This window comes from Caretta caretta, chromosome 9 (assembly GCF_965140235.1).
Source record: "Caretta caretta isolate rCarCar2 chromosome 9, rCarCar1.hap1, whole genome shotgun sequence".
In the NCBI taxonomy this organism is placed as follows: domain Eukaryota; kingdom Metazoa; phylum Chordata; order Testudines; family Cheloniidae; genus Caretta; species Caretta caretta.
The window spans coordinates 98030198-98101313 of record NC_134214.1 but is presented as its reverse complement, the minus strand read 5'-3'; the positions used below and the strand labels follow the sequence as shown (position 1 = coordinate 98101313).

At 41.3% G+C, this 71116-nt stretch overlaps 3 protein-coding genes and 2 long non-coding RNA genes across 11 annotated transcripts; 3 read left to right on the top strand and 2 right to left on the bottom strand.

Annotated features, from left to right (window-relative positions):
- Positions 1 to 1989: 1989 nt before the first annotated feature.
- BRS3 (bombesin receptor subtype 3) lies at positions 1990 to 7577 on the top strand. The gene is made up of 3 exons (XM_048863938.2): positions 1990 to 2633; positions 4840 to 5191; positions 5852 to 7577. The coding sequence occupies exons 1-3, from the start codon at positions 2200 to 2202 to the stop codon at positions 6245 to 6247; spliced, it is 1182 nt and encodes a 393-aa protein (XP_048719895.1). The 5' UTR covers positions 1990 to 2199; the 3' UTR covers positions 6248 to 7577.
- A 6531-nt stretch (positions 7578 to 14108) lies between these two features.
- Positions 14109 to 19218, bottom strand: LOC125642485 (uncharacterized). 2 transcript variants are annotated; one of them, XR_007358424.2, is made up of 3 exons: positions 17992 to 19218; positions 16139 to 16394; positions 14109 to 15495 (listed from the first exon to the last, which is right to left on the bottom strand). It is a non-coding gene; the product is annotated as an uncharacterized LOC125642485 (long non-coding RNA). The 2 variants fall into 2 exon arrangements; XR_007358423.2 differs by having other exon boundaries at positions 14109 to 16394.
- Positions 19219 to 19308: 90 nt separating this feature from the next.
- Positions 19309 to 38293, top strand: HTATSF1 (HIV-1 Tat specific factor 1). The gene is made up of 9 exons (XM_048863937.2): positions 19309 to 19642; positions 23023 to 23221; positions 23567 to 23614; positions 25238 to 25392; positions 26477 to 26640; positions 27939 to 28038; positions 35043 to 35132; positions 35765 to 35902; positions 36385 to 38293. The coding sequence occupies exons 1-9, from the start codon at positions 19472 to 19474 to the stop codon at positions 36664 to 36666; spliced, it is 1347 nt and encodes a 448-aa protein (XP_048719894.1). The 5' UTR covers positions 19309 to 19471; the 3' UTR covers positions 36667 to 38293.
- A 1532-nt stretch (positions 38294 to 39825) lies between these two features.
- Positions 39826 to 70682, top strand: VGLL1 (vestigial like family member 1). 6 transcript variants are annotated; one of them, XR_012670041.1, is made up of 5 exons: positions 39826 to 42440; positions 47218 to 47447; positions 48211 to 48627; positions 62468 to 62539; positions 70525 to 70682. XR_012670041.1 is itself a non-coding variant. In XM_048863942.2 (5 exons), the coding sequence occupies exons 2-5, from the start codon at positions 47237 to 47239 to the stop codon at positions 53578 to 53580; spliced, it is 729 nt and encodes a 242-aa protein (XP_048719899.1). In that variant the 5' UTR covers positions 39826 to 42440; positions 47218 to 47236; the 3' UTR covers positions 53581 to 53771. The 6 variants fall into 6 exon arrangements, 4 of the variants coding, with proteins under 4 accessions (XP_048719899.1, XP_048719904.1, XP_048719901.1 ...); XR_007358421.2 differs by lacking the exons at positions 62468 to 62539; positions 70525 to 70682 and adding exons at positions 49719 to 52419; positions 53540 to 53771; XM_048863942.2 differs by lacking the exons at positions 62468 to 62539; positions 70525 to 70682 and adding exons at positions 52360 to 52419; positions 53540 to 53771.
- LOC125642484 (uncharacterized) lies at positions 57936 to 65470 on the bottom strand. Its single transcript, XR_007358422.2, has 3 exons — positions 65174 to 65470; positions 59134 to 59717; positions 57936 to 58583 (listed from the first exon to the last, which is right to left on the bottom strand). It is a non-coding gene; the product is annotated as an uncharacterized LOC125642484 (long non-coding RNA).
- Positions 70683 to 71116: the final 434 nt, after the last annotated feature.

Here is a 71116-nt window from a genome sequence, read left to right as displayed (position 1 = left end):
CTGCATCATGGGCCAATCTTGAATATAATCCCAATGTGAGTTACAAGTTTATCTCAGCTAAATCCCAGTTTTAGGTACACACATCTGGTTTCATTCTCTGTGCTATTCTAGTAGATGTTCAACAGTTTGTGGATTGTATTTGTCCCCCAGTGAATAAAAATAATGAAAGCAATTAGTTCCTAGTGTTTGGAGATACATACTCCTCCTTTACAGGGAATCTAAACATTTTACATAACTATGTGACATTAAGCTGTCACAATGTGCTACAGTTGCAGCACTCCATATTAAGCATAATGTGCACAACTATGCCGGTGTGGGTGGACAATATAATCAGGCCATCTTCAATGGCACCTAAATTTGTGAGCAGCCTACACACTGTACCCATACAATGGGACTCATGAGGGATAATTGTGATAAGAACTTATTTACTAAAAAGAACCCAATAAAGGGTCCTAATTTGAATTTTTGACTTACATACTTTTTATGTATCCAGGACCTGTTTTTCTATATAGACTCGACCTGTGTGTATCCTGCATGCCCCTCTAATCTTTGAACGTCAAATATGGCATAGTGGTGAGTGCAGATATTTTGGCTCTCACACAGAAAAATCAGGAGTTTCCTGTATGGTTTTAGGATCTGATTTTTTTATTACTTTACATGGAACAAGCTCAATTTATGCTAATTGGATTTTGTACTGAGATCCAGCAAATGCCCTCTATCAAAAATTCATATTGTATATAGATTAGTGGAGAGAAATAGACAGTGATTCAAAATATGGATGCTGTAAGGCTGCGAATGAAGGAAAATGTCCTATTGTCTAACAGCTAAATAAGGGAATGTGGAGAAAAAAACTCCAGATACAGATCTTTGCCCTTAATCATCCCTCCCTTTCCCAAGCTGAGGAAAAAGAGAGTTTTGCCTGCCTATATTAAGGGTATATTTGACCCAGTGGGTCCAATTCCCAATATCTTGGGGATGCAAGTCAATGAGGTCATCTCAGAGCAGAATTTGGTCCATAAATAAAATTTGACTGTTAATTGCCTAATCCGGGATACTAAGAACCACAGCACCAATAACTTTGAAGTAGTGTAACATAAAGAAAGCTAATAAGTTACTGTTCTATCAAATTATCTGTGTTATCAGTTCTACCATCTACATGCTCAACAGTTTGTAGATTGTATTTGTTAACCAGTGAATTAAAAATAATTAAAGAAATTAGTTACTAATATTTGGAGATACAGACTCCTCCTATATAGGGAATCAAAACATTTTCCATAACTATCTGGCTAAAGATCTGTATTATCAGTCCTACCAGTCATATCTGACAGGTATATGTGTGATCACAAAATAACAGGCCTCAATTCTGCAACCCCTTATATATCTGCTTAACTTCAACCATGAGTCGTTCTAATGAAGTCAATGGGATTGCTCAGGTCAGTAAAATTAAGCACGTGTGTAAGCATTAGCAGCAATGGAGCCATAGTTTGCTGCCCTAAATTGTCTTTTGGCAGCCCACGGGATTACTGTGCTATACCTGAATTTGTCCACATTTCTGTAGGGCACTGATCTAAACAATAGTAAAAATCAACACAGCTTCATAACTCTATATCTTTTCCTACAGATGTTCATTATCTGTGTTTCAATACATTTTTATTAAATATTAACACATGCTGCGGAGCACTATGTTGATTAGCAGACTTTACACTTACCTATAATCTTTTGAAAACTGGAAAGGTTTCCTATATAAGTAGTACAGGGTACATTTCTTATGTAAAAATATTTTAACAAAGCCTTAAGGAATATTTACTAGGTAATATGCAAAAATAGCTGTTTTAATAATAATAAAAAAGCATCTATTCACAAGTACCTCAATGAGAAAAAAAAATGACTGCAGAACATACCTTTAAGAACCCATTTTCCTCTCTTTTCCTCCTCCCTCCCCACCTTCAGTGGCTGAAAAGCCAATCAAAGAATTCTCCACCTCCCACACAGTTCAGTACTGGATCTGGGTGCATTATCACAATCATACTTTGGGACTTTCGAGTGGTGAAAGAAATTAGTTAACGCACTAAGGAATCTTAATTTCAAACATAATTCTATACCTTTTAAATGGTCTTTCTTGCCGACATGCTACAGGTTGAGAATTAAACATTTCTCATCAGTTTCAACTCAGCCTGGATAGAAGACACATTTAAAGAGATGTCTCTAGCACACTGGCATTCAGCTAATCAGACTTCACATGCATCGGTCAATATTACAGAACAACTGAGATCTATCACTGACAATGATATTGTAGATCAAGGATGGACTGAAGACTCCTTTCCAGGATTAGAAATACTGTGCACAATTTATGTTACATATGCTGTAATCATTTCAGTGGGTGTCCTTGGAAATGCTATACTCATCAAAGTCTTTTTCAAGATTAAATCAATGCAGACGGTTCCAAACATTTTCATAACCAGCTTGGCTTTTGGAGACCTGCTTCTTTTGTTAACCTGTGTGCCAGTAGATGCAACACGCTATATTGTGGATACGTGGCTCTTTGGAAGAATTGGCTGCAAGCTGTTATCTTTTATCCAGCTAACTTCAGTTGGAGTATCAGTGTTCACTTTAACTGTTCTCAGTGCTGACAGGTAGGTCTGTAGCAATTTGATTTGTCAGGAAGTACTTGTGCATTAAGACAGAAATGAATAAAAAGGGAAGAAGCTAACACTTTGCATTAATTTGTAATACTTAGTCCTTGGATAGATAAATATGATGTTAAATGTTCCCATTAAAAGCTAGATGATTTTTTCCAGTAATCAGTAAAAATCAACTCCAATTTGTTTAAGTTAAGAGATCAATATTCTCTGAAAGTGTAAAAGAATTCTTTTTAATGAAGTGAATTTTAAAATAATTTTAAAAAATAAATCTGACCTTTTATTAGTTTTAAGTGATGTAAGAAAGACATTTTTCCCTCTACTGAATCAAGAAAGATAAAAGGCTTACAGCAGGGAAAAGATAGTTTGTATATTGGTGCTACCTAGTGGTGTACAGAAGTAGTCAATGAGGATGAACAACACATCCTCATGTGAAAATGACTAAGGACAATGGCAGGTTTCAGAGGAACAGCCGTGTTAGTCTGTATTCGCAAAAAGAAAAGGAGTACTTGTGGCACCTTAGAGACTAACCAATTTATTTGAGCATGAGCTTTCGTGAGCTACAGCTCACTTCATCAGATGTTTACCGTGGAAACTGCAGCAGACTTTATATACACACAGAGAATATGAAACAATACCTCCTCCCACCCCACTGTCCTGCTGGTAATAGCTTATCTAAAATGATCAACAGGTGCTGGAAATGGCCCACCTGTTGATCATTTTAGATAAGCTATTACCGGCAGGACAGTGGGGTGGGAGGAGGTATTGTTTCATATTCTCTGTGTGTATATAAAGTCTGCTGCAGTTTCCACGGTAAACATCTGATGAAGTGAGCTGTAGCTCACGAAAGCTCATGCTCAAATAAATTGGTTAGTCTCTAAGGTGCCACAAGTACTCCTTTTCTTTTTAAGGACAATGGGAATCCTTCCATTCACTTCAACGGGCTTTGGATCAGGCCTTAAAACTCTAACTAAATTGACTGCCACTTAGAGGTAAAAGTGTCTACGTATTATTTTAAATCTTGCTCTGTATACATGTGTAAACTGTCCTGTATGAGTGTGACCTGGCGTGTGATCACAAGAACACAGTGGGAAACAGATATTACACTGATTTTCCAATGAATGCATCCGATGAAGTGAGCTGTAGCTCACGAAAGCTTATGCTCAAATAAATTGGTTAGTCTCTAAGGTGCCACAAGTACTCCTTTTCTTTTTGCGAATACAGACTAACACGGCTGCTACTCTGAAACCAGATATTACACTGTATCCTGTCATTTTAAGTTCTATGCACTTCTGCACAGATTGTTTTGCACAAGGAATCAGTGCCAAAGTTTTCTTTTGCCTGGTCCAAAAACATGAACAAACCAGCAGCAATCAAGGAATGTCTTGAAAATGGCAGGAAAATAAACATCCCTGAACTTATAAAGCCCCTTGCGAGCAGACTAGCCCATCTGGAGTAGCAAAATGGTCAGTTTCCCATTCCCCCCTCATTCCAAGTCTGAGAGCTTCTTGGTCCTTCTCCTAGGCTGAACTAGACTGGAAGGAGCACTTCATCTTCCCTTCAGGTGCCTTCCTCTGCCTTTTGTTGCTATGTCTACCTCAACAAAACTTTAAACCCTTTCATGCTTACTTTTAATGTGGGGCATATGCAACTCCACACAAGGTCTTCATATTACATATCTTTGTAAATTCCTCATTTACCTCCCCTTGTGCACCCATAATACAGAATATACAACTCCACCCCCAGTCCCCCCAAATATTAACTTTCACACAAAACCCCTCCAAACACTAGATGGCACCTCTCCTCAGCATAATTTACAAAGCAAACTGAATTTGGAGTTTGCAGGCCAGTCTATTTTGGAGATACTGTATGATCATTCTGGGAGAGGAAAGTTTCAAGACAATTAAAGTCAATAGGATATAAGTACATGCTTAAAGTTCATCCTTGAGCTTCTGCCTTCCTTATAGAGAGACTAGCATCACTTCAAAACACAGAAGAACAAATGCATAATTATGTATATATCTAGCATTTTAAAAACTAAAACGGACCAAATTCACCCCTTTAAATTTCCAAGAAAATTATGTCAACCTCAGTGGAGATATATCAGGCATGAAGTTGTCCCCACAAATTTAAATTATTGGTGCTCAAGACTGATGTTACTGCATTTTTTCTAACACTATGATGTTGGTTGTGTTTCTAGGTACAGAGCTATTGTTAAGCCCTTGGAACTGCAAACATCAGATGCAGTTCTGAAGACCTGCTGTAAAGCTGGCTGTGTTTGGATTGTCTCCATGATATTAGCAATCCCAGAAGCTGTATTTTCGGATTTATATTCATTCAGCAATCCTGAAAAAAATGTATCTTTTGAAGCATGTGCCCCTTATCCTGTATCTGAGAAGATACTGCAAGAAGCTCACTCTCTAGTTTGCTTTTTGGTGTTCTATATTATACCGCTAGCTGTCATTTCTGTCTATTATTTTCTTATTGCCAAAACATTGTACAAAAGTACATTCAACATGCCAGCTGAAGAACATGGTCACGCCCGTAAACAGGTAAGGAAGGATCACAAACTAGGGTGCCCAGCTTATAGAAGTCTAAGCATACTGGCTGAAATCTTAATTTAATTTGAGTGCGAACGTTTTACATATACAGTATACACAATAGACAAGTAACAAGCCTAGGTAAAGTGCAGCCTGTATACACAGGCAGCAATAGCCCTGATTCAGCAAGGCATTTAAGCATGTGCTTAAATACTATTGATTTAATTTTACGTATGTGCTTAAATGCTTTGCTGAATAGCGATGAATTATGCTTTGCTGAATTAGGGCCACACTGCATTTAGGAGCTATGGCACCTTTCACTAAATTCTAAACACTGAGGGACGGAGCCTGCATTAGAATGCATTAGTTAACGTGTTAACATCACATCCTTAAATCCTTGTCTAGATGAGGCCTCAGTGGGTTCTATCAGAGCAAAGGGTGGGAGAGGGAGTTTCATAGTCAGATGTTCCCAAGTGAAAATACCCTGTCCAAAGCCACAAAAATGTATGGGTGAAAATGAAAATGCTTTAGTTTCTGCTTTGTTTCCATGCTGACTTTCAATACTTATCGTATGTAGACTGATTTTTATTAAGGGTCTCAGAGCCCTCCAGGGAGTAGCATAATACATAAATATGTATTATTAATACTAGATATGCAATTATTTTTTCCTAGATTGAATCCCGAAAGAGAGTGGCAAAAACAGTGCTGGTGCTAGTCGGTTTGTTTGCCCTCTGCTGGCTGCCTAACCACATTCTCTATTTGTATCGATCTTTCACCTACCACTCTTCTGTAGATGCCTCTGCCTTTCATCTTATAGTCACTATTTTCTCCCGGGCTTTGGCCTTCAGCAATTCCTGTGTCAATCCCTTTGCTCTTTATTGGCTGAGTAAAAGTTTCCGGCAACATTTTAAAAAGCAAATCTTGTGTTGCAAGGCAAGGCTTCCTACACGGCCTCCCAGCAACACACCTACCAGAGCTTTGTCAGCCACAGGCAGCACAAATGGCTCAGAAATCAGTGTTACTTTGCTAACAGATTATAGTGTCACAAAAGAAGAGGAGAGTGTTTAGTTCTTCGATCATGGAGAAGAACCAACATCATGCATTTCCCAAGATTCTAGTGCACCAGGACCCTGCTAGGAGCTGCAAGTAAACAAAAGAATGCATCCTTTATACAGTCTGTGAAAGCATCTTCAGCAGGACGTCTTAACATCTTCAATTATACAATGGGGAAATCACACCAGTATGTGTGGGGAAAAGAAGAAACACAACTGATGTAAGCTCAGTCAAGAGGATAGTGCCTATTCCCCGGGAATGCTATGCATCCTTTCCATATGCCTGAGGTTTCTGCACCAAGCTGACAAAGTTAAGCTCAGTTAAACAAAGTTAAACTCACTTGAGCTGCAGGACTATTTTTGTACTGGCTCTGTGTTCAGAGAATTAGAATTGCTGTTATACTCTTGGCCACAGAGTAGTGACAATGAGCGCTGCCTTTTGTTGAGTACTTATGTTGTCTTTGATGTTTTTTAAAATGGAAGCAGCTCTCCACAGAATGACAAACCAGAGAGGTTTCTTATTTTGTCACTTTCCTTGCACCAAATATTAACGCTCAAAACTTTGGAGTGAAAGTTTAGGGGGAGGTTATTATTTTTCATAAACTGAAATTAAACCATGCTGAAAGTTGTAGCACGATGCTGAAACAGCACTAAGCTGTGGTCTACACTACAAACGAATGTCAGTATAACTGCGTTGCTCAGGGGAGTGGAAAATCCACCCCCCTAAGTGACGCAGTTATACCAACCTAGCTCCTGTCAGCTATAGACAGTGCTATGTCAGCTTCTCCTGTTGTCATAGCTGCTGCCTCTCAGGGAGGCTGAGTCCCTATGCCAACTGCAGAAACTCCCCCATCGGCATAGGTAGCACAGCTGCAGCACTGTAAGTGTAAACAAGCCCTAAGAATCAGAAGCTTTAGATCCTATTCCATAGTCTGTCACTCACTTGCTGTGTGACTCTGGAAAGTTGCTTACTGTATGGCCTGATTTTAAGAGGTCTGAGCTTCTACGCTCCTAATTAAGTCAGTGGGAGCAGCAGGCACTCACATCTGTTAAATGGGGATAATCATACTTACCCACCTTTGCAAAGTACTTTGAGATCTATAGATAAAAAAGTCCTATAAAAGGACTAAGTGTTATTATTTAGCATGATATTGATCAAGGGAGGAAAAATCAATCTACCCTATCAACTCAATAGTCAGAAAGAGCTAGAATAAGTGCTGGAAGTTAATTTACTTTATAGCAGTGGTTTTCAAACTTTTTTTCTGGCAACCCAGTTGAAGAAAATTGTTGATGCCCCTGACTCAACGGAGCTGGGGATGAGGGGTTTAGGGTGCGGGAGAGGCTCAGGGCGGGGGCAGAGGGTTGTGGTGCAGAAGGAGGTCAGGGCTCTTGGCTGGGAGTGCAGGCTCTGGGGTGGGGCCAGGGATGACAGGTTTGGGTGCAGGAAGGGGGTCCAGGTTTGGGAGAGGCTCAGGGCTGGGGCAGGGGATTGGGGCACAGGGTTGGGGGGCAGGCTTACCTTGGGTGGCTCCCAGTCAGCGACACAGCGGGGGTTCTAAGGCAGGCTTCCTGTCTGTCCTGGCACTGCGGCCATGCTGCGCTGCGAAGCGGCCAGCAGCAGGTCCGGCTCCTAGGCAGAGGCACTCAAGCAGCTCCGTGTGGCTCTCGCCCATAGGCACTGCCCCCCACCAGCTCCCATTGGCCAGGAACCGGCCAATGGGAGTGTGGAGCTGGTGCTTGGGGTGGGGACAGCGCATGGAGCCCTGTGGCCCCCTGGGCCTAGGAGCCGGACCTGCTGCTGGCCGCTTCCGGGGCACAGCACGGTGTCAGAACAGGTAGGGACTTGCCTGCCTTAGCCAGGCAGCACCACCGACGAGACTGTCAATGGCCCAGTCGGCAGTGCTGACCAGAGCCACTGTGACCCAGTGCCTTACATTCCGTGACCCAGTACTGGGTCTCGACCCACAGTTTGAATACCACTGCTTTATAGTAAGTGTTAGATTTTTGTTTTCCAGGTTATTAGAATAAGTTTCTTTCATAATGGAAGGTCCCCTTGCTCTCAAGTCAGTTGACCTTCTAGATGAGAGACATACATGCCAGACAATAATGGCTGTAGACAAGCAGACTGTATAGCACTGAAAAGTTCAATATGACTATTGGCATGGGTCAGCTTCCCTGTCAGGGAATGCTGGGAAGCCAGCCTTCCTGGCTCCGAGAGTTACAAAAGTCCTGGAAGACAGACATTTTATGAAACTTCTGAGACCTGAACTAGAATTTTGCTTTACAGGAAATGAGTCAGGAAATCCCAATGGACCTTCCATTGTCCAAACTGAGGAAACAGAATTTCCATCTGAATAAGAAAGCTGGGGAGGAACTTATAGAAGAGAGACTATAGTGTAGGTGTTAGTTTGACAAAATTTGGTATGGGCAGGGTGGAGAAGTCATTTTATTTCCTAATTAGAAGGAAAATTAACTGTTGAAGATGCAACACGTTTGAGCGGCAATTACTTGTAGTGCCCCTAGCAATAGTGACTGGTATGTAGCAAAATGGAACACTGAATAAGGGGAACATAAAAGTGCCTTCAAGTCATGTTTACCCTCCCTCGCTAGTCCTGCGCCAAGCACAGCTTGGCTGGAGCAAAGAATCAGGCCCCATGTACCTTGAACGGCATTTAGATGCCTCCCTTCCCTTTGCCTCTAATAGGGCTATGGGATAGGCCTACAACTGATAAATAAACCACACAAATATGAACAAACTTTTAGCTTCATGGAGTTGAACATGGGGAACTTTAAACAAAAGAAAGCATTCTTTCCTCACCTAGAGTTTGCGTTTAAATTCCATACTTTCATACCCCCCATTTCTGAAGGGCCTCTGGAAAGTGAATCTGCCATGTGTTTCCAAATTTTAGACACTTCCTCTGCTGACGGCTAAACTTTAAAGTATGTAATCTTTGGGTATTCCTCATAACAGCCCCTAGAAATGTCAGCTTCTAAGATTCACTATTTTCTTGTTTTACATTAGTTACTTTTTGCCTTCTTTCAGACTAGTAGCCGTGTTAGTCTGTATCCGCAAAAAGAAAAGGAGTACTTGCATGCATCCAATGAAGTGAGCTTTAGCTCACGAAAGCTTATGCTCAAATAAATTTGTTAGTCTCTAAGGTGCCACAAATACTCCTTTTTTTTTTTGCCTTCCGTATCTATTGTTCTAAATGAGCTAACTTGTTGCTATTGTATGCTTTTATAAACGTATGTTTCCGCTGTACATTGTACATTTGACAGTTAGGAATCAACTATATTGCAGGCCATGACAGGACCTAACCATTCCATCTGTCAGTGAATGGGATGTAGGCAGTTGTGCATAGTGCTTGAAGCAGGAGTTAGGCCTACTGGTTAGAGCAGGAGTCAATAGCCAGGGTCAGAACCATAGGCTGAGGCCAGATGCCAGAGCCAAAGGTCAAAGCCAAAGTCAGAAATTGGTGCCAAATGTCAGAACCAGGTTACCTGGAGGCAAGGCAGGAGCAGGATTGGGTCTGAGGCACGTGCTATCATAGCGATGGGCAAATGCTCTGAGCAGCCGCCAAATTGCTGGGCTTAAGAGCTGGTCTGTGGACTCTTCCCAATAATCAGGCAGTCTACTACAGGCCAGCTGCACTCATTAGGTTGCCCAGAGACTGGCTCTGCTGCAGGCCCAGATTCTTGACACCATCATGTAACACACTATATGGTTTTATCGTTCTACCTTTTTTCAACAATAGTTATATTTGCACTCTCATGATACATCACTCTGATACAATGTATTGGTTAACATTTACTTTATCTGAACAATCTGATGTTACTACTCGGTCTATCCGTCTAACAATCCATATGTAATGAATAATATCTCTCTAGGCTACCAACATTAGACATAGGGAAAAGGGGTTAAGGCTTCGTTGGCAATCTTTTCCTAATGTTTCTTTCTAGAAAACAGATTATGAGTGAAATTCAGCCCTGGGTAATGCGGATCTAAATCTACTCAAATTAAGGCTGTGATGCCCACTTACACCAGCACTGAATGTGATTTAGAAAAGAACTGTAACATGATGGAGTCTGGATTTATAATGCAAATTCATATTGAGATAGAGAATATGCAAAATATGTAAAAACAAAAAATAATTGAAAACTAGGGGCTCAATCTTGCAAAGCCTTACTTGAGTAAGTGCTACGAATGTAACATGAAGGCTTGCAGGATGGGACCATATATTATTTTATGAATGAGATATATCCCCAGGTTGCTTTCTTTTGCATGTATGTAAGATATAATTTAATCTAATGATGTTTTAATTTGCTTGGGCACATTTTGCGCACATTTAATAGCCTCGTTAACTATAAAGGCCCCAATTCAGCATAGGACTTATTAGGATTTAAGAAAGTGCTTAGATGCTTTGCTAAATCAGGGCCAAAGGATTTCTTCAGGCTGAAAAGTATTATTCAGCTGAACTTAAAACAGTCTAGCCTCCAGTAAAATAATTCCAGTGTCTCTTCACTTATCAAGGGGTTCCTTAGTTAAACGACCCTTGGCTCCAAATCGTGACTTTCAGTTTTGTGGAACTTGCTTGTTGCATTTGCATTATTTAGTAATTTTGACATAATATTTTAAAAATATATTTATATGTTTAAACCAAAAAGTTTTTTAAAATGACAGTCACTACAATATTACTGCTCTTTAGGTGTTGTAAAAATTACCCGCTTGAATGAGTAAAAGTGTAGACATTGTTAAAAGAACTGTTGCTAACATGAATATTATCAGTATTTCAATTTGTGCTTATCATAATGTAAGATACTGGCTTAGGACTGAAATCACCTTTCAATCAGAAAAGCAAACCAAATCATATCAAAGCATGCATGTATTGTAAGAAGCTGAATCTCTGGCAAATAGAAATGCTAAAGTTATTTCATAAAAATCACCAATTTTTAATTCTTTTTCTTTTACGCTTCTCAGAAAAGAGTCTTATTTTACTGTAAGTAGTTTAACATGGGCTGCCTGCTGACAGTAATGTATTTCTGCTAAGCATATTACAACTAAAGAATAAACTAAAGTTGCACACAGCTAAAGTGTTTGTACATTTCAATCAGTGGTACTTATTCAAAAGAATACAGGCTCGATGCAATGGATGATTTTTGGCTCTGCAGCAGATGCTCTATTCAGCAGAAAGGTAAACTATTTCATGGAAAGAGAAAAGGAGTACTTGTGGCACCTTAGAGACTAACCAATTTATTTGAGCATGAGCTTTCGTGAGCTACAGCTCACTTCATCAGATGTATACCGTGGAAACTGCAGCAGACTTTATATACACACAGAGAATATGAAACAATACCTCCTCCCACCCCACTGTCCTGCTGGTAATAGCTTATCTAAAGTGATCAAGAGGTGGGCCATTTCCAGCACAAATCCAGGTTTTCTCACCCTCCACCCCCCCACACAAATTCACTCTCCTGCTGGTGCTAGCCCATCCAAAGTGACAACTTTTTACATAATCAAGTCGGGCTATTTCCTGCATAGCTCCAGGTTTTCTCACATCCCCCCCACCCCCATACACACACAAACTCACTCTCCTGCTGGTAATAGCTCATCTAAACTGACCACTCTCCAAGTTTAAATCCAAGTTAAACCAGAACATCTGGGGGGGGGGGGTAGGAAAAAACAAGAGGAAACAGGCTACCTTGCATAATGACTTAGCCACTCCCAGTCTCTATTTAAGCCTAAATTAATAGTATCCAATTTGCAAATGAATTCCAATTCAGCAGTTTCTCGCTGGAGTCTGGATTTGAAGTTTTTTTGTTTTAAGATAGCGACCTTCATGTCTGTGATTGCGTGACCAGAGAGATTGAAGTGTTCTCCGACTGGTTTATGAATGTTATAATTCTTGACATCTGATTTGTGTCCATTTATTCTTTTACGTAGAGACTGTCCAGTTTGACCAATGTACATGGCAGAGGGGCATTGCTGGCACAATGCAGGAGAGTGATCTATGCTGGATCTATGCAGGAAATAGCCCGACTTGATTATGTAAAGAGTTGTCACTTTGGATGGGCTAGCACCAGCAGGAGAGAGAATTTGTGTGGGGGGGTGGAGGGTGAGAAAACCTGGATTTGTGCTGGAAATGGCCCACCTCTTGATCACTTTAGATAAGCTATTACCAGCAGGACAGTGGGGTGGGAGGAGGTATTGTTTCATATTCTCTGTGTGTATATAAAGTCTGCTGCAGTTTCCACGGTATACATCTGATGAAGTGAGCTGTAGCTCACGAAAGCTCATGCTCAAATAAATTGGTTAGTCTCTAAGGTGCCACAAGTACTCCTTTTCTTTTTGCGAATACAGACTAACACGGCTGTTCCTCTGAAATATTTCATGGAAGTCATTTTCTTTGTGAATATGGAGAGTATTGGCCTGAATTTTTAACATACTGGGCTGATACTGTCATTTTTATGCAACTTAGATGGCCATTGAATGTAATTGGAATCTTATGTGCATAAGGACTACAAGGTCAGCCCTAGTGTAAGGCACAACCAAGCATAACCTCTCTGCAAACTCAAGAATGGCCATTTAGATTTGCCCAAAGGCATTTTCCTTTAAAAAATATTCTGAATTCTCTGTCTGATTACTAAAGGGTGAAATCCTGTGGCCCCATTGAACTAAATGACAAAATTCCCATTCACTTCACTGGAGCCAGAATTTCACACTGTATTTTTACTAACTGTCACATTCAGAGCACTAATAATCAACTCTGAAGAGCTGGGAACCCCCTTTTATCAATGAATGGAGTCACAGCCAGCCACCAAATAATCATGGTGCAACATCTTAACATTGTTTTGTAATATTTCTCTCATGATGCTGGTTTGAGATGACACACCTCATCACACATTGATGCAAAGCACTGATGCAAACGTTGTAAGATATGTGACTCTCTGAAACTCCCTTCAATAAAACATAAAAATCTCCTCTCTCTTCACTGCACCTTTGGCTGCTGTCAGCTAACCAGGAGATTGAAATGCAAAAGTTAGCACACAAAGACATCTGATCTCTTCTGGGGAGCTTTAGGTAAATAAACTAATCAATGTATTATACTATATATTTCACATTTAACACACGTATACTTGATGTATACTTGAATGTGTGGTGTTTTGTAAAAGTTTTATCTGAATGAGTTTGGGATGGCTGAAGTACTTACGAATCAATTGTACAGGTCATCCAAAAATCAAACCTTATATCACAATATATTCTCATGCATATTGTTTAATAGCACAGATTTTAAAGAGAAATTATTTTAGAGAGTTTTAAAAACAATTTATTGATACTATTCTAATATGTTTCTGCTTGTAAAATGAAACACCATTAGTACAATAAATCCAACAGCAGTCTATGAGAAGGAAAACGTATTTATAACAGATTTCTGAAACCTCTAAAATAGCTTTTCTATATATAATAATGTAGCAATTTGCAATCTGCTATCTCATGAGCTAGCAAAAGTACTGTGTTCCATTGTAAACTATCCTTGATGATTCAAGATATTGGATTTTAAACCCATCATTGCTCTAAAACTTAATACTGTGTGTTCTGTGTCTTAGGCCAGGACAGGGGAAATCCATGTTTGGGGAAAGAAAAAAACATTTTTAAGTGGTATCTCTTTGAATTTGCTGTGCGGTTCGAAGTGGTAGTAGTAATCTCAGTTGAGACAAATTGGCTGACAGTTTAAGCAGCCCAATCTATCACATGGTTCTGTAGTTTATCATCACTGGACATTATTACCACATATAGTAAGCCAGTGGATGTTTTACAGCTGTAACATATATGATACGGATAATGTCCTGCATTCAATAAGTAATTACTTACTAATAAATTACAAATTGTTTCATTTTATTCAACTCTTTTAGAATATATCTGAGAACAGACAACTGCATGGAAATTAATGAGACGAAATACAAAAAGGAACATCACAATTTTCTGAAGCAGCATGTGACAGCTGAAAAACCAGTTGTGTTTTGGCTTTCATTTCCTTGAAAAGCATGCTACACATCATACAATGTTGTAATCCTAACAGCAAAATACTGTAATACATATCAGTCAGGTGGTCAATGCTAGGCTGTATTTAATTTTTTAAAACAGAATAGTCATATATGATTAAAAATGGGGACAAACAAGTATATGTTTCTTACATATACCTCCTGTATGTTGGCAGGTTGCAATTTCAGCAGAAGATATGCTCTTTGTTTTGTCCAATTAAAAACAGCTAGGAAGCCTGTGCTGGCCAGCCAGAAGGAGTGCAAGATAAACTAAAAAAATAAATGAATAGAAGTTTGTTCCGAGTCATAAATGAAGAGGAATTTAAAATTTCACATGTAATGCTCATAAAAAATGTACTGTTAGGTCTAGATACTGAAGTCCTTTAATTATTCATTGACCGATTACATCAGAGAGAGCAGGGAAAGCATTCCTCACACTGCCCTGCCAGCAGGCCTAAGCCTCAACCTGGAGGAATCATGTTTATGTGTGAGAGGATAGTTTATTTTCCACACTTATTTAATGCTTGGTCTCTATACTGAAATTGACAACAGTGGTGCTAATTAATGTAAGATGTGGGGTGGTACTCTGACGTGGACATTTATCGACTGGAAACTGAACTGACACTACTGAACAGGCCATCCAACAGGCACATGATGGTAACTTTTGGACATGTACTGCCTGACTTTAAGAAATGCTGAGCACCGGCAATGTATATTGCTCAGCACTTCTGAGAATCAGACTCTTAATGATTTGGGATGGTCTCCTACTCTGCCCTGAGGTGGAAAGCTCTATTAACCCATTACCACTTCCCAAGTCATCCAGTCCTCCATAAATATGAGTTAAATACTTACTGTATTTGCCAAAGGTACTGATATGGGAAACTCTGTTACACACAGATCTGACAAAACAACCAAAGCAGTATAAAATGTAAGCTGTATTCTCTTCACAGCATTCAGAGACATTACTTTGTATTGATGTTGTTTCCCCTCTGCCTCCAAACAAACATCAGAATCAGTTTTTCTAAATGCTTACAATAATCTGATCTCAGTTACTCTTCATTTTCACCATTTTAACTGAAGTCAGAATCTGGATCAGCAGATGTCAAATTCCCTTAACCGGATCATTGTAGTTCTTCCTTCAACACTCTAATTTAGGCTGTGCTGAGCTTCCTGGATTAAAACAACACTTCATGGAAACAGCTTTTCCTGGCATGTGTGCTGATGCTTTTATTCAAAGATATGAAAATAAAATTTAGGTTAATGAAAAAATTGATGTTAATTTTGCGAGCTTTGAAACAAAAGTAACTCAAATGCCTCTCTAGCTGTCAGTTTGTAACTGATTGTAAAACAGTCTTTGGACCACTATCATCATAGCTCTGCCAAAAGAAAATTCTTGAAAGATGTCACTAACTACACATTGGATGTTCTTTGTATACCAGCCAGGGATTACTGAAAGTCTATATTTATAGCTGTAGCAATCTTATAGGACAGTCTGTTGACTGGCAAATTAACTGATCTCTGTCTCTCCTCAGAGCTTTACTCTGATTTTACTACCATTCCAGTGTATATGACAGTAAAGATATATTTGCTCCTAGAATATTGATTTCCAAAAATCTTCTAGACTGCATACCCTTCCCATTATAAGGTAAAAAGTTTGTTTTGCAACTGCAGCAATCAACAGTTGCCAAGCCGTAAGGATTTGTTCAACTATGTTTTTATTTAGAAGAAGAGTTAAAATAAGTTATATAAATACTTGAATTTTGTAGTCCTAAGCCAAAATTAATGTAACAAAAGTCAACAGAATATGCTTTCTTTATAATGCACATAAAAACGTTTTCTAGTCATATTCTTTTGCAAATAAACATACTTGCAACTCAAAAAGTCTCCCGATCACCTTCTGAAAAATCACTAGATGATTTGGTCACAGTTTAGGGCAACTGCACCTGCATTCCCCTTCCATGGTCCAGCAACGACACCCATTTTTAGACTTCTGGCTCCCAGCTGTCATCTGTCTTGGGTAGAGACCTATGTCTCTTTCCCTTCTGATCGGGGGCTGCACACTTCCCTGTGTTATTGCCAGCAAGTCAGACTGCCTAAACATGCTAGCGTCTGTGCTATTGCCTCTGGAGAGAGAGCAAAAACAGCATAATTGCCCTCAATTAGAAGTTACCACACAGCTCTTTCTAAGCAAGCACATTTATTTTCAAGGTTGAAAGCATTACAGAAAAAAAAACACATTAAAAACAACAAAGGAATGTACCCACATGCTAATAAGCTTACCAAAAATCAACAACTCCAGAAGAGTGTGTGGTAGCAGTCAGTTCTTCAAACCCCACAAAGGATGGGTTTTTTTGGTGGTTATAAGTTCATAACAGCTTTACTTCATAACAAGCACGCTCATGCATAGTATTTCTGTGGTGCATTAAGAACTTTATCATTAAATGTTGTGCTTTATTAACCAAGTAGATGACTATTACTCTACAACAATAATTATAATAATACTGATACAGCATCCCCATCTTCTCCACAAATGCACTGAGAACATGACAAATGGAATTAAAATACAATAGACACTGATGAAGAATTAACTAATTTCCCACTTGAGTCAGTCTCTGGTACTGTCATTAAGAAAGCAATCTTCACCCATTAAAAACCAATTTAAAATTCAGAGTACAAATTTAGTAATTTGCACAGCACCAGTATAGCTTTTTGAACAGTGAGCCAAAATACATTCTCTAGAAGCTGTAAATACGAATAACTTTATACTATTCTTTGATTTCTAAAAAGCAGATATTTGGGAGACAGTAAAAGTATTTTAGAAGTTTCAGCAGGGGACACTTCTGGAAGAGGGGAGATTTGGTCATGTCCTCTGCTCCAACACCTGAGGCAACACAACATTTTGAAGCAATACCAGTGTATAGTCTTATCTTTTTTTGTTTAGTCCTGCCAATAAAACATTATGAAAATGGGCTTTCTATCAAATGGAAGATGGCTGCCTGCTCACAGAAAAACAGTGCGACACCAGAAGTAGGAATTATTGTTCAATTCTAGTATATTTTGATATTCTTGAATGATCAATGGCTATTACATCCATCATTGACTATTAGCCAAAATGGTCAGAAACGCAACTCCATGCTCTGGGTATCCCTAAACCTCTGAGTGCCAGAAGCTGGGACTGGACAACCAGGGATGGATCACTCAATAATTGCCCTGTTCTGTTCATTCCTTCTGAAGCACGTGGCACTGGTCATTGTCGGAAGACAGGATACTGGGCAAGATGGACCACTGGTGTGACCAAGTATGGCCATTCTTATGTTCTTAATGATACACTGAAACACTAAAGAGCAAATTTATAAAGGCGTGTCTGGAAAGTTAGCTGCTCAATTCCAATGAAAGTAAATGAAATGGAGCTTGAAATGTCGAGAGAAATCAACACTAGACACAAGATCCACAACTTAGGCACACTATAAAGCAAATAGGAAGCATCTTTTTGTACCAAGTTGTAGGAACTTAAATCCAACTTCCACTGCCAATGTTCACTGTGTTCCTGAATAAGTTTTTAATCTTTTGCTGATGCTGCCTACCATATATACCGATGAACTAACCAGGATGCATTGACATTTTCTGCATAAATGTGACAGCATACACAAAACACATTTCCATATTGAGAGTATAAATGTAGACTGATAAGATAAAATAATATGAAACTGTATTTCTTACCTTAGTGAGCATTAAGATGGCCTCCACTATCCTTTGAAATGAACATCAGGCAGGTGTGAATGAGAGACATGTGAAGGCCAGTCTTGATTTTGATGGGACTATCGGGCATCCTTTGAGCTAAACCAGCTGCACAAGTCTACTGCCCATCAGCGTATGCTTCTACTGCATGAGTGGAGAGATTCCTGCGGAGGAATCACTAACACGGCAGTGTGCTGCTGCTATCATTCAGAAAAACTTTGCGAGTCATGCTGCCAAAGTGCACAGTGGACAAGATAAACAGTTAGCATCATGGCACAAGAGCAATGGCAGCAGCATGATGGCATCTCAAGAACACCAGGATATCACCACTGGGCATGCCTGAGGGGGCCATATGTGACACACAGCCAGGCTAAAATGATGGCCCACAAGGGATTAGGACATAAACTGCAGCAATGGGGCCCGAGAGTGGCAAAGGAGATGGCCTGTGCTGAAAGACCCTGTGGCAGGGCAGACCCTAGTGAGTAGACCCCACGCAGAACAAAGAGGACCAGGACAGACTGTGGTGAGGGGGAGAGGAAGGGCTTGCCTGCCCGGAGCAGGTACCAGGGTCCCTTTCCCAAAGCTGAATGGAGCAGGACACAAGGTCAGTGGTTCCCCCATCTTTTACTAAGGCAACCCACCAGCTGCACTTTGCCTTCTTTCACGCCCCACCATTACACATTCACACTTCTCTGCCCTGCTCCCGCCCAACAGCGAAGCCCTGGGAAGCGAGGGGGCTGGACAGCTCTTTCCCCCCACATTCGCTGGGCCCGGCTCCCTGCCTCTCTGTCCAGTGCAGGTCACCGTGCTGCTGGGGTTCGGCCTGGCCGCCCTCCCCCATGACCCAAGCAGCACCACAGCATCCTGCACTGGGTCAGGCCTTGGGGGGTGGTGGGGAAAGGGGCACTGCGATGAGATGAGATGAGATGAGCTCCCCCCCCCCCCCAAGAAACGATGTTTGCCTAGGCTAGGAGCCAGTTAATCCAGCCCTCAACTGGTCTGGGACCCATCTAGAACCTTCCCAGGCCCCGCCCTTGAGGAAATACTGCGCTAGGCCACGCCCCAGGCGGGAAAAGAAGCCACGGGCTGCCTGCTCCCAGGAAGGGGCCTATCGCTCTCTCTGTGCCTCCCATTGGCCCGCAGCTGACCACGTGCTGGCCCAGCCCTTGCCCGTTGGCTCCGTTGAGCACGACCATTCCTTCCACCCATACCCACCTACACTCGCTCAGAATGGTTCCTCCCCTCCCCTCCCCTTCCGGGGGTGGGGCCGGCGGGAGGCAGAGAAGTCACTTCCGCTCTTGCGCACTGAGACCCGGGCCGGGCGGCAAATAAACAGGACTCGGGGGGTAGCGGCTGCCTCCCTGAGGGGAGGCAGGGGCGCGTTGCTCGCAAGGCGGCGGAGCTGCGGGCGGGAGGCGCGTTCCCCGGGCCCGCGGAGGCGGCGCCGCGCCCGGCGTGTACGATGAGCGGCGGCTCGGACGGGAACGAGGAGTTCTACCAGCAGCTGCGGCTCCAGCAGCTGTACGAGGCCCGCCGCAGCGGCGAGGGCGAGCCCGACCCCTTCACCTACGTGGACCCGGCGGATGGGACGGCTTACGAGTGGGACCGAGACAAGAAGGCCTGGTTCCCTAAGGTGAGGCGGGCCGGGGGGCGGCGGCGGCGGCGGCTCGCACTGCCCAGGGCCTCCCCGGGGGCGGGGCGCCCGGGCTGGGGGCGTGAGGGCCGCGGCCGCTTCAGGTTCCCCTCGGTGTGGTGGAGCCTTTCCCGTTGGCTGGTGCGGGGCTCAGGGCCGAGCGCGACACCGAGTCCGGCGGCAGGCGCGCCAGAGCCCCGGAGAGGCTGGCGTGTCACGGCGGAGGGGGCCGATGCCTTTGCAGCACAAGAAAGCCTTGGCCCTCTGTAGCTGCTGCATCTTATTGCAAACTCATGTGTAATTTACGGTCTTCCCTCGCCTCTAGGTGTCCCCGCTTTACTGTGTCCCGGGTTTCTCTTTCCCGCGGTACTTTCTTGTATAACACGCAGGGAGCTTTGGTATCTGGGTGGTAACTAAAAGGGGGGGGCGGGGAGAAGGCTCTGATAGTTCTCAGGGCTTCCTTCAAGTCTGCCTTTGCAGAAGATTTTTGGCTTGGCATCTGCAGCAGTGTTTCAGAAATTCCTGGAGGAATACATTTTTATTACATACTGTGGGATAAGTCTTCCCAAAGAGGGGTAGGAAGATAGCATTAAGAGCTAATTAAATGCAGGAGGAGTTAATCCCTGGGCAACCCAGTTATGAGAGTGGCTCAGGTGACTGGCTCAATTCACACTCCATCAGAATTTCTGCTGCTGTACTGGTTTCGGAGTAACAGCCGTGTTAGTCTGTCTTTGCAAAAAGAACAGGAGGACTTGTGGCACCTTAGAGACTAACCCATTTATTTGAGCATGAGCTTTCATGAGCTGCAATGCAGACATTAGGGAAAGGGAATTGTATGGTGGGTCTGTAATTTGCAAGCCACTTCACACCCTTTTATAGAGCACTGCATATGGGGCTTTCTCCTTAGCCGTGATGTAACTGTAGGTCCATGTCGGGAGTCTGTATGCTTTCCCATTTTGTGTGTGTGTGGATCATACTTAATCATTTTAAGTTTTTTGATTTCTTAAGCCATAAGTATTTCTTCCAGTATTCTTTTGCTCATGGTTTGTGCTTCCCCTTAAGTGAACCTGATGACTAAATGTGCATTGAAATGATAATGATCTCTTAAAGTTTGTTCCACCAGAACAGGATTCAGAGTAGCACCCGTCTTAGTCTGTATCCGTAAAAAGAAAAGGAGTACTTGTGGCACCTTAGAGACTAACAAATTTATTAGAGCATAATTTTCTTTTTACAGAACAGGATTGAGGGCCATTGGTCAGCAATTGTGAGAGAGTTTACACTTGCCTGTGCGGGGGAGAGAGGGCTTAGGTTCCAGTCAAAGCATTAAAAACCGTTCACAGTTATAAAAATTCATTTTTAAAAAGTACAGTAGCTGCTATTATGTTCATGGCTGGTATTATAATAAAGTTGTCTGCTTAATATTCCAGAAGATCAGTCCCAGCAACAGTTGTTTTCCCTTTATCTTCCTGGTTTGGAATAATAGGTCTCAGCTGGCCTTGGGTAAATGGAATACCAATATATTAATATTCCATTGAGGGCTTTTTATTAATAACCCCTTTAACAAAAATTGTTTTGCACTAGCAACCAGTCTAGTTTCAAGAAATAAAACAAAGTTGGAAATGTAGTCTGAAGTAATTTTAAATTCATTTTGTTGGAACATTTTTCTTCCCACTCAAATCTAAAAATAATGCTGCTGCAGGACAACTAGTTAGATGTATTGATTCACTGATTTATTAAGTTATTTGATAAACAAAACTATTAACTATTCACTGAAAAAAATTCAAAACAATTTTAAAAAACCCTTTAAAATAAAATTCAGCTCCCATGAAAGTAATGAGCTGTTTGGATTGGCTGGAGCAAAATATAGTGCGGATTACATAGTGTAAGGGGGTAGCAGTGGGATTTTTACCCATGAAATCTTATGCCCAATTAAATCTGTTAGTCTTTAAGGTGCCACTGGACTCGTTCATAATGTAAGATTCTTCAAAGGTCAGTGCATCCCTCCTAAATTAGGCCTGGGCCTTTTGAGATGGACAGACTTTCTATTGCGTAACCAAACTCTTACACTTACATCGCGATATACTAGCAATTTATACACACTGGAATTTAGTGTTATATGGTTCTGCAATAATTTGGCAAATCACTAAACTCCAAAAGCTTTGTATTAAGTTTAATTTTGTGTAGGAGAGAAATGACTGTCATTGACAATTCTGCATCTCTTTCTTTGCCATGGGTATGTACTTGTTAAGGTATGAAACATTTATGTTGAGACCCAAATAATCTATATAAAAGTTCAAGGAGGCTGTAGTGGTTTAATTAGTTACCAAGTTATCATGCAAGCATGGAGTTATTCAGAATCCCTACTATCTCACTCTGGAATTTTTGAACACAGATTAAACCCTTAATATATGAGTTAGTTCAGGAAAACCTAACCTTTTCTTACAACGCTGAGTTCTCATCTTTGAAAAGGTTGTCTGAAAACTTGACCATATTGACAGTGGAAAAGTCGGTTTAAACAATAAGCGGTTGTAACCATTTTGTGATACTAAAATGTCAAACTAAACTTCAACTAGTATATTTTCTTGTCCTGTTACAACTATACAGTACTGCAAATAGTTTGTAAAAACCTTAGTAGTAAAACGTATCTAACAACAAATAAGGTATTGTAATTTTTGCATCTAATCTAATATAGTATATTTTTGGGGTGAGAGACCGATTTAGACACTGCTCATACACTCATTCTCCACAGGGAGGTTTGGTTGGGAGGGAAATAGCTAACATGTTCAGGTAATACTCTGAGCCAAAAATATATGATCTTTGACTTAATCATGTATTAGTGTGTATTGCCTATACTAAGATTTACACTATATTAACACCAGTCAATCTTCTCTGCAAACCTTTTTTCAAGAAGACAGGCCCACAAGTTGCAGTCAATTTAATAATCAGTGTTTTGGTTTTTGGCTGCCTGTCAATGTCACTTCTTCTCCTTGCTCATGGTCGAGAGCAATTGAGTTCTGTTCTTAGTATTCCATTTTGGGTTTCTTTCTGCCTCAGACAAATGTAACTCAGTAAGCGAAAGTATTAAAAGTTTTACCTTGGAAAGGGGGGCACTAATGAATGTGTGTGTTTGTCTGCAATATAGAAAAAAGTTCCTGAGTAGTGTGTGCCGACTTCTCAGTATGGCTTTACTAATACCTGGCATTTCTAAGTTTTCAACTGCAGTGTCCATTTGAGCGTTTATATTTTCCTCTGTAAGTGAAGACATCTGGATTACTGTTTTAGTAGTTATCTTCAGAAATTCAAAATTACAAAAACTTGTAATTTACTGGGGTTTATCTTTGAACTCTATTATAGATTAATATTTAACATTCCTTTTCTAGGTGACTGAAGACTTCCTGGCAACATATCATGCTAACTATGGCTTCCCTACAGATAGTTTAGACAGTTCCTCTGCTTCAAAGACTGAAAGTAAGCCAGCTGTGGATTCTAGGACAGCAGGAGCACAGCAGTCGGCAAATAAAAAAGCACCCCAACAAACAGATTCTAAACAAAAAGGAGAAAAAAGAAAACTCGACGCAGGTAAGGGTCTTCATTTTGCATAAGCTGGAAAATATACAATATTTAAGAAAAAATGAGCAAATGTAATTGTGCATTAGTATTATGCACAGTAGTGATGCTCAGGCATCTGTTCTGAAAATTCTTGAAACACTTCTGAAATTGCATAGCACTTATTAGGTTATAAAAACCTATATTTCTAATGTGAAATATAATCAAGCTACTAATAGTGTTCTGAGTTCCCTAGGGTGAAGTGGAAGCTTCTTGGAAATTTAGTTAGTGAAACTGATAAATGAGAGCTTAATGTTAAAATCCTGTTCTATTTCTAGGGGTTTAGCACAGCTTATACAATTATGATTCTGTTTTTAGGATGGTTTCATGTTGAAGAAGACAAAAACACAAATGTGTATGTGACGGGTAAGTCATCACTTTTTTTTTTAATATAGTGCCAAAGGTGTGTTAGGCAATTTATATAAATAATCTGCTCCAGAGCACTTAATAGCGTGGATCACATTTTAGGACATTGTCTCATTGATTGGCTCCCTCTTCACACCTTCATAATTGCACAGCCTACTTACGCTCACATTTGTGATAGTATAACATCCCTGTGACAACTACAGCAGTTGCTGAGATGGAAAAGTAATACTAGGAAAGTGTTGAATAAATTTACCTGTTTAAATACAATTTAGTTGGCTGAAACACGGGGAGAGAGCCCAGTGTGGCCAGCCAGTACTCCAAGAGCCACCAGCAAGTGCTCCATAGATTGCAGTGGTACATTGACACAACTCATGAATCATTGGTCTAGACCAGGGGGCCTGCCAGTTAGGGTTAGCATTAGACTCACTGGGGTCCTCAGCAGAAAGCCAAAGTCCCACTGCATGGGGCTAAAGCCTGGGGCCCTGGCCCTGCCACCTGGGGCTGAAGCCAAAGCCTGAGCAGTGTGGCTTCGCAAGGGCTCCTGTGGCAAGGGGTCCCAGGCAATTGCCCTGCTTGCTGACCCCTAACACTGGCCCTGGCTTTTATATACAGAAAAAGTTATTGTGGCACAGCTGGGCTGTGGAGTTTTTATAGCATGTGGTGGGGGGACGGGGGACTTCAGAAAGAAAAAGGTTGGGAACCCCCCTGTCTAGACTAGGTCAAGATATAGTAAATGGAGGCAAAAGACAGAATAAATAGGGGAAGGGAAGACAATTTTACAGCAGTATAATGTAGCTTCACAAATGTTAAATCTTTTGCGCCTTCTCATGCTTGTTCTTAGCCCAAAGATGAATTTGTTTGAAAAGGTAATAAAACTGGCTGTTTTTTGAATTACATGAGCACAAGAAAAACATGCACCTGAAGCAGCATATCTTAAGAACTCTCCTTTCTCTAGGCTTGGCTAACTCAGGAATTCTTCATAATTTAAAAATATTTCAAATGCTGTTTTTCTTCTGCTCAAATAACTCATTTGTTTAAAAATTTTAAACTTCAGTATGTGCAAAGTCTTAAATGTTGTACTAAATTAAGAAAAAATGATAAGAATGACAATTGTACTGGCTCTGCAGTGTCTTAACTTTTTATCCCAGTTAAAGGGAAGATACCTAAACGTGTGCACCATGAAAAACTGTGCATTGGTTAATATATTTATTTGCACATAGGTTAATGTGTTTGCTATGTCATTGTTTTGGGATATGAAGGAAACTTAAGTCCAAAAACACTTAATGCAACACAGACTTTACATCTACAGATCAGAAAACTCAGAAGTTAATGGTTACCATAGAAACCATCACATTTCCACAATTCACTTGCTTAAAAAGCAGAAAGATTACCAAACATTCAATTAACGAGAAATAAAACATGCTCAAAACTAAATTAGTGCACAAAAATTTATTTTTGTGCATGTAAAATCTCACCCATAACATTGCACTGACACATTTTTCATTTAATAACTGATTCATTCTTGTTTCCTTTTTAAAATGGGCTTAGTGGTGCTGAAAAACTGGATTTGGAATTCACTATATAAATACATTCTAGATTTATATGGTTGAATTTACTTTGCAGGTTTGCCTCCAGACATTACAAAGGATGAGTTTATACAGGTTATGTCGAAGTGTGGTATCATTATGCGAGATCCTCAGACAGAAGAACATAAAATTAAACTTTATAAAGACAAGCAAGGAAATCTTAAAGGAGATGGCCTCTGTTGTTATCTCAAGGTCAGTGGTGTACTCAGTGTAATATTACTTTTTTTTTTTTGTTGGCTCTGCTTCATGACAAAGTAGTTCTTTATTGTCAAATATGAAAGGCTGCAACTTTTCTCCGACAAGGAGAGCTCTCTGTAGCTCAAAAGCTTGTCGTCTTTCACCAACAGAAGTTGGTCCAATAAAAGATATTACCTCACTCACCTTGTCTCTCTAATATCCTGGGACCAGCATGGCTACAACACTGCATAAGTGCATGCAACTTTTCCTGACACTTACCAACCACTGTTGGTTTTTATTAGATGTTGCTGATAGGGCGCTCTGAATGGGCATTCTGATGCCTTAAGATGACCACTGATTATAGTGGTGTTCACAGTCTTTACCTTGTGCTCCCACAGTCCATTGTATGCACCTGTTTTCACTCATTTTACTTAATTGCAAGCTTCTGGGAGCTCTTTGGGTTAGAGACCATCTTTTGTTACGTTTGTACAGTGTCTTCCACAGTGGGACCCTATGCACTACAAATATTAAATAATTAATACAGGGGCAGAATTCAGAAAAGCTGCATCACAACATTATGGCCATAGTATTGTCATGATAGTTTTTCTGAATTCTGTTAACTATTTGTATTTTCAGAATGCAGGCTGCAAAATACTGACTGAGGTATTTAACTAATGAGGATCTTTCCAATTGACTTTCAAGAAGGCTTAAGCTCCTGAGTCTGTCACTTTTGAAAGTGGGACTTAAGTCCTTTTGAAAATTTTATCTTCATCTTTTTTAATTCTTCCCTATAATTATAGTAGCTTACTAGAATGGTCATAGTTCATTTTTTAGAAATGATTGGAATGAAGAGAAGTGGTGACTTGGTGAAGTTCAGTTGGGGGTGGGTGAGTGAGTCTGTTAAGTACACTGGTGAAATGTGTTTTTGGGCCAGAGTCGAGCAACACTAAAAGTAGCCCCTTTTTAACATTAATTTTTGTAAACAGGTTCAAGCTTTGTTTGGGCGTAGAGGAACTCATTTTTAATTTTTTTAATCAAAACCTTCTCATTGATTATGCTTGTTTTAAGGCTTACTATAATTTGATTTATCTTCAAATAGCGAGAATCAGTTGAGCTTGCATTAAGACTTCTGGATGAGGATGAGATTAGAGGCTACAAATTGCATGTTGAAGTAGCAAAGTTTCAACTAAAGGGGGAGTATGATGCAAGCAAAAAGAAGAAGAAATGCAAAGACTACAAGAAGAGGCTGTCTCAACAACAAAAGTTTGTAACTTTTTTCAGTAAAATGTTTTTTCTAAATGTCTTAGCTAAAACAGTTTTTTATATTCATTTATTCAATGTTATACCAATAATTAAAGATCAAAGATTAGGTTTAGAGTTACTTCATTGGGGTGGGGTGAGGAATATGAGTTAAATGCTGGCATCTTGAAAGTCCCTTGGATTGTCATGTTTGGTTGGAGTCCATAGAGATCCAAAGACTTCCATTACTTTCTTCTGAATGGAGTGTTACAGCTGAGAGGCAGGAATTGTTGGTATGTTTTTTGGGTTTTTTTAAATGTGATGGAAGTTTCTCTTCCTACGTTAGTGAATCTGCAGAACCCTGTAGAGTCACTTTTCTCTCTTGTGATTAACATTGCTCCTATAAGGAGACAACACTGTTTAGCTTCCTGCATGTTAGAGTTAGTTAAATTTAATAATTGCATTACACTTTCAAAAATTCTAGAGCAGTTAGCATGAGGTTCCAATTAGTATATGAACAAGTACACTGCTTTCTATTTTTGCCTATTTATACACAGACATCTGCCTTTAGCATTCAAATGTTTTTATTTAAAATTTTTCTTATGTAGAGGTGAGTTACATGTGATCTTAAAGAATCAAGCAAATTCTTACTGTTGGAAGCAAGAAAATTCCATATAAAATTTGATTTTGAAATACTGCACATTCCAATGCAAAGCATTTTAAAATTCCCTGGACTGCTGTTTTTCTTCAAGGAATAAATACAGTAGGTACAATTCCTACAAGCCCCAACCATAGTCAAAATGAGAATTCACAGAACAGATAAATTAGCAACAAAATTCAGGGTGTGGCAAAGGGTGTGCATTATGGCACTATATTTTTATGAGATAATGTACTATAAAGAACATGAAGACCTTGAAATGCAAGCAGTAAACGTTTACTGTAAGACCGTGTGAGCTTATAAGAGAATACAAATAAAATCATGTCAGAACAATTTTCAAAGACCTTTTTGGGAATCTTTAGATGTTTGTTGTACTTTAAAGCTGGATGTTCAGTAGACTCCACTGACGTTAAATTTGGCTTGTCTACATGACATTCTTGTGCATGTTTATGGTATTTGAAGCTGCTTTGTAAGAGGAACAGTGATTAACTTACTGATCACCTTTCCATTCCATTTTGTAGAAGATTTAAATAATTCTTTAGAACCAAAATAGCTATCACTACTGAAATCTGTATGTTAAATTAATGATTTTTTTTCAACAAATACTTGTAGAAACTGAAGAAAGGTGCAACAATGTCTTCTTACTATTGCTTCATTTCATTAGACAATTGGATTGGAGGCCTGAGAAGAAAGATGCCACAGCTCGAAAGCGACATGAGCGTGTTGTTATCATCAGGAACATGTTCCACCCAAAGGATTTTGAGGTAGGAAGAACTAAATACTAGGTGAAGCTGGTAGTGCTGGCAATAGTCAACATTGCCCATCATTTACCATTATAAGACCCTGTTTTCAGTTGCTTATAACATTGACAAATGTTAACTGTTCAGGCAAAAATCTTCAGCTAACATGGTTCCTCTACTTCCAAGAGCAAAGCTAGGGAAAAATATTGCCTTGCCCATGTTTTTTAAAAAAAAAAATCTTAACTACTTCCTTGAGAAGCTCTAATGCCTCCATGGTTTGGAGCAGGGGCTTAAAATTTGGCTGTGTGTGTGTGTCACACTGCTGTCATAGATGCCATTTGCCATTCCTATGGAAATTGACCCAAATATGGCCCAGTTAAAATCTGAAAAATTATACTTTGCACATGCTCAATAGAAACTTGTTATTTTGGTAGCAAATACTCTGAAGCTACCATTTGTGCTGAGCATGCTCCATCCCAGGGCTGCTCTTGCCCTGCAATTGTTGCCCCTGGTTGCTGGAGGTTGTTGTGGCACCAGCAAATGAGAACAGAGATTGTTCTGTGTTCTGCACCCGGGCAGCTAGGGGGAAATTTAGGAAGCAGCCATATTGGAATGCAGTGGGAGGGGAGAACAGAATCATACAGTTGCCAGGATTGAAATGGTGCTTCAGCTTTATCTGACTTTTCATACTTCAGCTGAGACTACCTGAAAATACTATTCCTATGGAACTTATTTATTTTAATGACAGTGGAAAATATGGATGACTATGCTTATTTTCACTAAGCACTGACACACTAGCTGAGCTTTCGTAGTTTATTCCTCCTCCCCAACAGTTAAGGGATTTTTGATTAGCTCATTATAATGGAATCATGATGTTTATTGTAACTGGAATAATATCTGGCTCTTACAGTGCTTTTTATCAGTAAATCTTAAAGCACTTTACAAAGTTGGTCAGTGTCAATGTACATTTTCAGAGCAAATTATATTACTCAAAAACAGTTTAGTTAATTGTTTTTGCCTGTTGTCATTTTGTTTACTTTATGATTTGTGTAAAATAAGTCAAAATTAAACCTACAAAAGGGAGGAAATTCACTGTTAATCACCACCTACTTCTGCACTTCACAGTGGCCCAGCTGCTGTATTCTATAGTGGTGGCCCCTGTGCTGGGGGTTTATTAAAACTAACAATGAAGACTTGCAAGCTTTAAAATTCTGATACATATCTTGGACAAAAGATTTGAAAAAGTCAGCAAGGAGTCAGAGTACAACCTGTTTCTCACTGTCAGCTTAACCTAGTATCATTACACTTCATTGTGAATATCATGACAACCTGTCATGTTTAAGTAATCCCAGGTCTGTAGTTCTCCATTTGTTGGGACTCCTTTGTTGAAGAAGTGCAAATTGTATTTTTCTGCGAAATAGCAAAAATTGTTTAATCTTAAAATGTTGAAGTTTAAACATTAAAAATTTGAATTTCATCTCTAACCTATTCTATGCAGTTGTGAATTCTCAAAAATCTGCATCTCATGGAGAAGGTAGAGGAAAGAATAGTGAATGTCAGGTGCTAGGAAAAGGGAAATATAGGGGATGGAGAAAAATCAGAACTCGATTTTAAAGTACACAGCCACATTCCCAAAAAAGCCACGTTTCAGTTGACCGTGTCACTTTTCATAGAATTTCCAACTCAGCTCTCTAAAGATCATAATTTAAATCTTCTAATTAAACTGAATTTATAAATGTAGCATTCTGTTTAAAAACATGAAGTATGTATGGGCATGCTCAAAGCTATTACCTCAACCTGCAGACATAGCTGAAGTTGATTGTGTTTTAATTGATTATATGGGGTTCATAAGAACATACATAAGAATGGCCCTACTGTGTCAGACCAAAGATCCATCTAGCCCAGTATCCAGTCTTCCGACAGTGGCCAGTCCCAGGTGCCCCAGAGGGAATGAACAGAACAGGTAATCATCAAGTGATCCATCCCCTGTTACTCATTCACAGCTTCTGGCAAACAGAGGCTAGGGACACCATTCCTGCGCATTTTGGCTAATAGCCATCGATTGGACCGATCCTCCATGAATTTATCTAGTTCTTTTTTTAAACCCTGTTATGGTCTTGGCCTTCACAACATCCTCTGGCAAGGAGTTCCACAGGTTGACTGTGTGTTGTGTGAAGAAATACTTGCTGTTTGTTTTTTTAAACCTGCTGCCTATTAATTTCATTTGGTGACCCCTAGTTCTTGTGTTATGAGAAGTAGTAAACAACACTTCCATATCTACATTCTCTACAACAGTCATGATTTTATAGACCTCAATCATATCTCCCCTTAGCCGACACTTTTCCAAGCTGAAAAGTCCCAGTCTTCAAGGTGTGGGCGTACCATGGATTTATATAGAGGCAATATGATATTTTCTGTCCTATTATCTATCCCTTTCTTAATTATTCCCAGCATTCTTTTCACTTTTTTGACTGCCGGTGCACATTGAGTGGATGTTTTCAGAGAACTATCCACAATGACTGCAAGATCGCTTTCTTGAGTGGTAACAACTAATTTAGACCCCATCATTTTATATGTATAGTTGGGATTATGCTTTCCAATGTGCATTACTTTTAATGTTGATAAATGCAATTTCATCTGCCATTTTGTTGCCCAGTCACCCAGTTTTGAGAGATCCTTTTGTAGCTCTTCCCAGTCTGCCTGGGTCTTAACTATCTTAAGTCATTTTGTATCGCTAAGCTATGTGGCAGTCTCATCTCAAATATACATTTATATGAGTTGCAAAGTTTCACTAAAGTGCTCTTGCTCTATAAACTGGGACAAATATATTTTAAAATAATTTCAGGTCCATTCTTTGTATTAAAAAAAAAAATCTGGACAGTGAGTTGCTGATATTGCTAAAAGTTCAGTCCTGCAACATGTGGTGCATTGTGACCTGATCCATCAAAACACTTAAGGACATGCTTAAATTTAAGCATGATTGGTCCATTAGAGTCAATGATCCTACTCATATGCTTAAAGTTGAGTGTGTCATTAAGTTCTTAGATGGACTGGGCCAGAATGCTCAGCATCTTGCAGGATCAAACCCTGAATGACCACAAATAACTTAGGCCTTGTCTACGCTAGAGTTTTGTCGACTCAAGTTACACTGAGGTACCGCCACCGCCATAGTATGTCCACACTATGCTCCCTGTGTCGGTGGAGTGCATCCACACTTGCAGCTCTTGCATTGACACACAGCAGTGCAGTGTGGGTAACTATCCCACTGTGCAACTGGCCGCAGGGTGCTTTGGGGGAGGTTTGCAATGCCTCATGGGGCAGGCACAGCGTTACATGATGGTTTCTCAATCGGCATCCTACTAGATTGCCAGCTGCTTTTCAGCTCATGAACTGGGGGGCGGAGGGGAAGGGGGAGACATGAGTGTGTCTGCACCATTTCTTTAAGTTCAGACAGCAGATGGAAGCAACCAGTCCTGAGGCAGAAGCTGGTGTACAATCAGCTGGTGTTCCCCTCACCCCAGCTCATTGAAGACCTGTACACCAGCAGGGGACATGGGACACCCCGACATCAGCCCCTGCCTCCCTCCCTGGCTCTGCACAGCAGTGTGTCCCGCCCCAAGCAGAAGCTTGCCCTGCCTGCCTGCTGCTGTGGTCCTAGTGCTGGGGTGAGCAGGATTCCACATGAATGTTTTGATTCTGTGATTCCCTCAGAGTACTCCCACAGTCTCCTCTCCCCACAGACCAAGGAGATCCATTCCCTCCCCTGTAGTCCAGACAGTGTGTTTGCTGCCAGGAGCTGGCCTGCTTAGCTGAGCAGTAGCTGTGTGAGCTCTCCACGCTGAGCAGTTTCAGAACTTCCTGGAATTTTGAAAGGGGAAGGGCACATGCCTGTGCAGCTGGATGCAGGGCACCAGAGTTCAAAACAGCGAGCAGGGCAGTCACAGTGGGAATGGTGGGATACATCCTAGAGGCAACATAATGAATGCCGTGTCTGCACTGATGTTTTGTCAATCTAATTTTGCTGCAAAAAGCCCTGCACCTCTTCTTGAGGTGGTTTTATTTTGTTGGCAAAGCAGGAGAGTTTTGTCAGCAGGAGGAGCATTGTAGCGTGTACCCCTCCACTGTTTTCTTGACAAAAGCTGCCTTTTGCTGACCAGACTAGCATGTAGAAAAGGCCTTAGTTCAAGCCCACATTCATGAGAAATAACTTTTGTCCATTTTCTTCACTTTATTTCTTTCCACAAGCTATGCTATCTGTGAATTTGTGGTATGAAAACACACAAATTTATACCCTCTGATAAATTCTCTCAACCTTCAGGCTTAGGCAGGATTAGTCTAATAGTAGTAATTGCTCTGCTAAAACAAATGCTGTAGGAACATTGGAGAAAGGTGAGAATATTTTAATTCAGAAATTGTCTCCTGAAATGCCAAATAAAAAATTTGGCTATTTTTTCAGTGAATTCTGAAAAGCTAGAGGTATGTGCTCCAGCTTTCAAAATACATTTTGTCCACTACTACGGTACTTTATATCCCTTTAATGAGGATGTATTTAGGACCTGTATTTGAGACCTGTATTTTAAAAATCTCACAAAACTAGACTAATTTTAGTTTAGTATTCAAAATTAAATTTGTTTACATGCCAAATTCCAAAACTATCCCTGTGTACCATGGAGAACCCATTCCATAAATACTGTAGTGGTATTACATTTCCTCTAGTAGTTTGAGATAAAAAAAAATTAAAACTAAACTGTGGCATTGGACTGGAAGCAGTCTTAACTCTCAGCTGGTGTAATCTTAGTTTTTTTGGTTGCCAGTGGCAATTGAATGGGAGGCAGAAGGAAAGTGGGTTTTCCCTTTTCCCCAGTAAAATAAAGAAAATTACACCTGCAAAAAAAAAGTTGCCCAAAAGAACACACACCAATAATGTTGATTTGGCAGCTAGCATGAATCCCTTAAAATACTGAGGATATTAAGTTCTAAAACATAATTTTACTTGATTCAGTGGATAAGGGAAATAGGGAGATTTAATGTTTGCATTTTAGTAAACTTTGGTAGATTCTTATACTCTTAAATCAAAATGGCTTGGTTGAAAAACCATCATGTGGGTTCAGAACTGGCTGAGGCCCTGTCTTCACTGTTAGGTGGTGCTTTTTTAGCCTCTCAGTAACTAACATTTGTGGTAAACTAGGTAAGGTCAGTACTCCACCATTGCTTCATGTTGACCTCCCCTAGTTTACCTTGCAGTAAAACTAAAGTGCATGGTCATCGCTGAGAACTAACATTTGCAAGTTACTTGTGGTAAAAATCTCACCTTCTTAGCTGTGAAGACAAGGCCTGAAAGACCATACACCGAGACAGTGAAAAACAGCAGTGCATCTTGATGGAAAGATCTAATGGAATGCCAAAGGGATTGGTGGCAAATGTAATCTAATTAAACATCTTGATTTGGAAGAGGGAGTGAACAATATTAATGAAACTCAAAAATGATACTAAAGTAGGAGATGTTGCAAATACTAGTAGAAAACACTGAGTGTAGGAAAGAACAGAAAATTAGAAAGTGCAATTTAATTTGGAAAAAAGCAGTCCAGAATTTGAGAAATAATATGAAAAGGAATGCTGCAAGTGCACAAATTAGGTCTGAGTTTGCCATGTGATCCATTTAGATCTGTTTAGTTCATAGTGGCTGGTGTAGTTTTGGTTTCAGAGGAACAGCCGTGTTAGTCTGTATTCGCAAAAAGAAAAGGAGTACTTGTGGCACCTTAGAGACTAACCAATTTATTTGAGCATGAGCTTTCGTGAGCCACAGCTCACTTCATCAGTGATGAAGTGAGCTGTGGCTCACGAAAGCTCATGCTCAAATAAATTGGTTAGTCTCTAAGGTGCCACAAGTACTCCTTTTCTTTTTGGTGTAGTTTTGTTTGCGCTTGTGTTGTAGCTATATTGGTCCCTGTGTAAGCTCAAAAGCTTGGCTGTAGCTGTAGGTCTGTGTAAGCTCAAAAGCTCGTCTCTTTTGCCAACAGAAGTTGACCCAATATTACCTCACCCACCTTGTCTTTCTAATAGTTTTGGGCATATGCAGAGACATTGCACTATGCGTTAGGAAGGTAATACGTATTCTTCATATTGCTGGAGTGTGGCCACAATAGGATGTGTACTCTGCATTTGGGGATAGTTTGACATGGTCTCTTAAGAATAGGAGGCTGCCTGATGAGTAGTTTCTTGAATAATTTCACTATTTTCTAGAAAATTTTTAGAAATTTAAGTTGCTTTAGATGTTCCAATCAATGAGGCTTTTATTGTGTCCTATTTCAATCAAGAAGTTTCCCTGATACCAATACTAAATTTGCCTTTATTCCAAGCTATTATCCCATTTCACAATACTAAATCTTGTTCATTCCTCAGAGGGTTTCTTCTAAGTGCCTGTAGATTTATGCTTCCACCACACATTTTAGTCTCAGCTGAGCAGTAACTGAGAGGCAGGACCTGACATTTTTAAAGCACATACCGTAGTACACTGGGAATGGAAAAGGACAGTCAGAAATCCTTTGGATTGAGATGTCATCCCAATTTCAATAAAACCAGAGACTTGTAGACTGGCTCTTTAAAACCAAAATAATTTCAAAAATCAATATGTCTGGTCACATTAAACCTTCAGCTCCTCCCTGGTCACTTTTGTTCTCTGAACTTCCTCTATTTCATAAAGCTTTCTGGGGAGGTGGTGTCTGGAAAAGAATGCAGTATTTGATTCCTAGAGGTAGACTTCTGTTAGTACTTAAACTGGTTTCCTATTTGTTTGGAACAAAGCTTCATGCTTATTTCTTAATATTTTCAATTGTCATTATTTTGCAACATACTATATAAGGGAAAGTACTAGTTGTTTTCCTGTATAATACATGGCTACTATTATTCCTTTAAACTGTAGTACCTTACAGTGTGAATTCCAGTTTGCAGTTTACACACATTTAAGGGAATTTTCAGTTGTTGTTTTTTTTTTAAACAAATCCATATATTTATGTATTTCTATACAGGAAGATCCTTTAGTACTGAATGAGATCAGGGAAGACCTACGGACGGAATGTGAAAAGTTTGGAGAAGTAAAGAAGGTTCTCTTATTTGATGTAGGTATTTTCTATTATGTTGAATGGTCATAATTATTGTCACCTTTTCAAATCAAATATACATGATGTTCATGCTCCTTAAATTATGAATAAGATTTCTGGTTCTCTGAAATTTGTTTTTCATGCAATCTTAATTTCATTTTTCAAATTTTCAGTGCTAGAACTTAATTCAGAATTTTTTTCCATTTTAACAAAGGTGAAGTTAAAAACTGCACATCTGCATATTCTAGCTCCCCCTGTGTCTAGATGCAATATTCAGCTTCTCAGACAGATTTGGGGACATATGCATTAGAAGTTGAAAAGCATGCACCCACGAAATTGCAAGTAGCTAAATTCAGCTTTTTTTTTTTTTTTTAACACTGGACTGTATACAAAAACATTTGAAGTAGCTTTGTTTAAAATCTAAAGCTGAAAACCCTAATTGTGAAGTACTAAAGATCATGCTGCTTCAAAATCTGAAAAGAATGGAAGGATATGTATTTCAAAGGTATATGCACATGAATGGGCTTGTGCATATGTCTGCATACAAAACTGTACCTGATCTCTTACAAGGGCAGAGTAAAGATCTTTGGAACGAAATTTAATTCCCGTTTTAGAGATTTAAACGATAGGGTTTTGTCTTTTTCTTACAGCGACACCCAGATGGTGTGGCCTCTGTTTCATTTAAAGAGCCAGAGGAAGCTGATCTGTGCATACAAGCTCTCAATGGAAGGTGGTTTGGTGGTCGTCAGCTAAGTGCTGAAACATGGGATGGTACAACAGATTATCAGGTAATCCTTAATTTTGGGGTGGTTTTTTTTTTATCAAATTGTAATTTCTAAAAATTCTTAACTGTTAATCTATTTAATTTTAAAAATAGAGGAAACAAAATTTAAAATTTGAGTAAAATCAGGATTTTAAATGTTCTTTTCAAAGGGACAAATATTAAGCCTGGCTTACCTACAGATGCCAATTATTTGGGGTCCTACCAGGCCTATTTTTTGTTCTATTAAAAATCCAATTTTCAAAGGCCCCAGTTATCTTAATTATACACTGAACGTAAACTCTTATGTTATTCCTTGCTGTACAAACAGATCGTTAACAACTAGCACAATGGGCCCTGACCCAAGTGAAACCTCATGGTGTTAATGCAGTCAATGTTGATTATAATAAAGTAGCTGTGGCATAGTTTTACTAAGTGTAAACTACTAATTTTTTTTTTATACCAAGTGAAAAAATTGCTCCAACCTAATTAAGGTTTATTTATACACAGGTGGAGGAGACCTCAAGAGAAAGAGAGGAAAGGCTCAAGCTGTGGGGGTCATTTTTAGGAGAGTCTGATGCAGAAAAGCAGAAAATTGCAGCTGCTTCAAATTCTGCAGCTAGTGGTGTGAAACTGCCTGAAGATCAGCCTTCAAAAGATAATGGCACATCTAAAGGTGATGTGAATGATGAAGCTCATAAGAGAGAGAATAATGGTGAAGGCATTAATGAAGATGGCACTCCATCAACAGACAGCAGCCTTGCAGGCAGTGATGATGAAACAGATACATAACATCTCTAATATTTTATGAAAGCATGCTTTTTAGGGTGATGTTTGGATTTCTCTTATCCTGTGCTTCAGGGTGACTACAGACAGTGTTCATGTGTTTATATGCATATTTGATGTCATCAGCTTGTGCTTTGAAATTTTCATTAAAAGCAGTAGTTAATGAAGATCTAAAAAAAGTTCATATTAATTGGCTGCTGTTCAAGAGCACAGCAGAACTGACCAGGCTTCTTATGTCATATACTTGCTTGTCAGTGTTTAAATTATATAAATGTGAAGTGTATGTGAACTCCAGAGTTTGAACAATTACACAGAATCTAAAACATTTTAGTAATATACAAAGATATTAAAATCAATATTAATGTTTGCTTTAGTTCCTTACACTTTTGGAACTTGGTATCTTCCTTTTGACAGTTTTACAGAACAGTTGTTGCAGTAAGGCCCAATACATTCACCCTGTACATGCATTGCCATATTAGGCATTTTAAATAGCAGATCATGGAGCATGAAATTGTCGTTCAGTCTACAAAACTGAAAATTCTTGCCATAGCCTACACTGAGCCACAGATACGTGAGAAGATGTTTTAAAATCAGAATGTTCAGTATAGAGGGGTGTCATCTCCTTCTTGAATCTTCCATTGATGTAAACAAGTTGTGAGTATTTTGAGATTAGACCTGTAAGCACTTCAACACTGGAACACTATGTAAATAAAACTGACCTAATCTTCAGTTTAAATTCGGACGGTAGAACGAGTATTTCCATGTGCTGAAAGCATATAAAAATTATACATTGAACATGTGGTTTTGGGGGTTCTTTTGCCTTAAATCTAAGAAGTGCTTTTTCAGACTTTGGTAGGGTGTGGGGTCAATATGTACCATATTCTTTTTGAGATAAATGCTTTTGGTTTAGTTCACAGCCTGAGGGGCCTCTTCCCCCAAAGACTTAATAAAATTTAAAAGATTTTAACCTTTAATCCCAAGGTTGTCACACAGTGTATGAATATCAGGGAACATGTTTTTCAAAAATTAGTTGCCCTTTTATATTTTCTTGTTTTACTAGCCATTAAATTGACAAACATTTTTGTTCAATTAGGCAAAGAATTTCAAAACAATGCCTAAAGTTAGCCGCCTTAATTAGATGTGTAAAGTGGTCTGAAGTTCAAAAGTGATTTCAATGGATCAGCTTGGATGCTGAGCACTTTTGAACATTACTTTAGGCACCCTGTTTAAAAATGTTGGCCCTAGTTCCTGAACATATCTGTTAATATTTGGAACTGGCTCTGGATTATTTGAAAAAAGTAGAGTGGGTTGCGAGAGATTATGGGTGTTAGTGCTCATATTTCCCATTTGTTTTCCCTAACCAATTTTGATAGAAGACCTTGGTTGTCTTTAATTTATACTGTACTTATCTTTGATTTTTTTGAATTTGTCTGGACAATTACATTGTAGTAAAGTTTTTTTGATAATCAGTGTGTTTATGTAGGTTATGGCAATAAGTTTGTATAAATTAATACTTGCCGTTGTGGTTACATCTTATTTCCTTATGAGCAACCTAGATAAGAGAATAGTAGTTATTATCAGACTTGTAACCCCTGATTGTATTAAATTGATGGATACTTTAATTTATTATAAACTAGTGTGACAATTTTTTAATTTTTAAATAAAATACCCTTTGCGGATTTTTAAAAGTTGATTATGCCATTGAGAGGAAACCATTTAATTCTCACTATCCCAGTAGATTCTTTTCCCATCTTTGAGCACATCATGAATTATAAACCTTAGCAAAATAAGTGCTTCTGATTTGTTTAGGGATTCTATATTGGTTAGCATATAATTATGCATAGTGTCAAATTCAAATTACTTCTAGCCCATATAGTTCTAAACCTAAAATGTTTCCGCTGGTACAGTATGTACTTAACCATTGTCATGACCACAAACATGTGAATGCTTAAAGCTTCTGTGTGTAACATGCAGCTTAATACCATGGGCATTGTTTTCAGTGCTTCTCTGTTCTAGCTCCCAAACTCTAGGCTTTGGACCTGTCAAGCTAGCATGCTGTTAGCTTTCTAGAGGGCCTAATTAATTATAAAAAATATTCTGGGCAGTTCAACGTAGCAATTAAAAAGGGAATCAAAATTGCTATAGAGAATGCTTGAGAAATTAATGTTTTACAGTACTATGCCTTATCAGTTACTGTCAAATCAGATAATTTGGTATTGACTATTTAACAGTATGCTTAAAAACCCATGTAAAACTAAGGAATTGGTGTATGTACAGTAACTTCCCCCTCAGTTGATTTAAAATTTGATTGCCCTGCCCAGCTACTGAAATTTAATGAGTGGGGTAAGTTTTTTAAATTCTCCTTATTTCAGACTGGAAACAGCACCAACAAAAACTAAAAAACAAAACAAAACCACTTTACTGGCGTTTTGAAATAATTTCTAAGAATATAAATTGTTTTCATGACTGCCTGAAATTCTGAACCATTTGTTTCCACTTCTAGCCAAACAGTCTAAATTGAGACATTATATTGAAGTTGGTACACCTCTCTTCACCTACCTTTTATACTTGGACAGGAAAGTAGGGAAAATATTTTTTTAAAGCTAGCAGCTTATTCATGAACTATACAAGAATGGTGATAATGTATAGAAAACAAATAGTGAGACACATGACCGTTTCCAGTGTGGTGTTTATGTAAATAGTGGTTTTAAGTTAGAGTACTTTCCCTTTTTATTATATACAGTAATTATGAAAGTTTTCATAATTCATTAGCTTATACGGGAAATTAGTTTGCCATATGGTTATAGAGAATCATGTGATCACAAAAATGAATTTGAACCACATGATCATGAATAATACTTTAGTACAATAAGTTAGTGGATATGTCGAATTCTTAACTCTGATCTGCAGACAAGCAGAACCTGTAAATGTGTTATTGTTCAATGATTTTTTTTGACCTCTAGTAAGTGTTTTTATGCCAAGTGACTATGTAGTAATAAACTTCTAAAATACAATATCTACCCCCAAAATAGTTTGTTACATGGTTACAATCCAAAAGTAGCAGAAAACCTGAGTCTTGTCACGTGGCCTGAGACGCACAAAACTCTCACATAACCAGTCCCACTGAAGAAGACTACACTTGTGAGTACAGTTTTATAGGATTGAGTCCATGATCCCCTCAATTCAGTAAAGATGGCAAGATCAGGATTCAATATGGGTTTCTAGTTTTCCTTATGTTTCATTCCAAAGTGCTGTCAATATACTGCTTTCTTTCAGACCCTACCTTAAACCTTAGCTTTTGAAAGCTGTTTTCCTAATCTGATGTGTGCTGTTTCTGCCTGAATACCTTTATGAAGTTGTTACAGTTAGCAGAGAAAACAGGTCTTGTCAGAAGTGAACATTTCAAGAAGTTATCCCCCCTTTTTTTAAAAAATAGTATAGTGTCTTATGAAAAGGCCAACTGTTTCTGGTCTAGCAGTAAATTGAAATGATTTGCCAGTAATCAATGTAGCTCTAATTCAAAGAGCTGCTTTCTGAAGATCCTGCTCGTAGATTTAGATAGTGGTAAAGCACTGAGTGTATTTAAAATAATTTAAATACAAAGGGGTGAAATATTAAATAGTTTTCACTTATATAAAGTGTAGATAATATTGCCAAGTTCTAACCTATTCCTTATTTTGTATTGAAGGGCCAAATTATACTGATCTGTCATTTAATAATTGAATAATAATATAATGATTCATAGATGCTTATGTGCATAAGAGGTGGTAATACTGTACTAAACCAATTACCGGTAAGTACAATGCAAAGATTAGACTGGAAACGGGGGGGGGGGGGGGGGAGCCCCAAAGGAGCAGATTTAAGTGTTTTTCACATTTGCATGTACATGTCTGAAGAGAGGAGGTGTAGGGATAGTTTAGTTTCATTTTGCATCAAAATGTTTGTTGCTCCTGCTGACTTTCACTTTTAAAATACAGCTGGATATACTCAACTCTTAACTGAATTTCAATCCTTAATATACGTTTTATTTTGTTCAGGGATTGCAATTTGCTTAAAATCATTAATGTATTAAATGCAGTGCATTTTGACCTAAAAACTTGTCCCAGATTTCATTCACAAGGCTAAACTATTTAATTTTTTTGAATATTTAATCCCAGTTCACTAAAGTGTACAGGTATTAGGTGCTTCATAAAACTACACTGACCTTTGAATTCTACAGTGAATTAGTATCCACATCTTAAACTCTATATTACAACCAGACTAAATTCCTTCTAAGACATCACACTGCTTTAGATTTTTCATTAGACTCAACATCAGTTTTATTTTTTTCTGAAATTGAGAAAATATGCTGTAGTATGACAAATTAAATTTTGTATATTAAGGAAGTCATGTTAAATTGATGTGTGAGTGTGCTGGATTATGCAGGGCTTGAAGTTTTTGGTATTAAGGTATTCTGAAAGTGCTATCAAATATAGTTATAGAAATACAAAATGGCTTTCATGGCTAGTGTTACATTTTTTGCACTGACCCATTATGTAATACTACTGTAGTAATGTAAGATTGTCTTTCAGTAAATTAACTGAGTTGTTCTAATTGGCTTTCCCTTAAAGCTAAATTGAATTTGCCATTTAAAATTCTCTCATTCTGAAACGTAAATTTTTTAAATATTCCTTCATACTTATAATTTCTAGCCCTGTGACAGAATCAAAGAAGCTCTTGATTTGTCTTGAATTTTTTTTGTTTCTTAAAGGGGTTGTGTTTTCATACTACCTTTTTAATAAACAAACTTATAAACAAGCCAGTCTTTGCTTCTCTGATCAGTGTTTGAAAGAATGTATTTAGGCTAATTTCTCATTCCATTTGTTATGTAAGCTTTTTGTTGATAAGACAGCATGAATGAATATTTATAACTTGTGGTTGCACAGTAATTTTAATGCATGTATACATATATACTGATATTTTAGAGCCAGACTTTGTATCTCTGGTAAGGTTACTTTACAATACTATATATTTTTTTCTCTCAGTACTATAAAAGATTCTGAAGATGGATGGGCAGACTGAAACCAAACTTCATTCCACCCTGTCATATTTCAGTTTCTGCTGGATAACTCGCATCAAGATGACAGGGTAGAAAGTGTTTAGGACAGAGAAAGTTAAGCAAGCAACTTAACTATTGTATTCTGTTGAACAGATGCTTTTTGTTGTACCCACATACATGGCTATAGCCATCACTTCAGAAGGACCAGAAAACAGAGGGATGTAAGGTCGGATAGGAGAAAGGGAAAATGGAAAATAGGGCATCTTAGGTGCCACTCCCAGCAACCTTTCCTCTTCAATGTTGAATACAATCTATGTAAATGACTTCAAGTATGTCTGACCTTTTGTAAGAAGGTAACATTTTTGACTCTGGTCATGTACCCAGTGGTTCTTTGCCACGTTTCTTTTTACTAGGAACTATTCTTCAATGCAGATATTGTCTCCTTGATTGTGTACACATTGTGAACAAAATCCTATTTTTAAAAGCCTATTTTCCTCATTCCTGAAACCTCCTAACCCGGTTGACTTGTTGGAGTGCATTTCATGCATTCTTAGTAACAAGGTTGAAGGAAACGCCTAGCTCAGTCACAGCTAGGGAGTTCATGCACACTCCCTACATTCTGCTGCAAAGTGCAGTACGTCCATGCTGGGAAAGGATCACAGACTTCACTGAATGTCACAGCATGACTGTTCAGAGTGTTGATAGTCTCCCAGTGTGGATCAATTGAAGGCAGTAAAATAAGGTAAGAGAATCCTGTCATGGTACCAATCCTCTTACATTATCTTCTCCACATTTATTTGGTAAAGGGTGAGGCTTTTTCACTGAACTGTTTGCATGCTGCTTGGAAAAACAGTGAGAAAAAGGAGAATTTTTTTCCAGGCAGTTCTGAGTCTCTGGGCAGCAGGGAACAGAGGACAAAGTTGCTCTGTGAGATGCTGTCTGTTTGAGAACCAGCGCAGAACTTTGTCATCTGCAGCAACTCTGACCATTCGGGTTCATAGGAACTTGCTAGCTACACACCTTTGCTCTCCAAGAGCAAATGAACTTTATACAACCAGAAGGTGGGAATGGACGACGGGACGGATCACTTAATGATTACCTGTTCATTCCCTCTGGGGCACCTCCACTGGCCACTGTCAGAAGACAGGATACTGGGCTAGATGGACCTTTGGTCTGACCCAGTATGGCAGTTTTTATGTTCTTACCTGCACCAAGTCTCACCATAGTTGGGGGACCCAATTTAAGGCAATAAGTCTCTTCTTGTATTTCAATAAGAGATTGTTGTTTTTTTTAAAAAAAAAAAATCTTAAATCCTACCCTGTTTGTACTCTTCCACACTGAACCAATACATTCCTCTTAAATACATTTTGACAGTTGTTTGTGGTAGGTAAGCAAACTAGTGGCTTCCAGCTCTGTGACCATTTGCCCTGAAAGCAATGTATGCTACCTCTTTGCAGTCTTCCTGCTGGAGATGGAGGAGTGGGAAGTTAAGGTTGGGGTAGTTAACATACTGTACAGTGCTCCCAAATCTTGTACTGTCAACCTCCCTATCACCCAAACCTTGTCCAAACAGTTCGTTCTAGGGGATGGGTAGATAGAGATAGAAATTATATTGGCCATGATTCTGTTGCCATAAGTTGGCTTCAAAAAAATGTCATGGTTTTAGGTGCTCAGATACCATGGGTATGAGCATGGTATGAAAAACTAGATACTAATTATCTTCTAGTAGTACTTTGTTGCCATCTTGTCTAGTGCTGTAACTACGCAGCCCTTTTCACTAAGTGAGAGGAGTTGAAGATGTTCAGCAACTCATACTGGAAAAAAAAGCCTGCCTGAGGATGCAATTTAAAGTCATGAATAGATCGAGGATGGTTAACTAGGGTGACCTAGGGACATTATCAGTGATTTGTAATGAAAGAAGTAGTCCTTTGGCCTGGAAATTGAATGCTTGCAAACTTAATGAACTTTTAACATGTGTAAGCACAAATAATGGAGGCAATCGTCTTGGAACAGGTGTTTTCAAAAGAGCATTCATTAGGGGGGAGTCCAATGACAGTGTGCTTGCCATCCCTCTAAAAGGGAGGCATGGAATAGATTTGACCCCTGCAAGTGCTCTGGCAGCAAGTGACCCTGAGCATGATCCCTTCCACTAGACTGAAAAAAAATCACCTGTGGACTCAGATGGAGAGAGACCCACTTAATGATTCATACTAGAATTTACATGATGCAGCTGCCCGTGGGCCTGGGATTTCCCAAATCAAGGCAAAGTAAAAGCCACTTTTCTTCACTAAGGTAAATCAGCTGTGCTGTTTGGGGCAGAGTATGAACAATGACAGTGGAAAATCAAGTAGGAATAGTGTGCTTTTCTGGTGGTGTTGGAGTCCAAGCTCTTTGAGGCATGAGCCTTCCCATTTATTAATTTTTGTGATTGCATCTAGAGGCCTCAATCATGAAGCAGGACCTCTTTGTGCTAGGAAATGTGTATAAACATAAGGTGGTCTCAAAATTTTTAATTGCACCTAATTTTTAGTCTGAATATGTCCAGCTTTAACTTCCAGCCATTTGATTTCATTATGTCTTTCTGCTTGAGTCAGATCAGAAATTTAATTCCCACATAGGTATGTAAAGACTGATCAAGTCACCTCTTTATCTTTCTCTGGATAAGATAAATACTGAGCTGCTGTAGTCTCACAGTAAGGCAGGTTTTCCAGACCTCATTATTGTATCTTTTCTAAACCTTTTCCAGTTTGTCAATGTCCTTTTTAAAGTGTGGACACCAGAATTGGACACACTATTCCACCAAAGATTGCACCTATGCTGTATAGAGAGGTAATACCATCTCCCTACTGCCACTTGATATTCCTCTGGTTATGTATGCATCCATAGATCTTAGCTTTCTTAACTGCAGCACCATACTGGGAGCTCAAGTTGAGTTGGTTATCCACCAGCCTCCAAGTCTCTTCAGTATCACTTTCCAAAATACAGTCCCTTTGCTAATGATACACACTGAAACCGATGGCAAATTTAATCAGTGCTTACACCTATCCAGTAAAAGATTTTTTTTAAAATGAGGGAAATACTGGTCTCAGTTTGCCTAGTATGAATAAATATACTCCTATCAGTGCCTTGGAATGTCCACTATATGGTAATCAAAGGATTTCTCATATGGCAATTTATAAATAGTTAAAATATCCTGCCTCTAATAGGGAAAAGCTTATATAGATAGGGGCATTCATTTGTGTGTGGCAAGATGTAATTTAATCCTGAGTCAGGATTTGAAAGTCTTTGGGAATTCCCTGATTTGGAATATCTGAGCTGGGCCAAGGCTTGTTTCCTCCCCCAAATGAAATAAATATAGCATCATCAGTTTGTGTTTGGTTTGTCACTTGATAGTCTAATATGAACGTGTAAGGAACTACGTTTCTAAGCTCCACTGAAGTAAGTGTCATAAGAGAACATAGTGTAGGGTTTTCCTTTCCCTCTCTGAGATAACATTCGGATGGTAGCAAGACAATGGAGCCAGAGCCATTCTTTGAGATCTGTTCCTTAAAGGATCTCAAAGCATTTCCCAGACATTAGTGAATCAACTGTAATACCTCAGAGCAGAGTTTGTCAAAAAATTCAACACCACTTCCATTGCACAATGCTGTTCATCAGCCTCAAGGTGTTTTGTGAGAATGTGTTAACTTTGACAACATTTGAGGGAAAAATTCAAAGTGGAGTATTTAATTTAGACATTTCATTTTGACTTTAAAAAATTAACTTTATAAAATGAAGTTTAAAAAGTTTCAACCTTGTTGGCTAAAGTGTTTTGACAAGGTCATTTTAGAATTTTTGTGGAATATTTCAAGATTTGGCTTTGTCCTGATTTTGGAGGAAAATAAATTTCAGCATGTCTGAATATCCTGGGGAACAGAAATTCCATTTTCTGACCTTCTCTGTGAGCTAGGAGAAGGTGATATCCCATTTTATTAATGGAATAAGTGAAGCGACTTGCTTGAAGGTCACACAGTAAGTCAGTATTGCCAACCCTTGTGATTTCAGCTGGGACTAGAAGTTGTCTTGCCATGACTATGAGAAGCTTCAGCCCTGCCTGTAGGGAAAACCTCTTCTGATTAGTTGCCTTCCATACCTGCCCACCTTCTGGGGAAGAGTAGCCAGTCAGGACTGGTACAGGAATTAAGACAAAAAAAATTAAGCCTCACAATTTGGTGGCCAAATTATGAGGTTGGTGGGGTTTGTTTTTTTAAAGTCTGACATTTCTGAATTTGGCATAGTCAGGGTTGAAGTTCCAGATAGCACAGAACTTTTGAGCTCACTTATTGCATCCATGCCACTTCCATTGACCTCTATGGGAATTGTGTGCCTGCAACAGACAATAACGGGACCCCCATAGTTCTAATTTCCAGGTTCCCATGCTAAACACTAGACCATGCCATCTCCTGCAGAGGTTGCAAAGAATAGCTCCTGTACTACAGTCTGTCCAGAGGAACAATAACTGATGCCAAGCAGGCACTCGCCAGCACTGATTTTAAATGATAGAAAATGAGTAGAGTGTGCCAAGCAAACAAATTTAACTTGCAGCTGTTCAGAAAATATAGACACGTGGTCATAAATCTAGAGCTTTTGCAAATACTTCTGACGCTAGTATGGCATAGCTATTACCTTGTATCCATCTATTTGCTTGTGTGCAAGCAATATTTTTACTGTATAAGCTTGAAAGTGCTATTTTAAACAAACGTTGGAGTGTGTTGAGGATCCCTCAAGTGCACTCTTTGATCCTCAGGCTAAATATTAATTTAACATGAAGGGTAATGGTCAAGTAGCTTCTGTAATGGTTCTGTGGCACCCCCATGAGACAGCATAGAGTGCCTGAGAGACAGGCACAGTGGTTGCTGGCTAAGACCATCTTAATACTATTTTTGCTAGCTTGGCCAGGTGGACACCATTCCTTCCTAGAGCTGATGCCAATGGACCACCAGGCTCCCTTTTTGTGACTTGGATAATACTGTGCAGGACACATGGAGTCTAGGCACAGTGCCTTCCAAAAGAGGACTGCCGAGTGAGTGAACAGCTCATGTCACTGGTTCCCTCCCACCTCACCCTTTCTTTCTGCCTTATTTGGGAGCTCCAGCCATTGGTCCTACACATGCATAGAAACTATGTAGCAGAAATAAATTTATCCATCCCCATACCAGCCTTTGCACCTATGGATTATAAAAAAACTTACTGCAAGGACCAACCTGGCCAGTTGGCATCATTAAGCTCTTTTAATCCCTGTACAGATACCCATGTGCACCCATCAAATTTGAGCTAGCAACTATACACACAGGATTTGTAGGTCCTTGTGCAAATTGGTGGGAAAAGGGTGAGTGTAGCAAACAGGAGCCCAGATACAGGATCTGACCCTGCTTCTACTGAAAGCGGTCCTTCAAATTCTACTAGCTTCAGCGGGAAGACAATCAAACCCAACACTGGCAATACAATCTTGGTTCAGAAGTCCTTGTTTTTGTTCATAGGCACGGCTAGTTACTGAAGATGGAAGCAGAAAGGAAAAACTCGCCAACACTGAGTAAAAGCAAACAGCCTGTGAAAACAGAATGGGGGTCTCAGAGTGTTGTATTTACTTACTTTCAAGGGGACCTTAACAGTGTGATAGATGAACACTTTTCTAGAGCATTAAGCAATGCCAAGAACCCACAAGATCTGAGCACAAAGCACAAGAGTGAGGATGTTATCCTGAAGAATGGTGAGCAGTTTTCCATGAGTGTGTTTTTCAATGCAATGCTGCTGTTTAACTCACTAGAGAGCTATGCTGGGACATTTAGACGCAGAGGACCAAATTATCACATTTAATTCTGATCAAGAGTGAAATCATTCTTTCAAAGACCTGATCTTGTACCTAGGATTTCATGGGTAAGCCATTGGGTCCAACTGCGTGGATCCTCAGTAAATCTCTGCATGGGCCCAAGTGCAGGATCGGGGCCCTACCTTATGAAGAAGGTCTCCAATGTATTACATCATTTCATATATATATTTTTTTAAATTAAACTGGAGAGCGTTTGTCTTGCCATGACACAAGAAGCTCCAGCCCTCCACCCAAATTTCAGCCCTGTCTGCAGGGAAACCTCCTCTGATTGGCTACTCTTCCCCAGAAGGTGGGCAGGTAGGGAAGGTAGTTAATCAGGGCTGCTGCAGGATTTAAGACAAAAAATTTCAGACATTGAGGAACCCGATGCCACCCACCCCTCAGGAAAAATGCCTGAGATGTTTCATATTCACAGTTAGAGGTGGTCGTGACTTTCTAGGTTAGTCTATTTTAGTGTAGATTTGTTTTTTAAAACTAGTATTGTAGTAAATAAGCCAATTATTGTAAGTTTCCTTTTATGTAATCTGGATGAAATTTTGCAGCCCTTACTTAGATAGAATTTCTATAAAAGTCCATTGGAATTTGTCTTGGAAAAGTAAATAAAGACTTCAATAACGCTTCAAACACTTTTCTTTAAAACTAGATAGCCACATGCCTCCCCATCAGTGGAATTTCTCTTCTCATTGGACCAAGTCATATCAATCATCTCCTGCTACAAACCTATCAAATTCTGATCTGAATTTGTTGGCTGCTGCTACAGACCACCATCAGGCATCAGTTCTGCGGAATCCTCCTATTCAGCCTGCAGATTTGTGGCACTTCCCTTCGATAGCTAATCCAAGTCTTACTGATTCAGGATATCCTCGTTCCTTGCCTGACCCTCCTATGGTGCAGGGACCAATGTCTGATGGGAAATATGGTTCTCTTCTTGATTTTCTGCAACAGGAAAGGTGCCCAGCATCTAGCCAGGAATCTACCGTGAAGCAAAGCTCTAGCTCAGCCTGTATTACTGGATCAGCTAGGTTACAAAATATGAGTCAAAGTTTAACTCCCGGGGGAGGTAAGAAAATATTTACTATTCCTTTTACTGTGCTTTGCCCTTGTAAATGAAAAATAAAAATCTATGCCTGAAGGTGGTAAAAGCAGACTCATTCAGTCTAGCTCAGGGGTGGGCAAGCTTTTTGGGCCGAGGGCCACATCTGGGTGGGGAAATTGTATGCAGGGCCGGGGCAGGGGGTTGGGGTGTGGTGTGCAGGAACGGGCTCAGGGCAAGGGATTGGGGCAGAGGAGGGCTGTGGGGTGTATGAGGGGGCTCAGAAGGGGTGCAGGATGAGGCAGGGGGCTCAGGGCAGGGAGTTGGGTGGCGGGATGCAGGAGGGGTTTGGGTTTGGCTCCGGCCCGGCCCCACTTACCTAAAGTGGCTCACACCAGGACCAGGGCAGGCTCCCTGCATGCCTGCCTTGGCCCCAAGCTGTGCCACTCCAGGAAGCAGCTGGCACCACGTCCCTGTGCGGCCCCTGGGGGAGAGGGGGCACAGGGCTCCATGCACTGCCCTTGCTATGCCTGCAGGTACCACTCCTGAAGCTCCCGTTGGCTGGGAACGGGGAACCACGGCCAATGGGAGCTGCAGGGGGCAGTAGAATCATAGAATATCAGGGTTGGAAGGGACCTCAGGAGATCATCTAGTCCAACCCCCTGCTCAAAGCAGGACCATTCCCCAACTCCCCAGATCCCTAAATGGCCCCCTCAAGGACTGAAGTCACAACCTGGGTTTAGCAGGCCAGTGCTCAAACCCCTGAGCTATCCCAGTACCTGGAGGCAAGGGCAATGCACGGAGCCCTCTGCCCCCCTCCACCCGGGGTCCCAGGGATGTGGTGCTGGTGTGGGGCCTGTGGCACCATAGGGGGCAGTCCCACAGGCCAGATACAAAGCCCTGAGAGGCCGGATCCAGCCCACGGGCGCTTGTTTGCCCACCCCTGGTCTAGCTTCCTTTTAATCCAGTTCATTCTGTAGCCTGATCAAATAACGAAACTATAAACCTTTCACCTTTGTCTATTAATAATCACATACTTACTTATTGATTTTCACAGGTTCTTTCAAAAAAGCGGGCTATACAGAAATTTCTCTCACAAAATTTCTCTCTTATTACAGGGCTGACTTGATTTGCAAGAGAGAGATACGTATTCAGTTGACCCTTTACATAGAAACTACATGTGTTTAGCACAATAAGCAATACACATTAATCAATATCACACCCCAATAATGTCCCTTTTATAGCAAGCTAAAATGATACAAGAGACAAGGTCATAAGTTAACAATTCAAAGCCCGTGGCTGAAAGTATTTTTAACGGAGCATCAATGAAACGTACTGTAGTACTTGGGAATTGTGTATTTGCTGCATAGTGTAGCACCATAATTGTTTCCTCGAAAGTTTCTTGCACAGCTCTTTCCCCTCTGTTATGTTGAGGAGATACCAAATATGTAAGTAAGCTATAATATATTCAGAACACACACAAATGATTGCGCGCCCCTACCTCTTACATATCACTTTTCACCAGTAGACCTCAAAGTGTGTAACAAACAGCTGGGTGTGTGCTGGGTGCTCAGAGTCTGGCTATAAATGGAGTGGAATGTTTAGATATTATTTGAGCAATCTGACACTTGTGATTTCAGTTACTGTATATGGGGTATAATTAATGCTTATACAGCACCCATTAAAAAAATGTCCATGTGCCTAACTTTTTTCCCTTCCCCAGTTTCTGATTGTTACAACAACAATTGGGGTAAAAGGCTGGTTCTTGAGCCATGCTTGTCTCCTAGCCAGACCCAGGAAATGGCACTAATATTCACTTCAAACACTACTGAATAAATATTTAACATGATGTTCAGTACACTCTATAGACAGGGTGTAATTCACACTATGGCTATAACCGTTCCTTGCTGAAAGGGGTTAAGTCCAGGGGTTAAGACACTAGGATTTAGAAGACCTGGGTTCAAGTCCCTGCTCTGCCACAGCCTTCCTGTGACACCTTGAACAAGTCACTTAGTCTCTCTGTTCCTATCTGTAAAATGGGGTTGATAGCACTGCTATGCTCCCAGAGCAGACATGAGGATAAAAATACATGAAAGACTGTGAGGCACTCCAATGCTATGGTGATGGGGGCCAGAGACGTACGACAGAACAGCTTCAGACAAACTCAGCCAACAGAGAAATCTGGTAGTTAGTTATTTGTAACATGGTTGCAACCATAGGTGATCCCATTCAGATAGGCACCAGTCACTGAACAAAAAGATGATCCCTGCCCTAAGGAGCTTAGTGACTAAAATTTACACCATTCAGGGACCCATGAGAGATGATTTTAGTCCATTTCCCTGGCGCCCACATCGCAAAATCAGCCACTGCAGTTGGGACTAATTGGCACCATTATGAGTCTGTCCCACCTAGGACTGAACAGACATGGACCCTAAAGTTCTCCCCTTAATGTCCCTCCGGGCTAGGTTGGACACACTGGTGGGGATGCTGGCACTGCTGCTACCTATGCCATCCCTGTTCTCTGGGTTAATACAGGACTCCTCCAGCCAGGGCTGTCAACCTGGCCCTTTCTCCCCATTAATTTCACAAGAAAATGGTTTTTAAAACTCCTTAAAAGAGACACTGTGGAACATGTAGCACATCTAGCATGGGCCGGACAGCTGAATGTCCATAGCTGGAAGGGGCAATGATATATCAACATAGCAATTTAGAGTAGAAGGTGTTTTTAAAAATACCCAGCCATGAATATAAACAGGTGAACGCTCCGCCTCCCATTTGCCTGGACAGGCTGCCATCCCAGCTCTGCTAAGGGTTCCAGCATTGCTAAAGTTAGTGGAGCTGAAAAGGAGAAATGAGATTCTCAAGTCAGACTGCGGAGAGTCTTTGTTCTCAGACCGCAGATGGAACACGCAGTGTGGGTTTTTGCAACTGAGATTTTTTGCTTTAGGTCCATTAATAGACGGATTTAGCTTTGTGTTTACATTGCACGTGTCTTTCCTAGATTTCTCCTTGCAGGGTGTAATGTTTGCCATTGTTAATATTTGCAAATACGAAGTGATGTTCTTACTACATTAAAGATGTGCTCTGGACCTATGGAATTCTAATTAAGGCCTGGCAGTGTGGGTCTGGGTATTAAAGCCTATGGAACTCACTCTTGCACTAACAGGAAGCATTTCATGAAGTCTGGGTGAGCAAGCATAGGACCAGGACAGAGAAGCAATACTGCTAACACCAGAGCTGGTTGAAACTTTAAAAATCAAAAGGTCAGGGGAAAAACTGTTGGGGCGGGGGGAAAAGGTTGCTATTTTCCAACTACTGCCTTCCCTTTGACGATCTCACAAGGCTTTAATATGTTTGAAAAGCTCTAACAGCGCTGTGAAGTACACCACTGTGCAGATGGGCAATCTGCAGCACAGAAAAATGAAGTTACTTGCTCAAGTTCACACAGTGAGTCATTACAGCTCTGGGATGTGTGCAGCTCCTCCCCTGGCAGTCTATAATCAGGCCACAAGAATTCTTACTTCTAGTTCTTGGCTCTAACTGAGAGAGGATACTTCTCAATGCACTAGGGATGTTTTTCTAGAACTGCTAATGTTTACATTTATAAAAGCACATAATGCCATGCAATGGTCCTGCAACACCTGTGCCAAAAGCTGGGTTGCAAAAGCACAATGTTTCGTGTACGCACTACTGCCTGTGTGTTCTACTTTTAGTGTTGTGTCACTCCAGCTTATGACATTTTTTCCCCTTAAAATTAAGAAAGGAAAGCCAGCTCCTATCAAAGCCCAGGAAACCCCAGCATCAGTCTTGCCAGTTCAGGTAGGTAATGGAACCAGCAGTTCTTGCATGAATAAATCTTGACTCAAAAATATATTTGTCTTGACTTCTCACAAAGCTAAAGCTTAATTTTCTCTCTTGCTTTTGGACTTTGTTTTAGAATTATTTTTTTTTAAACGAATACACAATGCTCTGCTTCACTTACATTCGTGGGGGGGGGGGGAGGAGAAGGCATGGGGAGAACATGTAAATGATGGAGCCTTTTACATCTCTGTTTATTGGCAAGTCTCCCCTCCCCTCCAACCGAGTTTCTATAATAGTGTCCCCTGCTAATTACCTGTAAGTGTTCATCTAGTGTATTGACCACATTTCATACTCTCAGAAGGATACAAAAGATGAGACCCTGGGCCTGATTCTGATCTCTCTTACCCTGGTATAAGTTGAGCATAGGTGCTAGAACTAGGGGTGCTACCGCACCCCTTGGCTTGAAGAAGTTTCTACCATATCCAGGGTTTACAGTTTGGTTCAATGGCTCTCAGCCCCCCCCCCCACACACACACACACTATACAAATTGTGCCAGCACCCCTGAAATCAAGTGCAATCCCACTGAAGTCAGTGGAGTTACACCACTGTAAATGAACTTAGAATGAGCCCCTGTAATCTTCAACAAGGTATAGTTCCAGGTGTTACATGCTTCTAAGAATAGTCATGTTTCTTTGCGGAGATGGTGGTTTTGCTATGCTAGTCAGGACACCTCATATCTGTGTTTCTCAACTGTCTACCTCTTGGGCAGATTTACTCTCATCCTACACAACTCTAGTGCTAGCTCATTTCTTTAGCAGAGATATTAGAAACACCAGACCCTACAGCAGCGGTGACAGACAATGCTAGTGCTAGCAGAGCAATAATCCCCAGATCCTTCAGGCTTCCATTATTGTTGCCTGTGTCTCACCTTAGCTCTTTGTCCCACATTTGGGAGGTTGTTCTGGTCACATGGCTTCTTTATACTTTCAGTGATGTGATTTATCTCGGAACTAAAATAGTCCCAATGAAATGACCGCCAGGTGCCAAAAAATAAAATTTCTTTAAAACATTGTAAGGATTCATGTATGTTCATGCTGTACTAGACACTGACTACTTTTATATTGCTGTATTTTTCAGGTGTCCAGTCTCACGATAGAAGACGAGACTTACACTTTTAGCCAATGGACGTTTCTGCTTTATGCCTGGAGAGTTCTTTTCATGAACTTTTATAATTTGCAGTTGTGAATCAGGAGGAAATAGACCACAGCTATTCTGTGCTTTTTCACCAGCCAGTTGCATGTCTACACATGCTAATATGCTATTTTGTAAATGAGAGTGATTTACATCTAAGTAAATAACTTCCAGCCTATGTGATTCTACCATAGTAATTTGCCTTGTATAAATGAAATATATTTGACTAGAGAAGAGTTCCCCTTGGGCCCTCTAAGGACTCCTAGCACTTTAAAATCCCCCTACACCCATTTGTTTACCATCATTTGGAAAGAATAACCATCTATTGGCATTATGGAGGGATGCATTCAATGCCACAAGCTTTCATGTCCTCACACTGGCAAGTTCCCTGACTTGGCAGCTGGATTTGAACTTGTTTAAAATAGCTCAAGTGAGTCTGCTTACAAGGGGACTGAAAATAAGAAACAAGTCAACATAACCAAGTTCATTTCTTCCCATTCCCCCCTTTGTCTTCAGAGATTTGGAAAAATTAGGGACCCAGTACTTGGATTCATACTTTCAATTCCCATTGGCATCCATTGGAGACTCAAGGCAATGCAGGGTCAGTGGGTTATGTAGGGTCACATGCCCCCCAAAATTTACTGCTTAGTTGTTACTGAGCATGCTCAGCAACACTGCTGAAGCCAGCTGCCCTCACTGTACCTCCCTCCCCACCATCAGCAAGGATGGGTCATTTCTGAGGCTATATATGTCCCTTAGGGACCAATTCGCTCCTTGGATATGCATGTGCAGCTCCTTTGGGCTTCAGTGAAGTAGCATTAGCGGATCTGGTAGGAAATTTGGGTTTTTATTGGGCAAGATGAAAGTGTTCCACAGCGGTAGAAGTTAGAGCTGGGGAGGACCTATTAAGTCATTGGCCTAGTCTTCTTGTTGATATTGACTTGTATCCTCCAGCACTTTATGTGGTTTAATTTTAAAGCAACTTAAGTAATTAATTATTGCTGGGCAGGTGGCAGCACATGGAAATCCTCTGACTCTTTTCACAAGCATGTCCTGTCCATTAATTCTCCCCCTCCCACTCTCCTGTGCTGCCTGCCCAGAAGACATACACATCTGCTACAATTACTGCATGGAAAAATCTCACTGGAGCAGTGTTCAAGTTCATATGTGTGACTACTGCAGTATCTCATGGCAGAAATACTGTGCAGGAGCTCTTTCTACCCTCACTAATGTAGGGCAACGGGTAGTGCTTTCTACTGTCCTCTGAAAGTATTCAGAAAGTAAAGATCCTGAGTATCTTCTAATGTGTGTATTTTCCTAATTAGAGTCACATCACTAATTTCTCTCATTCAAAAGGTAACTATCTTGAGCTGAATAAGATCAGAGGACAAGGGATTAAAGGATTCAAAAGTTAGGTTGGCAAAGAGACATGACCCAATACACAAGGCTCCTTGAACACTCCCATTGGTGAGTGGTTCTCCTCATCAATAATTCCTATTTGCTTCAATGGGGCTACTTGTGAGCAACTACTCAGTAGCAGGAATAGGGAGGTCCTTTGCTCTGGCCCACTTGAGACTGAGGGGCTTCTTAACTTATAAATTTTGGGCATTTCCCCCCATCCCTTCTCCCATATCTATTCTCTGCATTGAAAGATAACCCATTTAATACACCAGAGGGATACTTCTTTCATGTGCCATCTCTACATAACCTATAAGGAAGTTTTACACTTAGAAATCTAGAGTTTGCAACTGATAGGTCAGATCCTCAGCTAGTATAAATATGCCTAACTCAATTTACACTCTATGACAATCTGGGCCAAGGTCTTTAAGGCCTGGTCTACACACAGTCATACCCATTTAACTAAGGGTATGTCTACACTATGAAATTAGGGTCAAATTTATAGAAGTCTGTTTTGTAGAAAGCATTTTTATACAGTCAATTGTGTGTCCCCCCACACAAATGCTCTAAGTGCATGTAGTCGGGGGAGTGTGTCCACAGTACCGAGGCAAGCATTGACTTCCAGAGCGTTACACGGTGGGTAGCTATCCCACAGTTCCTGCAGTCTCTGCCACCCATTTGAATTCTGGGTAGAAATCCCAGTGCCTGATGGGGCTAAAACATTGTCGCGAGTGGTTCTGGGTACATATCGTCAGGCCCCCCCTTCCCTCCCTCCCTCCGTGAAAGCAATGGCAGACAATTGTTTTATGCCTTTTTTCTTGAGTTACCTGTGCAGACGCCATACCATGGCAAGCATAGAGCCCGCTCAGCTCACTGTCACCGTATGTCTCCTGGGTGCTGGCAGACGTGGTACTGCATTGCTACACAGCAACAGTTTATTGCCTTTTGGCAGCAGACAGTGCAGTATGACTGGTAGCCGTCATTGACGTAGTCCAGGGTGCTCTTTTAACCGACCTTGCTGAAGTCAGGAGCACGTGGGCAAACATGGGAGTGATTTAGCCAAGTCATTTCCCTTTTAAGTTTTGTCTCATGGTGATTCAGTCCTACCGGCAGTGCACTGTCTTTTCATCTGCAGCCAGGAGAAGATGATGGCCAGCAGTCATACTGCACCGTCTTCTGCCCAGCACCCAGGAGATGACAATGGCTAGCGGTCATACTGCACAGTCTGCTGCCAGCAAGATGTATAAAGATAGATGAAGTGGATCAAAACAAGAAATAGACCAGATTTGTTTTGTATTCATTTTCTCCTCTCTCCCTCTGTGAAATCAACAGCCTGCTAAACCCAGTTTTGAGTTCTATCCTTGAGGTTTTGAGTTCTATCCTTAAGGGGGCCCGTCTGTTTCTCACAAAGCCACCCCCTTTATTGATTTTAATTCCCTGTAAGCCATGTCATCAGTCGCTCCTCCCTCCGTCAGAGCAACGGCAGACAATCGTTCCGCACCTTTTTTCTGTGCAGACGCCATACCACGGAGCCCACTCAGATCACTTTGGCAATTAAGAGCACATTAAACACCACACGCATTATCCAGCAGCATATGCAGCACCAGAACCTGACAAAGCGAAACCAGGCGAGTAGATGATGTCAGCATGGTGACGAGAGTGATGAGGACATGGACACAGACTTCTCATAAAGTACAGGCCCCTGCAATGTGCACATCATGGTGTCAGTTGGACAGATTCATGCCATGGAACACCGATTCCGGGCCCAGGAAACAAGCACAGACTGGTGGGACCGCATAGTGTTGTGGGTTTGGGATGATTCCCAGTGGCTGCAAAACTTTCACATGCGTAAGGGCACTTTCATGGAACTTTGTGACTTGCTTTCCCCTGCCCTGAAGCGCAAGAATACCAAGAGGAGAGCAGCCCTCACAGTTGAGAAGCGAGTGGCGATAGCCCTGTGGAAGCTTGCAACGCCAGACAGCTACTGGTCGGCCGGGAATCAGTTTGGAGTAGGCAAATTGACTGTGGGGGCTGCTGTGATGCAAGTAGCCAAACGCTATCACTGAGCTGCTAATATCAAGGGTAGTGAGTCTGGGAAATGCGCAGGTCCTGGTGGATGGCTTTGCTGCAATAGGATTCCCTAACTGTGGTGGGGCCATAGACAGAACCCATATCCCTATCTTGGGACCGGAGCACCAAGCCGGCGAGTACATAAACAGAAACGGATACTTTTCAGTGGTGCTGCAAGCACTGGTGGATCACAAGGGACATTTCACCAACATCAATGTGGGATGGCCAGGAAAGGTACATGACCCTTGCATCTTCAGGAACTCTGATCTGTTTCAACAGCTGCAGCACAGGACTTACTTTCCAGACCAGAAAACTGTTGGGGATGTTGAAATGCCTATAGTTATCCTTGGGGACCCAGCCTACCCCTTAATGCCATGGCTCATGAAGCCGTACACAGGCAGCCTGGACAGTTGTCAGGAGCTGTTCAACTATAGGCTGAGCAAGTGCAGGATGGTGGTAGAATGTGCATTTGGACGTTTAAAAGCATGCTGGTGCAGTTTACTGACTCGCTTAGACCTCAGCGAAACCAATATTCCCACTGTTATTATTGCTTGCTGTGTGCTCCACAATATCTGTGAGAGTGAGGGGGACACTTTTATAGCAGGGTGGGAGGTTGAGGCAAATCGCCTGGCTGCTGGTTACAGACAGCCAGACACCAGGGTGGTTAGAAGAGCACAGAAGGGCGCGGTGCGCATCAGAGAAGCTTTGAAAGCCAGTTTCATGACTGGCCAGGCTATGGTGTGAAAGTTCTGTTTGTTTCTCCTTGATGAAACCCCCCCACCCCCCCCTCGGTTCACTCTACTTCCCTGTAAGCTAACCACCCTCCCCTCCTCCCTTCGATCACCACTTGCAGAGGCAATAAAGTCATTGTTGCTTCACATTCATGCATTCTTTATTCATTCATCACACAAATAGGGGGATAACTACCAAGGTAGCCCAGGAGGGGTGGTGGAGGACAGAAGCACCAGTAGGGGTGGTGGAGGAAGGAAGGACAAGGCCACACAGCACTTTAAAACTTATTGAAAGCCAGACTTCTGTTGCTTGGGCAATCCTCTGGGGTGGAGTGGCTGGATGCCCCCCCACCATGTTCTTGGGCATCTGGGTGAGGAGGCTATGGAACTTAGGGAGGAGGGCGGTTGGTTACACAGGGGCTGTAGGGGCAGTCTGTGTTCCAGCTGCCTTTCCTGAAGCTCAACCATAGGCTGGAGCATATTAGTTTGATCCTCCAGCAGCCTCAGCATTGAATCCTGCCTCCTCTCATCATGCTGCCGCCACCTTTCAGCTTCAGCCCTGTCTTCAGCCCGTCACTTACTCTCTTCAGCCCGCCACCTCTCCTCCCGGTCATTTTGCACTTTCCTGCACTCTGACATTGTCTGCCTCCACGCATTTGTCTGTGCTCTGACAGTGCAGGAGGACAGCATGAGCTCAGAGAACATTTCATTGCGAGTGTGCTTTTTTCGCCTTCTAATCTTCGCTAGCCTCTGGGAAGGAGAAGATCCTGTGATCCTTGAAACACATGCAGCTGGTGGAGAAGAAAAGGACAGTGGTATTTAAAAAGACATTTTATAGAACAATGAGTACACTCTTTCACGGTAAACCTTGCTGTTAACATTACATACACAGCACATGTGCTTTCGTTCCAAAGTCACATTTTGCCTCCCCCCAGCGCGTGGCTAACAGCGGGGAACATTTCTGTTCAACTACAGGCAAACAGTGTAGCAGGAATGGGCACCTCTGAATGTCCCCTTCAGAAAAGCACCCTATTTCAACCAGGTGACCATGAATGATATCACTCTCTTGAAGATAACCGAGAGAGATAAAGAACGGATGTTGTTTGAACGCCAGCAAACATACACTGCAATGCTTTATTCGATAATGATTCCTGAGTATGTGCTACTGGCCTGGAGTGGTAAAGTGTCCTACTGTGGTAGATGGAATAAGGCTGCCCTCCCCAGAAACCTTTTGCAAAGGCTTTGGGAGTACATCCAGGAGAGCCATGAATGCCAGGGCAAATTAATCATTAAACATGCTTGCTTTTAAACCATGTATAGTATTTTAAAAGGTACACTCACCAGAGGTCCCTTCTCCTCCTGGCAGGTCTGGGAGGCAGCCTTGGGTGGGTTCGGGGGGTACTGGCTCCAGGTCCAGGGTGAGAAACAGTTCCTGGCTGTCGGGAAAACTGGTTTCTCTGCTTACTTGCTGTGAGCAATCATCATCATCTTCCTTGTCGCCAAAACCTGCTTCTGTGTTGCCTCCCTCTCCATTGAAGGAGTCAAACACGGCTGGGGTAGTGGTGGCTGAACCCCCTAAAATGGCATGCAGCCCATCATGGAAGCGGCATGTTTTGGGCTCTGTCCCAGAGCGGCCGTTTGCCTCTCTGGTTTTCTGATAGGCTTGCCTCAGCTCCTTAAGTTTCATGCAGCACTACTTCAGGTCCCTGTTATGGCCTCTGTCCTTCATGCCCTGGGAGATTTTGACAAATGTTTTCGCATTTTGAAAACTGCAACAGAGTTCTGATAGCATGGATTCCTCTCCCCATACAGCGATCAGATCCCGTACCTCCCGTTCGGTCCATGCTGGAGCTCTTTTGAGATTCTGGGACGCCATCATGGTCACCTCTGCTGATGAGCTCTGTGCTCACTTGCAGCTTGCCATGCTGGCCAAACAGGAAATTGAAATTCAAAAGTTCGCAGGTCTTTTCCTGTCTACCTGGCCAGTGCATCTGGGTTGACAGTGCTGCCCAGAGCGGTCACAATGGAGCACTCTGGGATAGCTCCCAGAGGCCAATACCATCTAATTGTGTCCACAGTACCCCAAATTTGACCCGGCAAGGCCGATTTCAGCGCTAATCCCCTTGTTGGGGGTGGAGTAAGGAAATAAATTTTAAGAGCCCTTTAAGTCGAGAAAAAGGCTTTATCGTGTGGACGGGTGCAGGGTTAAATTGACTTAATGCTGCTAAATTTGACCTCAACTCCTAGTGTAGACCAAGGCGAAAAAGTGTTATTATATATTGATTTAGTTGAATGTAACACACACACACACGTTCACTGTTCAGTCCTGGGTTGTAGCTGATTAGCTTGCACTGCTAAGTTTACAGGTCTGAGCTAAAGATCAGTGACCAGTTTTAAACCTGTAAGAATCTATACACAAAAGCTACACCAGCTTACCTGGATTTGTTATACCAATGCCACTGCTGTGCAAAGACAAAACACTGAAAATTAACACTTCATATTTAGTCAGAATGGTTTTTCTTCTCCTGATCCAGCATTAGGCATAGCTTTCCAGTAAGTTTCTTCTTTGATATTGCTACTCTGGCCACTCCAGCTCACATTGAATGAAAAGACTCATTGCATGTTTTAAGGCTATAATAAGCTACTCTGACTTCCTATCTAACAGGCCATAAAATTCTATCCAGTAATTCCTGCAGCAAACCGGATAGCTTCTGGTAGTAACTTAGATGAAGTTACAACTTTGAAATTGCAAGTGTAATATCATCCTTTTTTGAAAGGAATAGTTAAAATGATTTTCCTTTAAAACACTGAAGATATGAGATTACAAAATTGAATGTCAAGATTGAAAATTGTAGAAATATAAAAGGGTTATTTTGCCACTGTCCAGCTTTTTATTGGTCACCAAAATGACTTTTAAGGTGTATATCTTTTACTGGGATGACATGAGGCATACACCCCCGCTATTATACACACACACACACCCCTCCCCCCATATTATACACCCTCAACATGCCACTCAGGAAGGATATTTTAAACATACTATGAGCAGTGCTCTGCTACATTAGATGGATTTAGAAAGGGAAGTGAAGAGAGTACCAATAGCTATGTGAAAACACAGAGGGATTTAGGCAGAAAGCAAATTTCCAGGAAACTGGGATTTTCTCTTTACTTGTATGTACAAGAATTCTGAGCACCTGTATTTATATCAGTAATGGGTAAGGACTGGTTCCTCTAGGACAGTGATCTCCAACCTTTTTAAGCACAAGATCACCTTTTGAATTTAAGTGCAACCCAGGATCTACCTCAAAGAAAATGTAGAAACAGTAATCACACAAACCCCCTTGCCCTGCCCACCTCTTCCCCCAGGGCCACAACCTTGGCCCGCCCCTTCTCTGAAGCGCCACACCACTCACTCCACCCCCCCCCCCCTTGCTCGCTTTCCCTCACCCTCACTCACTTTTGCTGGGCTGAGACAGGGTGTTGGGGTGTGGGGTCTGGGCTAGGGCTGAGAGTTTGGAGTGTGGGAGGGGCTCCAGGCTGAGCCTGGGGCAGATGTGTAGGAGGGGGCTCAGGGTGCAGCCTCTGGGAGGGAGCTCAGGGCTGGAGCAGGAGGTTGGGGTGTAGGATGGGGTGCTGGCTTCAGGAGGGGGCTCAGGCAGTGGGTTGGGGTGCAGGGTATGGGCTCTGGGAGGGGGTTTCGGTGCAGGTAGGGGTGCAGACTCCAGCTGGGTGCCGCTTACCTGAGGTGGCAGCGGCACAGCGGGGCTAAGGCAGGCTTCCTTGTGTGCCCTGTCCCCATGCCACTCCCTGTTTGGCTGCAAAAGGGTTAGCAACCATATCATGATTGACTGGCCGATCACGGAGCCTGTGAGAGTGGATCTCATTCTCAGTGATCTACCAGTAAGTGACCATTGCTCTAGGAGGAGGAATTTCTTCCTTTGGCCAGCAGGGAGTGGTCAATACTCCTCCAGATTTGCCCCCATGTTAGCTGGGGGTAGCATGGTTAGTTTTACTTTTCCTCTAAACAATGTTAGAGGCACAAGATGGGTGAGACACTATTGTTTATTGGACCATCTTCTGTTGGTGAAAGAAGCTTTTGAGTTACACAGAGCACTTCCCCAGGTCTGGGAAAGGTACTCAGTGTCAGCTAAACACAACAGATAGCTTAGCATAAGTAGTTACCACAGAGTATGGGAACCATTCAAAGTGAAGTGGCCCATTGAACACCCCTGTAATCTGACAAACCGACAGAAGTTGGTCCAATAAAGGATATTACCTCCCACACCTTGCCTCTCTAATATCCTGGGACCCACATGGCTACAACATCTCTGCATTCCAACAATCTTGGTGGTTGAGCGCATTTTTTGCTGCTGCTTTTGACTTTCCATCCACAATTGTATTTCTGATTATGCTGACGTACTATTCCCTCTGGAGAGGATGTCTTCATTCCCATGCTCTACATATTCTCTTCCTAACAAAAACTTGGCAAAATATTATATTGCATTCTGTAACTACCATCTGGTGCATCCCACATTTCTGTTCAGTTTCAGCTCCAAATGATTAATCACTATGGTGATGAGTACTGAGACATGTCCACTCCTATCTAATAATGGACAGCAACCAATGACTTCTGATTTTCTTAAATACTAGTGCAACCTCTCTATTTCCTCTGCAGAAACTGTTCGGTGGGAGTGAGAAGGGGAAGAAGGGTCAGAAATGGAAATGCTCTCAGGCATTAAAGTCACAGGTAACATCTTGATCAGCACAATCTCAGTAGCAACCTCCCATTTACTGGGGAAGTGACTTTTCCAAGTCAGAATATGCACAAAAACACTGACCCAGTCAGCAAAGCATTATGGAAGACATGACATATTGATAGAAAGACAAGGTGGTTGTCACATACCACTCCACATGAGGTATCATTAAAGTCTGGTCTACACTACAATGTTGCTCCTGCTAATGTAAGTTGCCCATTACACCGTCTTAACTCCACCACCATGAGAGGCATAGCGCTTAGGTCAATGTAGTTAGGTGGACACTGTGTTGCTTACATCAGACTGTCAGCCCCTGGCAACGGGGCTCTGGCTGTCGGTCCACCCCCCACACTGACAGATAAATCAGTGAAAGTTCTCCTGGGAGAGGGGGAGGATGTGCACTGCCAACAGAAGGAGCATAGTGTGGTCATGTAAAACCGATGCTGTGACAATACGTTGACATAACGTCGACATAATTTTGTAGTCAAGACCTGCCCTTTATAATTACAATTCATAATCAATGGGGATCATATCCTGAAAGATTTCTTTCATGAACCTCCACTTTTGGCCTTCAAACAACTCCCAACCTCTCCAAGCACCATCAGAAACAAGCTCCCCACAGACCAGGGCCCACCAATTCAAAGAGGCACGAGACCAGTGGTCTCCAACCTTTTTAGCCCCAGATCACTTTTTGAATCTAAGGGCAACGCAGGATCTACCCCACCCCTTCCCCAAAGCCCTGCTCCTTCCCCAAAGCCCCGCCTCACTCACTCAATCCCCCCCCCATTGCTTGCTCTCCCCCACCCTCACTCATTTTCACCAGGCTGGGGCAGGGGGTCGGGAGGGGGTGTGGGCTCTGGGCTGGGGCCAAGGGGTTTGCAGTGTAGAGGGGGCTCTGAGCTGAGCCTGGAGCAGGGGGTTGGGGAGGGGGGGAGGGGTGCAACATCTAGGAGGGAGTTTGGGTGCAGGAGGGGGCTCCAGACTGGGCACAGTGTTGGGGTGCAGGAGGGGGTACAGGGTGCTGACTCTGGGAGGGGATCAGGGCTGGGGGTGCAGGAGGGAGTTTGGGGTGCAAGAGGGGACAACATGCTCCTGCAGGCCCTGGGTGGGGAGCACGTGGCTCTGCACATTGCCCTTCTCTGGGAGCACCAATCCTGCAGCTCTCCTGGCTAATGGGAGCTGTGGGGGTGGTGCTTGCAGGCAGGAGCAGCATGCAGAGGGAGATACCTGCAGCCGGACCCCCCCCCATCTCCAGGGCCATGCTGGCTGCTTCTGGGAGTGACGTGGAGCTGGGGTAGGCAGGGAGTCTGCCTTAGCAGCAGCCACACTGCACCACCAGAGATCGTGATTGACTGGGAGATCCTCTAGGATCGACCAGTTGGTGACCACTGCACTAGACCTTGCCATAACAGACGCAAAACCTGCAGACATATCTCCAGGGCTATGATGATCAATACACCTTTCTACCCTGCAACACACCTTTCAAGATCCATGGGTCCTACTCATGCCTATCATATGTGATGTACCTCATCCAGTGCATCAAATGCCCCGAAAATTAGGTAGAAGAAATGAGAATCATTATGCTCCCACATGAACCACTCACAGAAAAGTGATAAGACAAAATTACCATATCACCCATGGGCAAACACTTTTTACAAGACAAATCACTCCATATCTGACCTCTGTCCTTGTCCTCAAAGAAACCTTCCAAAGATGATCCTAGGAGCTTAATTCATAACTTTGATAGACACTAAAAATCATTGACTTAGTAATGACACTGGATCAATGGCTCATTACAACAATTTGTAACCTGCCTTTGTCTTATGACTGCAGAGGTGTTAGCTGCCTACTTTACCTTGAATGGTCTCTTGCATTGCAACATGTGTTAACTCCTGGTGTCAGAGTAGCAGCTGTGTTAGTCTCTAAGATGCCACAAGTACTCCTTTTCTTTTTGCGCATACAAACACATTTATTTGAGCATAAGCTTTTGTGAGCTACAGCTCACTTCATCGGACATTAACTCCTGGTGGTTAACATTCTGTTTCACCTCGCATTTAGCTATGAGACCAAGTACCTTTCCCAGAGCTGAAGAACTTTGTGTGGCTCAAAAGCTTGTCTCTCTCACCACAGAAGTTAGTCCAATGAGAGATATTACCTCAGCCACCTTGTCTTTCTAATATCCTGGGATCAGTACAGATACAACTACACTGCAATCCACATCGTTAGGTTTTCAGGCTCCTGTGAACTATCCCAGAAAGAAAATCCCTACACTCAGTCTTTGGGGAAAGAAGGGAACTTGTAGTGATCTAAAATACCAGTTTGCTGAGTATTTGTGTTTATCAATTTACAAACTCTACATGATGAGGATCAGTGAAGATCAGATGAAGGCTCTCCATATTTATAATTGCAAGAATTTATAACAAGTCCAAAGGCTCATGACAAAGTATTCCAGACAAGTCCTTACACACTGTGGCAAAGCTATCTGCTCTGCCAGCTCTATTAGAAGGCATCAAGTTGAAGAGTTATGTTAAATTAATCACACTTGTTTCATATGTAATCCTGGTGATTGCTGTATAAGAAGCTACAATACACTCTTGCCAAATGATCAAATTAAAAGACTATATTACCAAAAAGTCTGAAATTCTCTTTTGCTTGTTTATATTTGTAGACAGGCAGGCAGACTTCTGACTCCTTCATGGGTGAGATGACCATGTTCCAACCTCTGCTGTTGTGATGTGATAATTTTCCTGGGTGGCTGGAAACTGGTTTGATACTCCACCCTGTCTTCTAATCACTTGTTAACAGTGTTAAAAATAGTCTCCTGCTGTAGTTGCAGATAGAGATTCTCATTACTAGCAAAACAAGCTGAAAGCTTAAGGGGGAGGGGAATATGCTATTGGGTAAATGTGTCCCATTACAGCAAAAAGCAACCAACTTTGACAGTGGGCTGTATTGGCAAATTTATTGCCTCTTACCACCACATACTGCCTATTTTTTAAAATTAGGGCACAGTTAGTCCCATGCTGAAATTTACGTTTCAATCGTTTCTTTCATATAGACTAGCATTTGTTTTAATTTTGGCTCAAAGCCTCTTATGCTGTGGAACACACTTGACAAAGTGAGCGCTCACAGAATTATAGCCTGTTATACTGCTAATTCACTCATGCAGCAGGACACGGCCTAATTCTGCTCTTCCACCAGTGTAAATCAGGAGTAGTTCCACTGAAAGCAATGGAGGAACAGCAGTGTAAAACAGAGGCAAACAGATCAGAAGCAGCAGGAGCAACAAGTAGCTTTCAGATCAGTGATGTCTAGAGGCACCACTAGATGGCACAGAAACCTAGCAAAGAGAGAGCGAGAGCTTTTGATCACAGTTTTGCTAAAACCAATATGCATCTGCTTTGTTGACATGTTCCTAATGCGCTGAAGCCAACAAAAATAATGCAATTTTAAGAGGAACAAACGGGGTGCTTGTGAGTTCAGATACAGTGTACTTTGCCACAAATGCATCCGATGAAGTGAGCTGTAGCTCACGAAAGCTTATGCTCAAATACATTTGTTAGTCTTTAAGATGCCACAAGTACTCCTTTTCTTTTTGCGAAATTCTAGGTCCATCCATCCAAGTACTTATGTTTCTCACCCTATCATAGCATCTGAGTTCCTCAATCTTTAGCTTAACCCCCTGTGAGGTACAGGAGTCCTATCATTCTGCTTTTGCGGATGGTGAATGGACCCCTCCCCAACCCCCCATCTCCCAAGTCAAAGACAAGTGTTCTAACCACTGGACCAAAGAAAGTCTAGAACCAGGCCCCTTTGATAAAGTATCTCAAGCTGGGCACCCAAAGTCATTTGGTGCTTTGGAAACACTAAGGGTTTGATAGTCCAGATTAGCTATTGCACACAAACTCCCCACATGGACATTCATTGTACACTGACTGCCTTCATCCAGTTTGGCTTAATCCACTTCCAAAGTGGATTACAGTAAACCACAGTGTGAAAAGAAATGACCACACAGGGAGTTAGTGCAGGATAGCTGCTACTCCTTAAAAACTCTCACACCCTTATTTCTCAATAGCTTCCCTGTGCAGACAAGGCCTTAGCCTGAGTGCCCAGCAGGTGGTTCCAGCGATGTCAAGTTGCACTCATTTACCGAACAGTTTTGCCAGCATTAGTTCCCAGCATCTCTTATTTCACTGTGCTGCTCTAACATACGTGGCACGGGATGCGGCTTGGAGTAAGGTTTGTTCCCTCCTACACCCCTATGCAGGTCCAGGGACAAGTTAGCGCCTAGTAACAGATAGGCGTTACTGCTTTTCTCTCCTATTGAGATTGAGGAGTTGACCCAGCTACGGGTGAGGGTAAGACCCAGCTGGATCCTAGTCCTGCCCATCCATTACCAATGGAATCGTTAGCTAGGCTCCAAGAGCACAAACTTTATCTTGAGATGTACACCTTAGATTGCACCCTATTTATAGGTATGAGATTTTTTTTTTATTAGCTCATCACCTTAGCTATAGGACCCTAGGCTGAGCTTATGAGGCTGGCTGTTTAGAAATTCATCATTTACACAAGCCACTCAAGGCTTGGTCTACACTTAAAGCTTATATTGGCATAGCTATGTCAGTCAGGAGTGTGGTTTTAACAGTCCTGACTAACACCACTATGCTGACAACAGCCCCAGAGTCCTTGCAGCCATGCTGACAGAGAAGTGCTTTTGTCGGCATGAACATCATCATTCTGGTGGTGGTATTTCTTCACTGGTAGAAAAACTCCTTCTGTCAGTGTAAACTGCATCTATGCCAGGGGATTGTGGCGATTTACCTATACCAACAGAGGCTGTGTAGCATAGACACAACCCAAATCTGCTTTAGCATCAGAGTCAATAAAGATGGACACTCCTGACTAAAAGTTTAGTCACTTTTCAGAGTATAACAGTCAAAGTTATCCATAATAAATGACACATGGTGGGCGAGGTCATTTATTTTATTGTACTAACTTCTGCTGGTGAAACAGAGAAGCTTTTAAAGCACCAATAGAATTTGGTCCAATAAAAGATCTCACGCACCTTGTCTTGAATATTCTAGGATCAACATGGCTACACCACCAGTGCAAACCCATAATCAATGCCATAAATGACTGCACAGTGCTTTGAGAATAAGTGGTATATTATTGCTGAGTATTATTATTTCTAAGATTAACCCCTCCCCCCCAAGAACGCCTGCTTTTTTTTAAATTAAAGAAAGTTAACTAAAAAGGAAGCTGTGGATTTACCATAGATTTTAAATAACTTTATGTAACCTGTTAAAGAGGCACATTCCCATTAACCTTTCCCTTATTTGAGTGTGGGGTATCAGATTTAAATGTGGATTACTACTCCTGTCATAAATATAAAGGGAAGGGTAAACACCTTTAAAATCCCTCCTGGGCAGAGGAAAAACCCTTTCACCTGTAAAGGGTTAAGAAGCTAGGATAACCTCACTGGCACCTGACCAAAATGACCAATGAGGAGACAAGGTACTTTCAAAAGCTGGGGGGAGAGAAAAACAAAGCCTCTCTCTCTCTCTGTCTGGGTGATGCTTTTGCCAGGGACAGAACAGGAATGGAGTCTTAGAACTTAGTAAGTAATCTAGCTAGATATGCGTTAGATTCCAATTCCTTTAAATGGCTGAGAAAATTAAGCTGTGCTGAATGGAATGTAGATTCCTGTTTGTCTCTTTTTGTAACTTAAGGTTTTGCCTAGAGGGAGTCTCTAGGTTTTGAATCTGATTACCCTGTAAGGTATTTACCATCCTGATTTTACAGGAGTGATTCTTTTTACTTTTTCTTCTATTAAAATTTTTAAGAATCTGATTGCTTTTTTCATTGTTCTTAAGATCCAAGGGCTTGGGTCTGTGTTCACCTATGCAAATTGGTGAGGATTTTTAATTAAACCTTCCCCAGGAAAAGGGTGTAAGATTTGGGAGGAAAGACATTTCCAAACAGGCTCTTTCCCAATTATATTCCTGTTAGACGTTTGGTGGTGGCAGTGAAAGTCCAAGGGCAAAAGGTAAAATAGTTTGTACCTTGGGGAAGTTTTAACCTAAGCTGGTAAAAATAAGCTTAGGGGGTTTTTATGCAGGTCCCCACATCTGTACCCTAGCATTCAAAGTGGGGAAGAAACCGTGACAACTCCCATTGGTTGTCAGGGTTGAACATGCAACCCACGAAGAACAGACAACTTTTAGCTAAAAAAGGAAATATTTTGTAAAGAGGGATTGTTTAAGCCAGGCAGTAGGCTTGGCCTAACTAAAAAAAAATCAGCTAGGAAACAAATTAAGTTATTCCTATAATGCTCCTCTGTTTAACAAAATTCAATGTTTTAAAAAGGAACAGCCCCCTTTTTATAAATACCCCATTTTTATGCACCAGTAATTTGAATATCCTTTATATCTGTCTGTAAATGACAACTCATCCACACAGCTATTTTAAATAGAAATTTACAATGGCCCAGGCTCTTTACAAAGCCAGCTATTGGATACATGCGATCTGCAGATTCTACTATCCTTCAGAGTGAGTTAGTTCTTTACTTTGCAGGAAGTCCCACTGAGGAAGACGATCAGGCCTTGGAAATAGCCAGTACCGCATACCACCACTTCTATAGAGGTTTTTAATGGAGAATAAGATAAGTGTCTAGCTCTCATGGTTGTGAAGAAAACCTCAAATGTGTGACCCGAGTATAAACAGATGCAGGGACATCTCAGAGTCTGCAGAGAGAAAAAAAAATCACTCCGAAAGGTGTAAATGGCCCTGTTCATTTCACTGAGGGCCTACCAGATGCCTATATTGCATAAGCCTGGGCTCTGACTCAGGTTTGAGCCCAAATCTCCCTTCTGTCCACACACAAATCAGGCTGACTCACATCAGCAAATGCTCAGGACATGGGTCCTAGGACCCTGCTAAGGGAAGGGTCAGAGCTCACGTCCCTCTGTGACTCAGGTCTCAGCCCTGTCATTTTGCAGCAGGGACACAGGTCAAGCAGCAGACTTGAGTCAGGTCTGTGTAGTGCAGCATGGATGACTAGCATGGCTGAGAGACACAGGTTTACATTGCCGTGTGGATGCTCAAGTGAGGGCTTGGAAACATCACATCCACAAGCCTAGGTCCCGTAGACCTTGGCTTAGTGTGCAGTGTAGACACCCTCATTGAGTAGGGGGTAATTTGAAATGTTAGCATTGTTAACTATTTCATTCCCTGGGATGGGTCTATACCTAAACTTAGGTCAACCTAATTACATAGCTCAGGGCTGTGAAAAATTTCACATCCTGTGTGATATAGGTTGAGCCAAACCCCACTATAGATACAGCTGCTTGATGGAAGAAATCTATTGATTAGCTACCAACTCTCAAGCAGGTGGATTTACTACAACTATGGAAAAGCTAATTCTGTCACTGTACTAAGAGCCATGTACACCTTATACACAGCAGATTGCAGGTCAAGCTCTTGTACCAGATATGGACTACCAACAGAGCCTCTGGGTCAGGCAGATACACTGGAGCCGTGTCTGCCAGGAGATCCTTTAACGTACTGCTTGGAATGGCTGGCGTATGCAGTGTTGCTGCAGCCATGTCGGTCCCAGGACATTAGAAAGACAAGGTGGGAGAGGTAATAGTGGTTATGGGACCAACTTCTGTGGGGGGAGAGCTTAAGAAGATTTTGAGCTTAAGAGCAGCTCTGGGTGACTCAAAAGCTTCTCACCAAGAGAAGTTGGCCCAGTAAGCAATAGCTCCTCCACTGTGCGTCTCTAGGAATAGCAGTTGTTAGATTAAGTTGAATAGGTAATGTATGGCACCACCTAGTGGTTGAACAGTAAATACAGTTTAGCTGAGTCTACACTCCAGCTGTGCCATTCTAGCACTTGTGCCTTAAATCCAGTCTCATTTTGTTAGAAGTGGGTGGCACTGGGGAGATATCACCACTTATTCCCTCCTTTCCCCCACAGGCATGATCATTCCACACTGGAAATCTTAATGCAGGTTATATATAGTAAACTACATACTGCTATTTGGAGCTGAGTGTAAGCCACACTGCCAAATGGAAAAATTGAATTGTTGGAGGGAAGCTGGATGTACTAAATGTCTAAAGTGCTGCAATGGGGAGTTGTGTTTGAAAACTCACAGCTAAGAAAGGTGAGTGCATGAGAGAAAAATCTTATGAATGGTTATTTCTGAGTTAAGGGGATATTGGGATCAGACTAAGCCAAGCTACTCAAGCCTACCTGCATTTTCAGTACATCATAATTTCTATCTGTGTAACCAGGTACCTATATGACCACCTGTCACTAGTATCTGGCCAGATGACAGGCAGTTTTGCCAAATATTTGCAGAGGCCTTTGAACTGGATTGCCCCTTGATATAATGAGAGGGTACCTCTAACCTGTTCTAAAGCCCTATGGCTAGGGCCCTACCAAATTCACAGCCCATTATGGTCAATTTCACAGCCGTAGGATTTGGAAAAAAAAGTAAATTTCATACCTTGAGATGTTTAAATCTGAAATTTCATGGTGGTGTAACTGTGGGAGACCCCACACAACA

Excerpts from the sequence above, each read along its gene's own strand:
- VGLL1 (XM_048863942.2), top strand. The coding sequence starts at position 47,237 with ATGGAAGCAGAAAGGAAAAACTCGCCAACACTGAGTAAAAGCAAACAG. Across the intron at positions 48,628-52,359 it reads AAGTTTAACTCCCGGGGGAG|AAAGGAAAGCCAGCTCCTAT; the intron begins GTAAGAAAATAT and ends CTTAAAATTAAG. Across the intron at positions 52,420-53,539 it reads CATCAGTCTTGCCAGTTCAG|GTGTCCAGTCTCACGATAGA; the intron begins GTAGGTAATGGA and ends TGTATTTTTCAG.
- HTATSF1 (XM_048863937.2), top strand. The coding sequence starts at position 19,472 with ATGAGCGGCGGCTCGGACGGGAACGAGGAGTTCTACCAGCAGCTGCGG. Across the intron at positions 19,643-23,022 it reads AGAAGGCCTGGTTCCCTAAG|GTGACTGAAGACTTCCTGGC; the intron begins GTGAGGCGGGCC and ends TTCCTTTTCTAG. Across the intron at positions 28,039-35,042 it reads TCCACCCAAAGGATTTTGAG|GAAGATCCTTTAGTACTGAA; the intron begins GTAGGAAGAACT and ends ATTTCTATACAG.
- BRS3 (XM_048863938.2), top strand. The coding sequence starts at position 2,200 with ATGTCTCTAGCACACTGGCATTCAGCTAATCAGACTTCACATGCATCG. Across the intron at positions 2,634-4,839 it reads ACTGTTCTCAGTGCTGACAG|GTACAGAGCTATTGTTAAGC; the intron begins GTAGGTCTGTAG and ends TTGTGTTTCTAG. Across the intron at positions 5,192-5,851 it reads ATGGTCACGCCCGTAAACAG|ATTGAATCCCGAAAGAGAGT; the intron begins GTAAGGAAGGAT and ends ATTTTTTCCTAG.